Consider the following 72,089-nt stretch of genomic DNA (forward strand, 5'->3'; position numbering starts at 1 on the left):
TAGTAATAGTACTAGCAGTGATAGCAATGATGGTGGTAATAGTACTAGCAGTGATAGCAATGATGGTGGTAATAGTACTAGCAGTGATAGCAATGATGGTAGTAATAGTACTAGCAGTGATAGCAATGATGGTGGTAATAGTACTAGCAGTGATAGCAATGATGGTGGTAATAGTACTAGCAGTGATAGTAATGATGGTGGTAATAGTACTAGCAGTGATAGTAATGATGGTGGTAATAGTAGTAGCAACACTGATAGTAATGATGGTAGTAATAGTACTAGCAGTGATAGCAATGATGGTAGTAATAGTACTAGCAGTGATAGCAATGATGGTGGTAATAGTACTAGCAGTGATAGCAATGATGGTAGTAATAGTACTAGCAGTGATAGTAATGATGGTGGTAATAGTACTAGCAGTGATAGTAATGATGGTAGTAATAGTACTAGCAGTGATAGCAATGATGGTGGTAATAGTACTAGCAGTGATAGTAATGATGGTGGTAATAGTACTAGCAGTGATAGTAATGATGGTGGTAATAGTACTAGCAGTGATAGCAATGATGGTGGTAATAGTACTAGCAGTGATAGCAATGATGGTAGTAATAGTACTAGCAGTGATAGTAATGATGGTGGTAATAGTACTAGCAGTGATAGCAATGATGGTGGTAATAGTACTAGCAGTGATAGCAATGATGGTAGTAATAGTACTAGCAGTGATAGTAATGATGGTGGTAATAGTACTAGCAGTGATAGTAATGATGGTGGTAATAGTACTAGCAGTGATAGCAATGATGGTGGTAATAGTACTAGCAGTGATAGTAATGATGGTGGTAATAGTACTAGCAGTGATAGCAATGATGGTGGTAATAGTACTAGCAGTGATAGCAATGATGGTAGTAATAGTACTAGCAGTGATAGTAATGATGGTGGTAATAGTACTAGCAGTGATAGCAATGATGGTAGTAATAGTACTAGCAGTGATAGTAATGATGGTGGTAATAGTACTAGCAGTGATAGTAATGATGGTAGTAATAGTACTAGCAGTGATAGCAATGATGGTAGTAATAGTACTAGCAGTGATAGTAATGATGGTAGTAATAGTACTAGCAGTGATAGTAATGATGGTAGTAATAGTACTAGCAGTGATAGTAATGATGGTTCTAATAGTACTAGCAGTGATAGTAATGATGGTGGTAATAGTACTAGCAGTGATAGCAATGATGGTAGTAATAGTACTAGCAGTGATAGCAATGATGGTAGTAATAGTACTAGCAGTGATAGTAATGATGGTGGTAATAGTACTAGCAGTGATAGCAATGATGGTAGTAATAGTACTAGCAGTGATAGTAATGATGGTGCTAATAGTACTAGCAGTGATAGTAATGATGGTGCTAATAGTACTAGCAGTGATAGTAATGATGGTGGTAATAGTACTAGCAGTGATAGTAATGATGGTGGTAATAGTACTAGCAGTGATAGCAATGATGGTAGTAATAGTACTAGCAGTGATAGTAATGATGGTAGTAATAGTACTAGCAGCGATAGTAATGATGGTAGTAATAGTACTAGCAGTGATAGTAATGATGGTTCTAATAGTACTAGCAGTGATAGTAATGATGGTGGTAATAGTACTAGCAGTGATAGCAATGATGGTAGTAATAGTACTAGCAGTGATAGTAATGATGGTGGTAATAGTACTAGCAGTGATAGTAATGATGGTGCTAATAGTACTAGCAGTGATAGTAATGATGGTAGTAATAGTACTAGCAGTGATAGCAATGATGGTAGTAATAGTACTAGCAGTGATAGTAATGATGGTAGTAATAGTACTAGCAGTGATAGTAATGATGGTGCTAATAGTACTAGCAGTGATAGTAATGATGGTGGTAATAGTACTAGCAGTGATAGTAATGATGGTAGTAATAGTACTAGCAGTGATAGCAATGATGGTAGTAATAGTACTAGCAGTGATAGTAATGATGGTGGTAATAGTACTAGCAGTGATAGCAATGATGGTAGTAATAGTACTAGCAGTGATAGTAATGATGGTAGTAATAGTACTAGCAGTGATAGTAATGATGGTGCTAATAGTACTAGCAGTGATAGTAATGATGGTGGTAATAGTACTAGCAGTGATAGTAATGATGGTGGTAATAGTACTAGCAGTGATAGTAATGATGGTGGTAATAGTACTAGCAGTGATAGCAATGATGGTAGTAATAGTACTAGCAGTGATAGTAATGATGGTGGTAATAGTACTAGCAGTGATAGCAATGATGGTAGTAATAGTACTAGCAGTGATAGTAATGATGGTAGTAATAGTACTAGCAGCGATAGTAATGATGGTAGTAATAGTACTAGCAGTGATAGTAATGATGGTGCTAATAGTACTAGCAGCGATAGTAATGATGGTGGTAATAGTACTAGCAGTGATAGTAATGATGGTAGTAATAGTACTAGCAGCGATAGTAATGATGGTAGTAATAGTACTAGCAGTGATAGCAATGATGGTAGTAATAGTACTAGCAGTGATAGTAATGATGGTAGTAATAGTACTAGCAGCGATAGTAATGATGGTGGTAATAGTACTAGCAGTGATAGTAATGATGGTGGTAATAGTACTAGCAGTGATAGTAATGATGGTAGTAATAGTACTTGCAGCGATAGTAATGATGGTAGTAATAGTACTAGCAGTGATAGTAATGATGGTGCTAATAGTACTAGCAGCGATAGTAATGATGGTGGTAATAGTACTAGCAGTGATAGTAATGATGGTAGTAATAGTACTAGCAGCAATAGTAATGATGGTAGTAATAGTACTAGCAGCGATAGTAATGATGGTAGTAATAGTACTAGCAGTGATAGCAATGATGGTAGTAATAGTACTAGCAGTGATAGTAATGATGGTAGTAATAGTACTAGCAGCGATAGTAATGATGGTGGTAATAGTACTAGCAGTGATAGTAATGATGGTGGTAATAGTACTAGCAGTGATAGTAATGATGGTGGTAATAGTACTAGCAGTGATAGTAATGATGGTAGTAATAGTACTAGCAGTGATAGTAATGATGGTAGTAATAGTACTAGCAGTGATAGTAATGATGGTAGTAATAGTACTAACAATGACAGTAATGCTGGTGGTGACATTGATAGTAAGATACGTAAAATAGTAGAGAATTCTCTATGACTCTGGGCGCACAGCGCCAGAAACACGTCAGAGTGTTTTTTATGTCACCAGAATGTGGATTTTAATTGTTTGATACTTATGGAATAAAATTTGAAGATTTCATCTATTTTTTGGATGTGCCGATCAGCTTTACTCTTCTTGGACTGATAGGAGTAGTGGTGGTAATAGTAGTTGTGGTGGTACGAATAGTAGTGGTACTAATAATAGTCATATTAATAAAAGTAGTAGAAGTAATAATGCCATTAATTAGTAATAATAATGGCAATAACGATTGTGGTAACATTGATAGTAGTAGTCGTCTAATAGTAATATTAGCAGTGATGGGTAGTAGTAGGAGTAATATAGATAGCAGTGCTGGTAGTAACAGTAATAATAAGAATCTTTTTATTTATATAGCGCCAACATATTCTGCAGCGCTTTACAATTCACACATTATGGGCACTGTCCCCATCGGGGCTCACAATCTATATTCTCTATCAGTCTTTGGAGTGTGGGAGGAAACCGGAGAACCCAGAGGAAACCCACGCAAACACGGGGAGAGAATACAAATCCTTGGAGGGATTTGAACCCAGGACCCCAGTGCTGCAAAGCTGCAGTGCTAACCACTGAGCCACCGTGCTGCCCCTAGTAATGGCGGTAAGAGTGTGGGTATAACAGTAGGAGTGATAGTAGTGATGATAGTAGTAGAAGCAGATATAACAATCAGTATTATTAGTAATAATAGTAGTGTTGGTAGTAGTACTAACGAAATTGATAGCAGTACTGATTAATTATAGTAATAGTGGTGGTAACAATGTGGTAGTAACATTAGTAGCAATAATAGTAACAGAAGTAGTGGTGGTATTAGTAGTAATAGTAAGTGATAGTAACATTAGTAGTAGTACTTGTCATGGTAGTAGTAGTAGATGTAATATTAGTAGGGGTATTAATAAGGGGAGTCATAGTATTGGTAGTAGATGTAGTCGTAATATTAGTAGTAATAGTTGCAGTAGTAGTGGTAATAGGAGTAGTAGTTGTAATAGTAGTAGTGGTAATAGGAGTAGAAGTTGTAATAGTAGTAGTGGTAATAGGAGTAGTAGTTGTAATAGTAGTAGTGGTAATAGAAGTAGTAGTTGTAATAGTAGTAGTGGTAATAGGAGTAGAAGTTGTAATAGTAGTAGTGGTAATAGGAGTAGTAGTTGTAATAGTAGTAGTGGTAATAGGAGTAGAAGTTGTAATCATGGTGGTAGCAGTTGTAGTAATAATATTAACAGTTGTAAGGGTAGTAGTAGTTGTAGTAATATTAGTAGTAGATGTAGTAGTAATAGTAGTAGTTGTAATATTTGTAGTAGTAATAGTAGTCGTAATGGTAGTTGTAGTAGTAATATTTGCAGCAGTTTTAGTAGTAGCAGTAATAATAGTAGTAGTAGTTGTAGTAATAATAGTAGTAGTAGTTGTAGTAATAATAGTTGTAGTAATAGTTGTAAGGGTAGTAGTAGTTGTAGTAATATTAGTAGTAGATGTAGTAGTAATAATAGTAGTAGTAGTAATAATAGTTGTAGTAATATTTGTAGTAGTTTGAGTAGTAGTAGTAATATTAGTAGTAGATGTAGTAGTAATAATAGTAGTAGTAATAATAGTAGTAGTAGTTGTAGTAATATTAGTAGTAGATGTAGTAGTAGTAGTTGTAGTAATAATAGTTGTAGTAATATTTGTAGTAGTTTTAGTAGTAGTAGTTGTAGTAATAATAGTTGTAGTAATAATTGTAAGGGTAGTAGTAGTAGTAGTAATATTAGTAGTAGTAGTAGTAATAATAGTAGTAGTAGTAATAATAGTAGTAGTAGTTGTAGTAATAATAGTTGTAGTAATAGTTGTAAGGGTAGTAGTAGCTGTAGTAATAATAGTAGCAGTAGTTGTAGTAATAATAGTTGTAGTAATAATTGTAAGGGTAGTAGTAGTAGTAGTAATATTAGTAGTAGTAGTAGTAATAATAGTAGTAGTAGTAATAATAGTAGTAGTAGTTGTAGTAATAATAGTTGTAGTAATAGTTGTAAGGGTAGTAGTAGTTGTAGTAATAATAGTAGCAGTAGTTGTAGTAATAATAGTTGTAGTAATAGTTGTAAGGGTAGTAGTAGTTGTAGTAATAATAGTAGTAGATGTAGTAGTAATAATAGTAGTAGTAGTTGTAGTAATAATAGTAGTAGATGTAGTAGTAATAATAGTAGTAGTAGTTGTAGTAATAATAGTAGCAGTAGTTGTAGTAATAATAGTAGTAGTAGTTGTAGTAATAATAGTTGTAGTAATAGTTGTAAGGGTAGTAGTAGTTGTAGTAATAATAGTAGTAGATGTAGTAGTAATAATAGTAGTAGTAGTTGTAGTAATATTAGTAGTAGTAGTTGTAGTAATAATAGTAGTAGTAGTTGTAGTAATATTAGTAGTAGTAGTTGCAGTAGTAGTGGTAATAGGAGAAGTAGTTGTAATCATGGTGGTAGTAGTTGTAGTAATAATATTAGTAGTAATAGTTGTAAGGGTAGTAGTAGTTGTAGTAATAATAGTAGTAATAGTAGTTGTAGTATTTGTAGTAATAATAGTAGTAGTAGTTGTAGTAATAATAGTTGTAGTAATAGTTGTAAGTAGTAGTAGTTGTAGTAATATTAGTAGTAGATATAGTAGTAATAATAGTAGTAGTAGTAATAATAGTTGTAGTAGTTGTAGTAATAATAGTAGTAGTAGTTGTAGTAATAATAGTTGTAGTAATAGTTGTAAGGGTAGTAGATGTAGTAGTAATATTAGTAGTAGTAGTAATAATAGTAGTAGTAGTAATAATAGTAGTAGTAGTAGTAGTAATAGTTGTAGTAGTTGTAGTAGTAATAGTTGTAGTAGTTGTAGTAATAATAGTAGTAGTAGTTGTAGTAATAATAGTTCTAGTACTGGTAATAGCTCTGTGTAGAGAGATTGTGAGTTCAGATCGCCACCACCTGATGGTCACATAGGAAATGGTAGAGGTGACCACTGACGGGGGCTGGGGGGCCGCCACCACAGCAAGCCATTAATTCCTGGAGACTCTGACAGTGACATAACGCGAAGCTTGTGGCCCCAATGCAAAATCTCCAACGGGCCCCAACTAACACAGGTCCTGAATAGTAATAGTCTTTTTTTATATGGGGCAAAGAGACCATTGGGAGAGATTGGAACGTGGAGAGGACCCCCAGCCAGGACCCCAGAGAAAGAGATAAATCCTACCCACCCACCAATGTGCCCACAGACGACCCCTAAACTGCAGCTGCATTACCTCCAGGATGATGGGAGTTGTCCTTTCTATAGAATATTCCAGCTATTTAATGCTCATCCAGTATTTAACTTTTTTGCACACTGTCACCAAGCTCAGACCCAAACCCCAATCCATCTCCGTCTATGAAGCCCTCACCCTGATTTGGGGTACGGGGGACAGAGGGGGGCAGGGGACGCCCTGGCAGCCATCAAACCCAATCCATCTCCGTCTATGAAGCCCTCACCCTGATTTGGGGTACGGGGGACAGAGGGGGGCAGGGGACGCCCTGGCAGCCATCAAACCCAATCCATCTCCGTCTATGAAGCCCTCACCCTGATTTGGGGTACGGGGGACAGAGGGGGGCAGGGGACGCCCTGGCAGCCATCAAACCCAATCCATCTCCGTCTATGAAGCCCTCACCCTGATTTGGGGTACGGGTGACAGAGGGGGGGGGGCAGCCATATTGGAGCAATGACACCCGATGTGACTCCAGGAGAACAGGTGCTTCTGAATATGCAGAAGTGCTACATTGTGTCTGCAGACGGCGGCCGATACAATGTAGCCATGGAAATGATGGCGCCCATGGCCCGGCCCCGATCGGCCCGCTCGGACTCTGGCTCGGATACGTTCTCACTATTCGCTGGATATTAGCGCAATGGAGATCATTATGGGGCCGGTATTTCAGTCATTTTTATTTAAGATGGCAAACAATAAGCTGTTGATTGGGGGAACAAGGGGGGAACAATAGCGTTCTGTGTCACATAATGCGCCACCATTTTCCAGCTCGGCTTTAGAAGGGCCCTCTTTATTGTTTTTCTATAAAAATGGTTCTTAGGAGGAGGAATATTTGGCTGAGGTATGTCATTATTTTGCAAATTTCTATTATCTCATCATGTTGTCTTCATTGTAAATTGCAGCTAATTAGGAACCTAGTTAGAGCCCCGAGCTTTGAGGCTGCTTTTTGTGAAAAGGACTCACCGATTACCGCTCTACAAGAGGAATGGAGAGAAAAGGGAGATTAATCTCGTTACCTAGGCGACACTCGCTTCCATCTGCGAGGAACAATACATTTTTGTTTCCTTGGCTCAGTTCAGATCTGTTTTGTTTAGGGGGGAAAAAAAAAAAAAAAAAAAAAAACACAGGAGAAAGCTCCGAGTGCTGACAACAATGGCGAATCCTGTCTGGCCCAGACGTCCGCGCTCCCATTCCTGGGCAATGAGGGTCTCCAGGGACGGGGGGGGGGGGGGGGGGGGGGGCGGGGACATGAAAGGGTCCAACTCTGGACTTGTCACAGGTCTTGACCTTGCTGCACAAAGCCACTGGTTTTACTGGTTTTAATCCCCTCCTGGTTAACACTTAATGAAATAATATAGCGCCGTCCGCTCCGCCATGAGAAGCCACCCGGGCCCAGATGGAAACTTCTAGGGAAAAGTTTTGGGATCTCCATAAGTTTTCTGCTGACTGTACTGATCCGGCCCTTTAAGGCGCCAGAAGCCATCATGGCCACAGACATTGGTGATTTTCCGATCGGAGGTGAACGATTCATCGGAAGCAATGAGCTCAGACGTCGGCCATCATCACTGGTGACGGATCACAAACTGTAAAGGACGAGACAAAAAGATTGTTTCATTTATTAGTGGAGATTTGGGCTTAAAAAAAGTGAAGTGAAAACTGTAAAAAGAAGCAAAGTCTGGTTCTAAAGAAAAGATCAATAACAAGAAGTAATAGCAGAAAAGAATCCGATGACTGATACATAATAGCAGCAGATCTACTAATTGTACTGTAATAATATCATCAATATACACGGTACTATTATATCATCACTACTATGGATGGTACTATTATATCATCACTACTATAGATGGTACTATTATATTATCACTACTATAGATGGTACTATTATATCATCACTACTATAGATGGTACTATTATATCATCACTACTATAGATGGTACTATTATATCATCACTACTATAGATGGTACTATTATATCATCACTACTATAGATGGTACTATTATATTATCACTACTATAGATGGTACTATTATATCATCACTACTATAGATGGTACTATTATATCATCACTACTATAGATGGTACTATTATATTATCACTACTATAGATGGTACTATTATATCATCACTACTATAGATGGTACTATTATATCATCACTACTATAGATGGTACTATTATATCATCACTACTATAGATGGTACTATTATATTATCACTACTATAGATGGTACTATTATATCATCACTACTATAGATGGTACTATTATATCATCACTACTATAGATGGTACTATTATATCATCACTACTATAGATGGTACTATTATATCATCACTACTATAGATGGTACTATTATATTATCACTACTATAGATGGTACTATTATATCATCACTACTATAGATGGTACTGTTATATCATCACTACTATAGATGGTACTATTATATCATCACTACTATAGATGGTGGATAATACTCAGACTGTAGGTAATGCTCAGACTGTAGGTAATGCTCAGACTGTGGATAATACTAAGCAGGGCCGCCATCAGAGCATTACTGCCCTTACTGCTGTATGGGGCCTGGTGAACAGCATAAAAGGGCGGGGCCCTGTCCCTGTCCGGGGGCCCCCCCTTCTTGTGCTTCCGCTCATCAGGCCAATGGGTATCACATGCTAGTGTGCCGCCGCCGGTGGCGTATATCTAGCAGCAGGGAGCTTCTGCCTTGCAGCTCTCTTGGCCAAAAAGCCGTGAAGCTCCAAGGGAGTCCCTCCTCCTCTTCTGTGAAGCGCTGGAGTCGGAGCGTACGCGATGATGTCATCGTGTACTCGCCCGCATCGAGCGCGAGGATGCTAGTCCAGAAGTGGAGCTGCAGAGATCGTAAGAGAGGTAAGTATGAAAACTTTATTATTTTTTTAATAGAATTAATTAAATGGTCTTGGGGGGGGGTAGAGCACATGATGGACTGGTACTGGGGAGTGGGCAGAGCATATGATGGACTGGTACTGGGGAGTGGGCAGAGCATATGATGAACTGGGACTGGGGAGTGGGCAGAGCATATGATGAACTGGGACTGGGGAGTGGGCAGAGCATATGATGAACTGGGACTGGGGAGTGGGCAGAGCATATGATGAACTGGGACTGGGGAGTGGGCAGAGCACATGATGGACTGGTACTGGGGAGTGGGCAGAGCATATGATGAACTGGGACTGGGGAGTGGGCAGAGCATATGATGAACTGGGACTGGGGAGTGGGCAGAGCATATGATGAACTGGGACTGGGGAGTGGGCAGAGCATATGATGAACTGGGACTGGGGAGTGGGCAGAGCACATGATGACCTGGGACTGGGGAGTGGGCAGAGCATATGATGACCTGGGACTGGGGAGTGGGCAGAGCATATGATGACCTGGGACTGGGAAGTGGGCAGAGCATATGATGACCTGGGACTGGGGAGTGGGCAGAGCATATGATGAACTGGGACTGGGGAGTGGGCAGAGCATATGATGAACTGGGACTGGGGGGTGGGCAGAGCATATGATGAACTGGGACTGGGGAGTGGGCAGAGCACATGATGAACTGGGACTGGGGAGTGGGCAGAGCATATGATGACCTGGGACTGGGGAGTGGGCAGAGCATATGATGAACTGGGACTGGGGAGTGGGCAGAGCATATGATGAACTGGGACCGGGGAGTGGGCAGAGCATATGATGACCTGGGACTGGGGAGTGGGCAGAGCATATGATGACCTGGGACTGGGGAGTGGGCAGAGCATATGATGAACTGGAAGTGGGGTGTGGAGAGAGCACATGATGAACTGTGAGTGGGGGATGGGGAGAGCACATGAAATGGGACTGGGGGATGAGGAGAGCACTTGATGAACTGGAAGTGGGAGGTGAGGAGAGTACAAGAACTGTGTGTGGGGTTGAGGAGAGTACAACAACTGTGTGTGGGGGGTGAGGAGAGCACTTGATGAACTGGGAGTGGGGGGTGAGGAGAGTACAAGAGCTGTGTGTGGGGGTGAGGAGAGTACATGAACTGTGTGTGGGGGGTGAGGAGAGTACAAGAACTGTGTGTGGGGGTGAGGAGAGTACATGAACTGTGTGTGGGGGTGAGGAGAGTACATGAACTGTGTGTGGGGGTGAGGAGAGTACATGAACTGTGTGTGGGGGTGAGGAGAGCATATGATGAAGTGGAGGTGGGGGGAGCAAATAATGAACTGGGAGTGTGGGGTGGGGAGAGCTAATGAGGAATTAGGAGTGGAGGGGGAGAGTAAATGAAGAATGGGGGTGGGGAGAGCAAATAATGAATTGAGAGTGAGTTTTAGGTTTTTCTGATTCATGGCCATTGTGAAACACGCATTTATGTGCTGCTCGTATACCAACTTAAACCAAGCTCACATTTTGTGTTTTTTCTTTGTATTTTTTGCATTCTGTGTAAACCAAGGTGTGGCCCCCCCTTCCTAGAACTGGATAGTACATTTAAAAAGCTCCCCCTGGCTGGTGTCCACATTCAGGACCCAGTCCTTTTTTTGCCCTTATTCACACAGAGGTCAACTTTGACACATGGTAATGTTTTTAATATTATGAATTGAGGGTGGGGGTGGGGAATTTCAGAGCCCCATACTGGCAACATTGTCGGGCCCCCTTGAGACTCCTCTTCCATCCCAGTTCCTTCTCCATCCCTCGAACCTTCCGCAGTCCCACCGCCCACTCTTGGAAAAACTCCACTTCTGCACCACGTCCTCACCAATCACACATTAACAGTTCCCATCGAATCATATCACATACATAGCCATCAGCTTTTGTTTTAGCCAAAAGATTTTTTAAGTAGCCACCACGACCAGGTAGTCTCTTTTGGCCGGGCCCTACTCTAATCTAACCTATTAAACATTTCTTAAAATATCCAATATTCTTTTTAGGTATATTTTTATTTCATTTTCTGTAAGGGAATGTGTCACATAATTTTTTTTAAATGACCAATAATATCACATACAAGGAACAAATACTGTCACACCATGACCAGATCACATATTACCACCACATAGTGACTGAATAATACCATATACAAGGGAGAAATACCGTCACACCATGGCCATACCACATTTTACCATCACATAGTGACCAAATAATACCACATACAATGAACAAATACCGGCTTACCATAACCAGACCACATATTTCCATCACATAGTGACCGAATACTGCAATACTGATCATTAATAAAAAGACACAATATTAATATTATCATAAGTCCCATTATACACGGGAGCTCTGTAGATAGTATACAGGGTATAGTGTCAATGTACAGGTAATACAGTGATCACTAGTGACATTATAAACAGGAGCTCTGTATATAGTGTCAGTGTACAGGTAATACAGGGATCACCAGTGACATTGTACACAGGAGCTCTATATATAGTGTATAGTGTACAGGTAATAGAGTGATCACCAGCGACATTATACACAGGAGCTCTGTATATAGTGCCAGTGAACAGGTGATACAGTGATCACCAGTGACATTGTACACAGGAGCTCTGTATATAGTGTATAGTGTACAGGTAATACAGTGATCACCAGCGACATTATACACAGGAGCTCTGTATATAGTGTATAGTGTACAGGTAATACAGGGATCACCAGTGACATTATACACAGGAGCTCTGTATATAGTGTCAGTGTAGAGGTAATACAGTGATCACCAGTGACATTATACACAGGAGCTCTGCATATAGTGTCAGTGTACAGGTAATACAGTGATCACCAGTGACATTATACACAGGAGCTCTGTATATAGTATACAGTATACAGATAATACAGTGATCACCAGTGACATTATACACAGGAGCTCTGTATATAGTGTCAGTGTACAGGTAATACAGGAATCACCAGTGACATTGTACACAGGAGCTCTGTATATAGTGTATAGTGTACAGGTAATACAGTGATCACCAGTGACATTATACACAGGAGCTCTGTATATAGTGTATAGTGTACAGGTAATACAGTGATCACCAGTGACATTATACACAGAAGCTCTGTATATAGTGTCAGTGTACAGGTAATACAGGGATCACCAGTGACATTGTACACAGGAGCTCTGTATATAGTGTCAGTGTACGGGTAATACAGGGATCACCAGTGACATTGTACACAGGAGCTCTGTATATAGTGTATAGTGTACAGGTAATACAGTGATCACCAGTGACATTATACACAGGAGCTCTGTATATAGTGTATAGTGTACAGGTAATACAGTGAACACCAGTGACATTATACACAGGAGCTCTGTATATAGTGTACAGGTAATACCGTGATCACCAGTGACATTATACACAGGAGCTCTGTGTATAGTGTACAGGTAATACCGTGAACACCAGTGACATTATACACAGGAGCTCAGTATATAGTGTACAGGTAATACAGTGATCACCAGTGACATTATACACAGGAGCTCTGTATATAGTGTCAGTGTAGAGGTAATACAGTGATCACCAGTGACATTATACACAGGAGCTCTGTATATAGTGTATAGTGTACAGGCAATACAGGGATCACCAGTGACATTATACACAGGAGCTCTGTATATAGTGTATAGTGTAAAGGTAATGCAGTGATCACCAGTGACATTATACACAGGAGCTCTGTATATAGTGTATAGTGTACAGGTAATACAGTGACCACCAGTGACATTATACACAGGAGCTCAGTATACAGTGTACAGGTAATACAGGGATCACCAGTGACATTGTACACAGGAGCTCTGTACATAGTATACAGTGTATAGTGTCAGTGTACAGATAACACACTGACTCACCAGTGACGTCTCTAGTTGAAGTCCTTCATCTTCGCTTTTCTCCTTCATCCACAGATCGCCATCACTTCTTCCAGCCAGGACTCGTCTCTGCATAAAATAGCACATAGTTATCTAAAGCACATTCCCCAACTTCTACACTACACAGATATGCACCCACCATTAATATATAATTAGTTATTATGCAACCCACCATTCCAAATATCAACTGTAATCCTCCATGGTGCCCCCACTAACTATAAATAGCCACTTTCGCCACCTAATGAATATATAAATTAATTAGAATCTGTACTCTTTCCCCCAATTCATTACAAGTCACACTCCGTTATCCTCAACGCCCCCCTCTCCCAATTCATTATATGTACATGCCCCCTTCCGCCCCAATTCATCTTGTCATGTGATGTCCTCTCTCTCTCCCACCCACACTGCATCATTACTTACTCCCCCCACCCCCAATTCATCATCATTTGTTGTCCCCCACCCTTATTCATTATCATTTGCTCTCCCCACCCCCACGCTCAATTCATCATTATTTGCGCTGCAGGTAAAACTCAGACTGTGGGTAATACTCAGACTGTAGGTAAAACTTAGACTGTGGGTAATACTCGGACTGTGGGTAATACTCGGACTGTAGGTAATACTCGGACTGTAGGTAATACTCGGACTGTAGGTAAAACTTAGACTGTGGGTAATACTCGGACTGTGGGTAATACTCGGACTGTAGGTAATACTCGCACTGTAGGTAATACTCAGACTGTGGGTAATACTCAGACTGTGAGTAATACTCAGACTGTAGGTAATATTCAGACTGTGGGTAATACTCAGACTGTAGGTAATACTCAGACTGTAGGTAATACTCAGACTGTGGGTAATACTCAGACTGTAGGTAATACTCAGACTGTAGGTAATACTCAGACTGTGGGTAATACTCAGACTGTAGGTAATACTCAGACTGTGGGTAATACTCGGACTGTGGGTAATACTCAGACTGTAGGTAATACTCGGACTGTGGGTAATACTCAGACTGTAGGTAAAACTTAGACTGTGGGTAATACTCGGACTGTGGGTAATACTCGGACTGTAGGTAATACTCAGACTGTGGGTAATACTCAGACTGTAGGTAATACTCGGACTGTGGGTAATACTCAGACTGTAGGTAATACTCGGACTGTAGGTAATACTCAGACTGTAGGTAAAACTTAGACTGTGGGTAATACTCGGACTGTGGGTAATACTCGGACTGTAGGTAATACTCGAACTGTAGGTAATACTCAGACTGTAGGTAACACTCAGACTGTAGGTAAAACTTAGACTGTGGGTAATACTCGGACTGTGGGTAATACTCAGACTGTAGGTAATACTCAGACTGTGGGTAATACTCGGAATGTGGGTAATATTCAGACTGTAGGTAATACTCAGACTGTGGGTAATACTCAGACTGTAGGTAATACTCGGACTGTAGGTAATACTCAGACTGTAGGTAATACTCAGACTGAGGGTAATACTCAGACTGGGTAATACTCGGACTGTAGGTAATACTCGAACTGTAGGTAATACTCAGACTGTAGGTAACACTCAGACTGTAGGTAATACTGGGAATGTGGGTAATACTCAGACTGTAGGTAATACTCAGACTGTGGGTAATACTCGGAATGTGGGTAACACTCAGACTGTAGGTAATACTCGAACTGTAGGTAATACTCAGACTGTAGGTAATACTCAGACTGTGGGTAATACTCAGACTGTAGGTAATACTCAGACTGTAGGTAATACTCAGACTGTGGGTAATACTCAGACTGTAGGTAATACTCAGACTGTGGGTAATACTCAGACTGTAGGTAATACTCGGACTGTGGGTAATACTCAGACTGTAGGTAATACTCGGACTGTGGGTAATACTCAGACTGTAGGTAAAACTTAGACTGTGGGTAATACTCGGACTGTGGGTAATACTCGGACTGTAGGTAATACTCAGACTGTGGGTAATACTCAGACTGTAGGTAATACTCGGACTGTGGGTAATACTCAGACTGTAGGTAATACTCGGACTGTAGGTAATACTCAGACTGTAGGTAAAACTTAGACTGTGGGTAATACTCGGACTGTGGGTAATACTCGGACTGTAGGTAATACTCGAACTGTAGGTAATACTCAGACTGTAGGTAACACTCAGACTGTAGGTAATACTGGGAATGTGGGTAATACTCAGACTGTAGGTAATACTCAGACTGTGGGTAATACTCGGAATGTGGGTAATATTCAGACTGTAGGTAATACTCAGACTGTGGGTAATACTCAGACTGTAGGTAATACTCGGACTGTAGGTAATACTCAGACTGTAGGTAATACTCAGACTGAGGGTAATACTCAGACTGGGTAATACTCGGACTGTAGGTAATACTCGAACTGTAGGTAATACTCAGACTGTAGGTAACACTCAGACTGTAGGTAATACTGGGAATGTGGGTAATACTCAGACTGTAGGTAATACTCAGACTGTGGGTAATACTCGGAATGTGGGTAACACTCAGACTGTAGGTAATACTCGAACTGTAGGTAATACTCAGACTGTAGGTAATACTCAGATTGTAGGTAACACTCAGACTGTGGGTAATACTCAGACTGTAGGCAATACTCAGACTGTGGGTAATACTCAGACTGTAGGCAATACTCAGACTGTGAGTAATACTCAGACTGTAGGTAATACGCAGACTGTAGGTAATACTCAGACTGTAGGTAATACTCAGACTGTGGGTAATACTCAGACTGTAGGTAATACTCGGACTGGGGGTAATACTCAGACTGGGGGTAATACTCAGATTGTAGGTAATACCCGGACTGTAGGCAATACTCAGACTGTAGGTAATACTCAGACCATGGGTAATACTCGAACTGTAGGTAATACTCGGACTGTAGGTAATACTCAGACTGTAGGTAATACTCGAACTGTAGGTAATACTCAGACTGTAGGTAATACACGGACTGTAGGTAATACTCAGACTGTGGGTAATACTCAGACTGTAGGCAATACTCAGACTGTAGGTAATACTCAGACTGTGGGTAATACTCAGACTGGGGGTAATACTCAGACTGGGGGTAATACTCAGACTGTGGGTAATACTCAGACTGTAGGCAATACTCAGACTGTAGGTAATACTCAGACTGTAGGTAACACTCAGACTGTAGGTAATACTCAGACTGTAGGTAATACTCAGACTGTAGGCAATACTCAGACTGTGGGTAATACTCAGACTGTAGGTAATACTCAGACTGTAGGTAATACTCAGACTATGGGTAATACTCGAACTGTAGGTAATACTCAGACTGTAGGTAATACTCGGAGTGTAGGTAATACTCAGACTGTAGGTAATACACGGACTGTAGGTAATACTCAGACTGTGGGTAATACTCAGACTGTAGGCAATACTCAGACTGTAGGTAATACTCAGACTGTAGGTAACACTCAGACTGTGGGTAATACTAAGACTGGGGGTAATACTCAGACTGTGGGTAATACTCGGACTGTGGGTAATACTCAGACTGTGGGTAATACTCAGACTGTAGGTAATACTCAGACTGTAGGTAACACTCAGACTGTGGGTAATACTCAGACTGTGAGTAATACTCAGACTGTAGGTAATACGCAGACTGTAGGTAATACGCAGACTGTAGGTAATACTCAGACTGTGGGTAATACTCAGACTGTGGGTAATACTCAGACTGTAGGTAATACTCAGACTATGGGTAATACTCGAACTGTAGGTAATACGCAGACTGTAGGTAATACTCAGACTGTGGGTAATACTCAGACTGTGGGTAATACTCAGACTGTAGGTAATACTCAGACTGGGGGTAATACTCGGACTGTGGGTAATACTCAGACTGTAGGTAATACTCAGACTGTAGGTAATACTCAGACTATGGGTAATACTCGAACTGTAGGTAATACGCAGACTGTAGGTAATACTCAGACTGTGGGTAATACTCAGACTGTGGGTAATACTCAGACTGTAGGTAATACTCGGACTGTAGGTAATACTCAGACTGGGGGTAATACTCGGACTGTGGGTAATACTCAGACTGTAGGTAATACTCAGACTGTAGGTAATACTCAGACTATGGGTAATACTCGAACTGTAGGTAATACTCAGACTGTAGGCAATACTCAGACTGTGAGTAATACTCAGACTGTAGGTAATACGCAGACTGTAGGTAATACTCAGACTGTAGGTAATACTCGGACTATAGGTAATACTCGGACTGTGGGTAATACGCAGACTGTGAGTAATACTCAGACTGTGAGTAATACTCAGACTGTAGGTAATACGCAGACTGTAGGTAATACGCAGACTGTAGGTATTACTCGGACTGTGGGTAATACTCGGACTGAGGGTAATACTCAGACTGTAGGAAATACTCGGACTGTAGGTAATACTCAGACTGTGGGTAACAGTCAGACTGTGGGTAATACTCGGACTGTAGGTAATACTCGGACTGTGGGTAATACTCAGACTGTAGGTAATACTCGGACTGTGGGTAATACTCAGACTGTAGGTAATACTCGGACTGTGGGTAATACTCAGACTGTAGGTAAAACTTAGACTGTGGGTAATACTCGGACTGTGGGTAATACTCGGACTGTAGGTAATACTCAGACTGTGGGTAATACTCAGACTGTAGGTAATACTCGGACTGTAGGTAATACTCAGACTGTAGGTAATACTCAGACTGAGGGTAATACTCAGACTGGGTAATACTCGGACTGTAGGTAATACTCGAACTGTAGGTAATACTCAGACTGTAGGTAACACTCAGACTGTAGGTAATACTCGGAATGTGGGTAATACTCAGACTGTAGGTAATACTCAGACTGTGGGTAATACTCGGAATGTGGGTAATACTCACACTGTAGGTAATACTCAGATTATGGGTAATACTCGAACTGTAGGTAATACTCAGACTGTAGGAAATACTCAGATTGTAGGTAACACTCAGACTGTAGGTAATACTCAGACTGTAGGCAATACTCAGACTGTGGGTAATACTCAGACTGTAGGCAATACTCAGACTGTGAGTAATACTCAGACTGTAGGTAATACGCAGACTGTAGGTAATACTCAGACTGTAGGTAATACTCAGACTGTGGGTAATACTCAGACTGTAGGTAATACTCGGACTGGGGGTAATACTCAGACTGGGGGTAATACTCAGATTGTAGGTAATACTCGGACTGTAGGCAATACTCAGACTGTAGGTAATACTCAGATCATGGGTAATACTCGAACTGTAGGTAATACTCGGACTGTAGGTAATACTCAGACTGTAGGTAATACTCGAACTGTAGGTAATACTCAGACTGTAGGTAATACACGGACTGTGGGTAATACTCAGACTGTAGGCAATACTCAGACTGTAGGTAATACTCAGACTGTAGGTAACACTCAGACTGTGGGTAATACTCAGACTGTAGGTAATACTCGGACTGGGGGTAATACTCAGACTGGGGGTAATACTCAGATTGTAGGTAATACTCGGACTGTAGGCAATACTCAGACTGTAGGTAATACTCAGATCATGGGTAATACTCGAACTGTAGGTAATACTCGGACTGTAGGTAATACTCAGACTGTAGGTAATACTCGAACTGTAGGTAATACTCAGACTGTAGGTAACACTCAGACTGTGGGTAATACTAAGACTGGGGGTAATACTCAGACTGGGGGTAATACTCAGACTGTGGGTAATACTCAGACTGTAGGCAATACTCAGACTGTAGGTAATACTCAGACTGTAGGTAACACTCAGACTGTAGGTAATACTCAGACTGTAGGTAATACTCAGACTGTGGGTAATACTCAGACTGTAGGTAATACTCAGACTGTAGGTAATACTCGGACTGGGGGTAATACTCAGACTGGGGGTAATACTCAGATTGTAGGTAATACTCGGACTGTAGGCAATACTCAGACTGTAGGTAATACTCAGATCATGGGTAATACTCGAACTGTAGGTAATACTCGGACTGTAGGTAATACTCAGACTGTAGGTAATACTTGAACTGTAGGTAATACTCAGACTGTAGGTAATACACGGACTGTAGGTAATACTCAGACTGTGGGTAATACTCAGACTGTAGGCAATACTCAGACTGTAGGTAACACTCAGACTGTGGGTAATACTCAGACTGTGAGTAATACTCAGACTGTAGGTAATACGCAGACTGTAGGTAATACTCAGACTGTGGGTAATTCTCAGACTGTAGGTAATACTCAGACCATGGGTAATACTCGAACTGTAGGTAATACTCGGACTGTAGGTAATACTCAGACTGTAGGTAATACTCAGACTGTAGGTAATACTCGAACTGTAGGTAATACTCAGACTGTAGGTAATACTCAGACTGTGGGTAATACTCAGACTGTAGGCAATACTCAGACTGTAGGTAATACTCAGACTGTAGGTAACACTCAGACTGGGGGTAATACTCAGACTGGGGGTAATACTCAGACTGTGGGTAATACTCAGACTGTAGGCAATACTCAGACTGTAGGTAATACTCAGACTGTAGGTAACACTCAGACTGTAGGTAATACTCAGACTGTAGGTAATACTCAGACTGTGGGTAATACTCAGACTGTAGGTAATACTCAGACTGTAGGTAATACTCAGACTGTGGGTAATACTCAGACTGTAGGCAATACTCAGACTGTAGGTAATACTCAGACTGTAGGTAATACTCAGACTGTAGGTAACACTCAGACTGTAGGTAATACTCAGACTGTAGGTAACACTCAGACTGTGGGTAATACTAAGACTGGGGGTAATACTCAGACTGTGGGTAATACTCAGACTGTGGGTAATACTCAGACTGTAGGCAATACTCAGACTGTAGGTAATACTCAGACTGTAGGTAACACTCAGACTGTAGGTAATACTCAGAGTGTAGGTAATACTCAGACTGTAGGCAATACTCAGACTGTAGGTAATACTCAGACTGTAGGTAACACTCAGACTGTGGGTAATACTAAGACTGGGGGTAATACTCAGACTGTGGGTAATACTCAGACTGTAGGTAATACTCAGACTGTAGGTAATATTCAGACTGTGGGTAATACTCAGACTGTGGGTAATACTCAGACTGTAGGTAATACTCAGACTATGGGTAATACTCGAACTGTAGGTAATACTCAGACTGTAGGTAATACACGGACTGTAGGTAATACTCAGACTGTAGGTAATACTCGGAGTGTAGGTAATACTCAGACTGTAGGTAATACACGGACTGTAGGTAATACTCAGACTGTGGGTAATACTCAGACTGTAGGCAATACTCAGACTGTAGGTAATACTCAGACTGTAGGTAACACTCAGACTGTGGGTAATACTAAGACTGGGGGTAATACTCAGACTGTGGGTAATAATCGGACTGTGGGTAATACTCAGACTGTGGGTAATACTCAGACTGTAGATAATACTCAGACTGTAGGTAACACTCAGACTGTGGGTAATACTCAGACTGTGAGTAATACTCAGACTGTAGGTAATACGCAGACTGTAGGTAATACTCAGACTGTGGGTAATACTCAGACTGTAGGTAATACTCAGACTGTGGGTAATACTCAGACTGTAGGTAATACTCGGACTGTAGGTAATACTCAGACTGGGGGTAATACTCAGACTGTAGGTAATACTCAGACTGTGGGTAATACTCAGACTGTAGGTAATACTCGGACTGTAGGTAATACTCAGACTGGGGGTAATACTCGGACTGTGGGTAATACTCAGACTGTAGGTAATACTCAGACTATGGGTAATACTCGAACTGTAGGTAATACTCAGACTGTAGGTAATACTCGGAGTGTAGGTAATACTCAGACTGTAGGCAATACTCAGACTGTAGGCAATACTCAGACTGTGAGTAATACTCAGACTGTAGGTAATACGCAGACTGTAGGTAATACTCGGACTGTAGGTAATACTCGGACTGTGGGTAATACGCAGACTGTGAGTAATACTCAGACTGTAGGTAATACTCGGACTGTGGGTAATACTCAGACTGTGAGTAATACTCAGACTGTAGGTAATACGCAGACTGTAGGTAATACGCAGACTGTAGGTATTACTCGGACTGTGGGTAATACTCGGACTGAGGGTAATACTCGGACTGTAGGTAATACTCAGACTGTGGGTAATACTCAGACTGTGGGTAATACTCGGACTGAGGGTAATACTCGGACTGTAGGCAATACTCAGACTGTGGGTAATAGTCAGACTGTGGGTAATAGTCAGACTGTGGGTAATACTCAGACTGTAGGAAATACTCGGACTGTAGGTAATACTCAGACTGTAGGTAATACTCAGACTGTGAGTAACAGTCAGACTGTGGGTAATACTCGGACTGTAGGTAATACTCGGACTGTGGGTAATACTCAGACTGTGAGTAATACTCAGACTGTAGGTAATACGCAGACTGTAGGTAATAGTCAGACTGTAGGTATTACTCGGACTGTGGGTAATACTCAGACTGTGGGTAATACTCAGACTGTGGGTAATACTCAGACTGTAGGTAATACTCGGACTGTAGGTAATACTCAGACTGGGGGTAATACTCAGACTGTAGGTAATACTCAGACTGTGGGTAATACTCAGACTGTAGGTAATACTCGGACTGTAGGTAATACTCAGACTGGGGGTAATACTCGGACTGTGGGTAATACTCAGACTGTAGGTAATACTCAGACTATGGGTAATACTCGAACTGTAGGTAATACTCAGACTGTAGGTAATACTCGGAGTGTAGGTAATACTCAGACTGTAGGCAATACTCAGACTGTGGGTAATACTCAGACTGTAGGTAATACTCAGACTGTAGGTAATACTCAGACTGTAGGCAATACTCAGACTGTGAGTAATACTCAGACTGTAGGTAATACGCAGACTGTAGGTAATACTCAGACTGTAGGTAATACTCGGACTGTAGGTAATACTCGGACTGTGGGTAATACGCAGACTGTGAGTAATACTCAGACTGTAGGTAATACTCGGACTGTGGGTAATACTCAGACTGTGAGTAATACTCAGACTGTAGGTAATACGCAGACTGTAGGTAATAGTCAGACTGTAGGTATTACTCGGACTGTGGGTAATACTCGGACTGAGGGTAATACTCAGACTGTAGGTAATACTCAGACTGTGGGTAATACTCAGACTGTGGGTAATACTCAGACTGTAGGTAATACTCGGACTGTAGGTAATACTCGGACTGAGGGTAATACTCGGACTGTAGCTAATACTCAGACTGTGGGTAATACTCAGACTGTGGGTAATACTCAGACTGTAGGAAATACTCGGACTGTAGGTAATACTCAGACTGTATGTAATACTCAGACTGTAGGTAATACTCGGACTGTGGGTAATACTCGGACTGTAGGCAATATTCAGACTGTGGGTAATACTCGGACTGTGGGTAATACTCAGACTGTGGGTAATACTCGGACTGTAGGTAATACTCGGACTATGGGTAATACTCAGACTGTGCGTAATACTCGGACTGTATGTAATACACTTAATAATTAATTGAAAGGGGGTGTGGAGTTCAATCAGTGCGGTCAATCATTCTGTGAAGAAACAGCTGTGAATCAGGTGGCCCTTATTTAAGGGTGAAGCAGCACATGTTGTACATGCATTTCTCCTTGAAAGCCTGAGAAATATGGGTAGCTTGAAACATTGTTCAGAAGAATAGCGTACTTTAATTAAAAGGTTGATTGGAGAGGGTAAAACTTATAAAGACGTGCAGACAATGATCGGCTGTTCAGCTAAAATGATCACCAATGCTTTATAATGGAAAGCAAAACCAGAGAGACGTGGAAGAAAACGGAAGACTACCATTCAAATGGATGGAAGAATAGCCAGACATGGCAAAGGCTCAGCCGATGATCAGCTCCAGGATGATCACAGACAGTCTCAAATTACCGGTGAGGACTGTGACAGTGAGAAGACGCCTGTGTGAAGCTAATCTCTTACTCTTAGAAGTCCCCACAAAGTCCAACTGTTAAAAAAAAGGCATGTACTGAAACGGATACAATTTGCCAAAGAACAGCACATCAACCGGCCTAAAGAGAAATAGAAAAACATTTTGTGGACTGATGAAGGTAAAATTGTTCTTTTTGGGTCCCAGGGCCACAGACAGTTCGTCAGACGACCCCCAAACTCTGCATTCAGCCACAGTACACCCTGCAGACAGTGAAGCATGGTGGAAGCATCATGATATGGGCATGTTTCTCTTACTATGGTGCCAGACCTATTTACCGCAAACCAGGGATCATGGACCAGTTTGCATATGTTAAAATACTTGAAGAGGTCATGTTGCCTTACGCTGAAGAGGATATGCCCTCGAAATGGATGTTTCACCAAGACAACGACCCTAAACACACCAGTAAATGAGCAAAATCTTGGTTCCAGCCCAACAAAAATTGAGGTTATGGAGTGGCCAGCCCAATCCCCGGACCTTAATCCGAACATTTGTGGGGTGACATCAAAAATGCCGTTTCTGAGGCAAAGACAACAAATGCCAAAAATCGAATCTAATCCTCTCCTGTGTGATACTGACTGCTGAGCCGTGTATCTAATCCTCTCCTGTGTGATACTGTCTGCTGAGCCGTGTATCTAATCCTCTCCTGTGTGATACTGACTGCTGAGCCGTATATCTAATCCTATCCTGTGTGATACTATCTGCTGAGCCGTGTATCTAATCCTCTCCTGTGTGATACTGTCTGCTGAGCCGTGTATCTAATCCTCTCCTGTGTGATACTGTCTGCTGAGCCGTGTATCTAATCCTCTCCTGTGTGATACTGTCTGCTGAGCCGTGTATCTAATCCTCTCCTGTGTGATACTGACTGCTGAGCTGTGTATCTAATCCTCTCCTGTGTGATACTGTCTGCTGAGCCGTGTATCTAATCCTCTCCTGTGTGATACTGTCTGCTGAGCTGTGTATCTAATCCTCTCCTGTGTGATACTGTCTGCTGAGCCGTGTATCTAATCCTCTCCTGTGTGATACTGTCTGCTGAGCCGCGTATCTAATCCTCTCCTGTGTGATACTGTCTGCTGAGCCGTGTATCTAATCCTCTCCTGTGTGATACTGTCTGCTGAGCCGTGTATCTAATCCTCTACTGTGTGATACCGTCTGCTGAGCTGTGTATCTATTCCTATCCTGTGTGATACTGACTGCTGAGCCGTGTATCTAATCCTCTCTTGTGTGATACTGATTGCTGAGCCGTGTATCTAATCCTATCCTGTGTGATACTGTCTGCTGAGCTGTGTATCTAATCCTCTCCTGTGTGATACTGACTGCTGAGCCGTGTATCTAATCCTATCCTGTGTGATACTGTCTGCTGAGCCGTGTATCTAATCCTATCCTGTGTGATACTGTCTGCTGAGCTGTGTATCTAATCCTCTCCTGTGTGATACTGACTGCTGAGCTGTGTATCTAATCCTATCCTGTGTGATACTGTCTGCTGAGCCGTGTATCTAATCCTCTCCTGTGTGATACTGACTGCTGAGCTGTGTATCTAATCCTCTCCTGTGTGATACTGTCTGCTGAGCCGTGTATCTAATCCTCTCCTGTGTGATACTGTCTGCTGAGCTGTGTATCTAATCCTCTCCTGTGTGATACCGTCTGCTGAGCTGTGTATCTAATCCTCTCCTGTGTGATACTGTCTGCTGAGCCGTGTATCTAATCCTATCCTGTGTGATACCGTCTGCTGAGCTGTGTATCTAATCCTCTCCTGTGTGATACTGACTGCTGAGCTGTGTATCTAATCCTCTCCTGTGTGATACTGTCTGCTGAGCCGTGTATCTAATCCTCTCCTGTGTGATACTGACTGCTGAGCCGTGTATCTAATCCTATCCTGTGTGATACTGTCTGCTGAGCCGTGTATCTAATCCTCTCCTGTGTGATACTGTCTGCTGAGCCGTGTATCTAATCCTCTCCTGTGTGATACTGACTGCTGAGCCGTGTATCTAATCCTCTCCTGTGTGATACTGTCTGCTGAGCCGTATATCTAATCCTATCCTGTGTGATACTGTCTGCTGAGCCGTGTATCTAATCCTCTCCTGTGTGATACTGTCTGCTGAGCCGTGTATCTAATCCTATCCTGTGTGATACTGTCTGCTGAGCCGTGTATCTAATCCTTTCCTGTGTGATACTGTCTGCTGAGCCGTGTATCTAATCCTCTCCTGTGTGATACTGTCTGCTGAGCCGTGTATCTAATCCTCTCCTGTGTGATACTGTCTGCTGAGCCGTGTATCTAATCCTCTCCTGTGTGATACTGTCTGCTGAGCCGTGTATCTAATCCTATCCTGTGTGATATCATCTGCTGAGCTGTGTATCTAATCCTATCCTGTGTGATACTGTCTGCTGAGCCGTGTATCTAATCACATCCTGTGTGATACTGACTGCTGAGCCGTGTATCTAATCCCATCCTGTGTGATACTGTCTGCTGAGCTGTGTATCTAATCCTCTCCTGTGTGATACTGTCTGCTGAGCTGTGTATCTAATCCTATCCTGTGTGATACTGTCTGCTGAGCTGTGTATCTAATCCTATCCTGTGTGATACTGTCTGCTGAGCTGTGTATCTAATCCTCTCCTGTGTGATACTGTCTGCTGAGCTGTGTATCTAATCCTATCCTGTGTGATACTGTCTGCTGAGCTGTGTATCTAATCCCATCCTGTGTGATACTGTCTGCTGAGCCGTGTATCTAATCCTCTCCTGTGTGATACTGTCTGCTGAGCCGTGTATCTAATCCTCTCCTGTGTGATACTGTCTGCTGAGCTGTGTATCTAATCCTCTCCTGTGTGATACTGACTGCTGAGCCGTGTATCTAATCCTATCCTGTGTGATACTGTCTGCTGAGCCGTGTATCTAATCCTATCCTGTGTGATACTGTCTGCTGAGCTGTGTATCTAATCCTCTCCTGTGTGATACTGACTGCTGAGCTGTGTATCTAATCCTATCCTGTGTGATACTGTCTGCTGAGCCGTGTATCTAATCCTCTCCTGTGTGATACTGACTGCTGAGCTGTGTATCTAATCCTCTCCTGTGTGATACTGTCTGCTGAGCCGTGTATCTAATCCTCTCCTGTGTGATACTGTCTGCTGAGCTGTGTATCTAATCCTCTCCTGTGTGATACCGTCTGCTGAGCTGTGTATCTAATCCTCTCCTGTGTGATACTGTCTGCTGAGCCGTGTATCTAATCCTATCCTGTGTGATACCGTCTGCTGAGCTGTGTATCTAATCCTCTCCTGTGTGATACTGACTGCTGAGCTGTGTATCTAATCCTCTCCTGTGTGATACTGTCTGCTGAGCCGTGTATCTAATCCTCTCCTGTGTGATACTGACTGCTGAGCCGTGTATCTAATCCTATCCTGTGTGATACTGTCTGCTGAGCCGTGTATCTAATCCTCTCCTGTGTGATACTGTCTGCTGAGCCGTGTATCTAATCCTCTCCTGTGTGATACTGACTGCTGAGCCGTGTATCTAATCCTCTCCTGTGTGATACTGTCTGCTGAGCCGTATATCTAATCCTATCCTGTGTGATACTGTCTGCTGAGCCGTGTATCTAATCCTCTCCTGTGTGATACTGTCTGCTGAGCCGTGTATCTAATCCTATCCTGTGTGATACTGTCTGCTGAGCCGTGTATCTAATCCTTTCCTGTGTGATACTGTCTGCTGAGCCGTGTATCTAATCCTCTCCTGTGTGATACTGTCTGCTGAGCCGTGTATCTAATCCTCTCCTGTGTGATACTGTCTGCTGAGCCGTGTATCTAATCCTCTCCTGTGTGATACTGTCTGCTGAGCCGTGTATCTAATCCTATCCTGTGTGATATCATCTGCTGAGCTGTGTATCTAATCCTATCCTGTGTGATACTGTCTGCTGAGCCGTGTATCTAATCCCATCCTGTGTGATACTGACTGCTGAGCCGTGTATCTAATCCCATCCTGTGTGATACTGTCTGCTGAGCTGTGTATCTAATCCTCTCCTGTGTGATACTGTCTGCTGAGCTGTGTATCTAATCCTATCCTGTGTGATACTGTCTGCTGAGCTGTGTATCTAATCCTATCCTGTGTGATACTGTCTGCTGAGCTGTGTATCTAATCCTCTCCTGTGTGATACTGTCTGCTGAGCTGTGTATCTAATCCTATCCTGTGTGATACTGTCTGCTGAGCTGTGTATCTAATCCCATCCTGTGTGATACTGTCTGCTGAGCCGTGTATCTAATCCTCTCCTGTGTGATACTGTCTGCTGAGCCGTGTATCTAATCCTCTCCTGTGTGATACTGTCTGCTGAGCCGTGTATCTAATCCTCTCCTGTGTGATACTGACTGCTGAGCCGTGTATCTAATCCCATCCTGTGTGATACTGTCTGCTGAGCTGTGTATCTAATCCTCTCCTGTGTGATACTGTCTGCTGAGCCGTGTATCTAATCCTCTCCTGTGTGATACTGTCTGCTGAGCTGTGTATCTAATCCTATCCTGTGTGATACTGTCTGCTGAGCCGTGTATCTAATCCTCTCCTGTGTGATACTGTCTGCTGAGCCGTGTATCTAATCCTATCCTGTGTGATACTGACTGCTGAGCCGTGTATCTAATCCTCTCCTGTGTGATACTGTCTGCTGAGCTGTGTATCTAATCCTATCCTGTGTGATACTGTCTGCTGAGCCGTGTATCTAATCCTCTCCTGTGTGATACTGTCTGCTGAGCCGTGTATCTAATCCTCTCCTGTGTGATACTGTCTGCTGAGCCGTGTATCTAATCCTATCCTTTGTGATACTGTCTGCTGAGCCGTGTATCTAATCCTCTCCTTTGTGATACTGTCTGCTGAGCCGTGTATCTAATCCTCTCCTGTGTGATACTGACTGCTGAGCTGTGTATCTAATCCTCTCCTGTGTGATACTGTCTGCTGAGCCGTGTATCTAATCCTATCCTGTGTGATACTGTCTGCTGAGCCGTGTATCTAATCCTCTCCTGTGTGATACTGTCTGCTGAGCCGTGTATCTAATCCTCTCCTGTGTGATACTGTCTGCTGAGCTGTGTATCTAATCCTCTCCTGTGTGATACTGTCTGCTGAGCTGTGTATCTAATCCTCTCCTGTGTGATACTGTCTGCTGAGCCGTGTATCTAATCCTCTCCTGTGTGAAACTGTCTGCTGAGCCGTGTATCTAATCCTCTCCTGTGTGATACTGTCTGCTGAGCCGTGTATCTAATCCTCTCCTGTGTGATACTGTCTGCTGAGCCGTGTATCTAATCCTTTCCTGTGTGATACTGTCTGCTGAGCCGTGTATCTAATCCTCTCCTGTGTGATACTGTCTGCTGAGCCGTGTATCTAATCCTATCCTGTGTGATATCATCTGCTGAGCTGTGTATCTAATCCTATCCTGTGTGATACTGTCTGCTGAGCCGTGTATCTAATCCCATCCTGTGTGATACTGACTGCTGAGCCGTGTATCTAATCCCATCCTGTGTGATACTGTCTGCTGAGCTGTGTATCTAATCCTATCCTGTGTGATACTGTCTGCTGAGCTGTGTATCTAATCCTATCCTGTGTGATACTGTCTGCTGAGCTGTGTATCTAATCCCATCCTGTGTGATACTGTCTGCTGAGCCGTGTATCTAATCCTCTCCTGTGTGATACTGACTGCTGAGCCGTGTATCTAATCCTCTCCTGTGTGATACCGTCTGCTGAGCTGTGTATCTAATCCTATCCTGTGTGATGCTGTCTGCTGAACCGTGTATCTAATCGTATCCTGTGTGATACTGTCTGCTGAGCCGTGTATCTAATCCTCTCCTGTGTGATACTGTCTGCTGAGCCGTGTATCTAATCCTATCCAGTGTGATACTGTCTGCTGAGCCGTGTATCTAATCCTATCCTGTGTGATACTGTCTGCTGAGCCGTGTATCTAATCCTCTCCTGTGTGATACTGTCTGCTGAGCCGTGTATCTAATCCTCTCCTGTGTGATACTGTCTGCTGAGCCGTGTATCTAATCCTATCCTGTGTGATACTGTCTGCTGAGCCGTGTATCTAATCCTCTCCTGTGTGATACTGTCTGCTGAGCCGTGTATCTAATCCTATCCAGTGTGATACTGTCTGCTGAGCCGTGTATCTAATCCTATCCTGTGTGATACTGTCTGCTGAGCCGTGTATCTAATCCTCTCCTGTGTGATACTGTCTGCTGAGCCGTGTATCTAATCCTATCCAGTGTGATACTGTCTGCTGAGCCGTGTATCTAATCCTCTCCTGTGTGATACCGTCTGCTGAGCCGTGTATCTAATCCTCTCCTGTGTGATACTGTCTGCTGAGCCGTGTATCTAATCCTCTCCTGTGTGATACTGTCTGCTGAGCTGTGTATCTAATCCTATCCTGTGTGATGCTGTCTGCTGAACCGTGTATCTAATCGTATCCTGTGTGATACTGTCTGCTGAGCCGTGTATCTAATCCTCTCCTGTGTGATACTGTCTGCTGAGCCGTGTATCTAATCCTATCCAGTGTGATACTGTCTGCTGAGCCGTGTATCTAATCCTATCCTGTGTGATACTGTCTGCTGAGCCGTGTATCTAATCCTCTCCTGTGTGATACTGTCTGCTGAGCCGTGTATCTAATCCTATCCTGTGTGATACTGTCTGCTGAGCCGTGTATCTAATCCTCTCCTGTGTGATACTGTCTGCTGAGCAGTGTATCTAATCCTATCCTGTGTGATACTGTCTCCTGAGCCGTGTATCTAATCCTCTCCTGTGTGATACCGTCTGCTGAGCCGTGTATCTAATCCTCTCCTGTGTGATACTGTCTGCTGAGCCGTGTATCTAATCCTCTCCTGTGTGATACTGTCTGCTGAACCGTGTATCTAATCCTCTCCTGTGTGATACTGTCTGCTGAGCCGTGTATCTAATCCTCTCCTGTGGGATACTGTCTGCTGAACCGTGTATCTAATCCTCTCCTGTGTGATACTGTCTGCTGAACCGTGTATCTAATCCTCTCCTGTATGATACTGACTGCTGAGCCGTGTATCTAATCCTCTCCTGTATGATACTGACTGCTGAGCCATGTATCTAATCCTCTCCTGTGTGATACTGTCTGCTGAGCTGTGTATCTAATCCTCTCCTGTATGATACTGACTGCTGAGCCGTGTATCTAATCCTCTCCTGTGTGATACTGTCTGCTGAGCCATGTATCTAATCCTCTCCTGTGTGATACTGTCTGCTGAGCCGTGTATCTAATCCTCTCCTGTGTGATACTGTCTGCTGAGCCGTGTATCTAATCCTCTCCTGTGTGATACTGACTGCTGAGCTGTGTATCTAATCCTCTCCTGTGTGATACCGTCTGCTGAGCCGTGTATCTAATCCTCTCCTGTATGATACTGACTGCTGAGCCGTGTATCTAATCCTCTCCTGTGTGATACTGACTGCTGAGCTGTGTATCTAATAATCTCCTGTGTGATACTGTCTGCTGAATCCTGTATCTAATCCTCTCCTGTGTGATACTGTCTGCTGAGCCGTGTATCTAATCCTCTCCTGTGTGATACAGTCTGCTGAGCCGTGTATCTAATCCTATCCTGTGTGATACTGTCTGCTGAGCCGTGTATCTAATCCTCTCCTGTGTGATACTGTCTGCTGAGCCGTGTATCTAATCCTCTCCTGTGTGATACTGTCTGCTGAGCCGTGTATCTAATCCTCTCCTGTGTGATACAGTCTGCTGAGCCGTGTATCTAATCCTATCCTGTGTGATACTGTCTGCTGAGCCGTGTATCTAATCCTCTCCTGTGTGATACTGTCTGCTGAGCCGTGTATCTAATCCTCTCCTGTGTGATACTGTCTGCTGAGCCGTGTATCTAATCCTCTCCTGTGTGATACTGTCTGCTGAGCCGTGTATCTAATCCTATCCTGTGTGATACTATCTGCTGAGCCGTGTATCTAATCCTATCCTGTGTGATACTGTCTGCTGAGCCGTGTATCTAATCCTCTCCTGTGTGATACTGTCTGCTGAGCCGTGTATCTAATCCTCTCCTGTGTGATACTGTCTGCTGAGCCGTGTATCTAATCCTATCCTGTGTGATACTGTCTGCTGAGCCGTGTATCTAATCCTATCCTGTGTGATACTGTCTGCTGAGCCGTGTATCTAATCCTATCCTGTGTGATACTGTCTGCTGAGCCGTGTATCTAATCCTATCCTGTGTGATACTGTCTGCTGAGCCGTGTATCTAATCCTCTCCTGTGTGATACTGTCTGCTGAGCTGTGTATCGAATCCTCTCCTGTGTGATACTGTCTGCTGAGCTGTGTATCTAATCCTCTCCTGTGTGATACTGTCTGCTGAGCTGTGTATCTAATCCTATCCTGTGTGATACCGTCTGCTGAGCTGTGTATCTAATCCTCTCCTGTGTGATACTGTCTGCTGAGCCGTGTATCTAATCCTCTCCTGTGTGATACTGTCTGCTGAGCTGTGTATCTAATCCTATCCTGTGTGATACTGTCTGCTGAGCCGTGTATCTAATCCTATCCTATGTGATACTGTCTGCTGAGCCGTGTATCTAATCCTCTCCTGTGTGATACTGTCTGCTGAGCCGTGTATCTAATCCTCTCCTGTGTGATACTGTCTGCTGAGCCGTGTATCTAATCCTATCCTGTGTGATACTGTCTGCTGAGCTGTGTATCTAATCCTATCCTGTGTGATACTGTCTGCTGAACCGTGTATCTAATCCTCTCCTGTGTGATACTGTCTGCTGAGCCGTGTATCTAATCCTCTCCTGTGTGATACTGTCTGCTGAGCCGTGTATCTAATCCTCTCCTGTGTGATACCGTCTGCTGAGCCGTGTATCTAATCCTATCCTGTGTGATACTGACTGCTGAGCCGTGTATCTAATCCTATCCTGTGTGATACTGTCTGCTGAGCTTTGTATCTAATCCTCTCCTGTGTGATACTGTCTGCTGAGCCGTGTATCTAATCCTCTCCTGTGTGATACTGTCTGCTGAGCCGTGTATCTAATCCTCTCCTGTGTGATACTGTCTGCTGAGCCGTGTATCTAATCCTCTCCTGTGTGATACTGACTGCTGAGCTGTGTATCTAATCCTATCCTGTGTGATACCGTCTGCTGAGCCGTGTATCTAATCCTCTCCTGTGTGATACTGTCTGCTGAGCCGTGTATCTAATCCTATCCTGTGTGATACTGACTGCTGAGCTGTGTATCTAATCCTCTCCTGTGTGATACCGTCTGCTGAGCCGTGTATCTAATCCTCTCCTGTGTGATACTGACTGCTGAGCTGTGTATCTAATAATCTCCTGTGTGATACTGTCTGCTGAGCCGTGTATCTAATCCTCTCCTGTATGATACTGACTGCTGAGCCGTGTATCTAATCCTCTCCTGTGTGATACTGACTGCTGAGCTGTGTATCTAATAATCTCCTGTGTGATACTGTCTGCTGAATCGTGTATCTAATCCCCTCCTGTGTGATACTGTCTGCTGAGCTGTGTATCTAATCCTCTCCTGTGTGATACTGTCTGCTGAGCCGTGTATCTAATCCTCTCCTGTGTGATACTGTCTGCTGAGCTGTGTATCTAATCCTCTCCTGTGTGATACTGTCTGCTGAGCTGTGTATCTAATCCTCTCCTGTGTGATACTGTCTGCTGAGCCGTGTATCTAATCCTCTCCTGTGTGATACTGTCTGCTGAGCTGTGTATCTAATCCTATCCTGTGTGATACTGTCTGCTGAGCCGTGTATCTAATCCTATCCTATGTGATACTGTCTGCTGAGCCGTGTATCTAATCCTCTCCTGTGTGATACTGTCTGCTGAGCCGTGTATCTAATCCTATCCTATGTGATACTGTCTGCTGAGCCGTGTATCTAATCCTATCCTGTGTGATACTGTCTGCTGAGCTGTGTATCTAATCCTATCCTGTGTGATACTGTCTGCTGAGCTGTGTATCTAATCCTCTCCTGTGTGATACTGTCTGCTGAGCCGTGTATCTAATCCTCTCCTGTGTGATACTGTCTGCTGAGCCGTGTATCTAATCCTCTCCTGTGTGATACTGTCTGCTGAGCTGTGTATCTAATCCTATCCTGTGTGATACCGTCTGCTGAGCCGTGTATCTAATCCTCTCCTGTGTGATACTGTCTGCTGAGCCGTGTATCTAAACCTCTCCTGTGTGATACTGTCTGCTGAGCCGTGTATCTAATCCTCTCCTGTGTGATACTGTCTGCTGAGCTGTGTATCTAATCCTATCCTGTGTGATACCGTCTGCTGAGCCGTGTATCTAATCCTCTCCTGTGTGATACTGTCTGCTGAGCCGTGTATCTAATCCTATCCTGTGTGATACTATCTGCTGAGCCGTGTATCTAATCCTATCCTGTGTGATACTGTCTGCTGAGCCGTGTATCTAATCCTCTCCTGTGTGATACTGTCTGCTGAGCCGTGTATCTAATCCTCTCCTGTGTGATACTGTCTGCTGAGCCGTGTATCTAATCCTATCCTGTGTGATACTGTCTGCTGAGCCGTGTATCTAATCCTATCCTGTGTGATACTATCTGCTGAGCCGTGTATCTAATCCTATCCTGTGTGATACTGTCTGCTGAGCTGTGTATCTAATCCTCTCCTGTGTGATAGTGTCTGCTGAGCCGTGTATCTAATCCTCTCCTGTGTGATACTGTCTGCTGAGCCGTGTATCTAATCCTCTCCTGTGTGATACTGTCTGCTGAGCCGTGTATCTAATCCTCTCCTGTGTGATACTGACTGCTGAGCTGTGTATCTAATAATCTCCTGTGTGATACTGTCTGCTGAATCGTGTATCTAATCCCCTCCTGTGTGATACTGTCTGCTGAGCTGTGTATCTAATCCTCTCCTGTGTGATACTGTCTGCTGAGCCGTGTATCTAATCCTCTCCTGTGTGATACTGTCTGCTGAGCTGTGTATCTAATCCTCTCCTGTGTGATACTGTCTGCTGAGCCGTGTATCTAATCCTCTCCTGTGTGATACTGTCTGCTGAGCTGTGTATCTAATCCTCTCCTGTGTGATACTGTCTGCTGAGCTGTGTATCTAATCCTCTCCTGTGTGATACTGTCTGCTGAGCCGTGTATCTAATCCTCTCCTGTGTGATACTGTCTGCTGAGCTGTGTATCTAATCCTATCCTGTGTGATACTGTCTGCTGAGCCGTGTATCTAATCCTATCCTATGTGATACTGTCTGCTGAGCCGTGTATCTAATCCTCTCCTGTGTGATACTGTCTGCTGAGCCGTGTATCTAATCCTATCCTATGTGATACTGTCTGCTGAGCCGTGTATCTAATCCTATCCTGTGTGATACTGTCTGCTGAGCTGTGTATCTAATCCTATCCTGTGTGATACTGTCTGCTGAGCTGTGTATCTAATCCTCTCCTGTGTGATACTGTCTGCTGAGCCGTGTATCTAATCCTATCCTGTGTGATACTGTCTGCTGAGCTGTGTATCTAATCCTCTCCTGTGTGATACTGTCTGCTGAGCTTTGTATCTAATCCTCTCCTGTGTGATACTGTCTGCTGAGCCGTGTATCTAATCCTCTCCTGTGTGATACTGTCTGCTGAGCCGTGTATCTAATCCTCTCCTGTGTGATACTGACTGCTGAGCTGTGTATCTAATCCTCTCCTGTGTGATACTGTCTGCTGAGCCGTGTATCTAATCCTCTCCTGTGTGATACTGACTGCTGAGCTGTGTATCTAATCCTATCCTGTGTGATACCGTCTGCTGAGCCGTGTATCTAATCCTCTCCTGTGTGATACTGTCTGCTGAGCCGTGTATCTAATCCTATCCTGTGTGATACTATCTGCTGAGCCGTGTATCTAATCCTATCCTGTGTGATACTGTCTGCTGAGCCGTGTATCTAATCCTCTCCTGTGTGATACTGTCTGCTGAGCCGTGTATCTAATCCTCTCCTGTGTGATACTGTCTGCTGAGCCGTGTATCTAATCCTATCCTGTGTGATACTGTCTGCTGAGCCGTGTATCTAATCCTATCCTGTGTGATACTATCTGCTGAGCCGTGTATCTAATCCTATCCTGTGTGATACTGTCTGCTGAGCCGTGTATCTAATCCTCTCCTGTGTGATACTGTCTGCTGAGCCGTGTATCTAATCCTCTCCTGTGTGATAGTGTCTGCTGAGCCGTGTATCTAATCCTATCCTGTGTGATACTGTCTGCTGAGCCGTGTATCTAATCCTCTCCTGTGTGATAGTGTCTGCTGAGCCGTGTATCTAATCCTATCCTGTGTGATACTGTCTGCTGAGCCGTGTATCTAATCCTCTCCTGTGTGATACTGTCTGCTGAGCCGTGTATCTAATCCTCTCCTGTGTGATACTGTCTGCTGAGCCGTGTATCTAATCCTCTCCTGTGTGATACTGTCTGCTGAGCTGTGTATCGAATCCTCTCCTGTGTGATACTGTCTGCTGAGCCGTGTATCTAATCCTCTCCTGTGTGATAGTGTCTGCTGAGCCGTGTATCTAATCCTCTCCTGTGTGATACTGTCTGCTGAGCCGTGTATCTAATCCTCTCCTGTGTGATACTGTCTGCTGAGCTGTGTATCTAATCCTATCCTGTGTGATACCGTCTGCTGAGCTGTGTATCTAATCCTCTCCTGTGTGATACTGTCTGCTGAGCCGTGTATCTAATCCTCTCCTGTGTGATACTGTCTGCTGAGCCGTGTATCTAATCCTATCCTGTGTGATACTGTCTGCTGAGCTGTGTATCTAATCCTATCCTGTGTGATACTGTCTGCTGAACCGTGTATCTAATCCTCTCCTGTGTGATACTGTCTGCTGAGCCATGTATCTAATCCTCTCCTGTGTGATACTGTCTGCTGAGCCGTGTATCTAATCCTCTCCTGTGTGATACCGTCTGCTGAGCCGTGTATCTAATCCTATCCTGTGTGATACTGACTGCTGAGCCGTGTATCTAATCCTATCCTGTGTGATACTGTCTGCTGAGCTTTGTATCTAATCCTCTCCTGTGTGATACAGTCTGCTGAGCCGTGTATCTAATCCTATCCTGTGTGCTACTGTCTGCTGAGCCATGTATCTAATCCTGTCCTGTGTGATACTGTCTGCTGAGCTGTGTATCTAATCCTCTCCTGTGTGATACTGTCTGCTGAGCCGTGTATCGAATCCTATCCTGTGTGATACTGTCTGCTGAGCCGTGTATCTAATCCTATCCTGTGTGATACTGTCTGCTGAGCCGTGTATCTAATCCTCTCCTGTGTGATACTGTCTGCTGAGCCGTGTATCTAATTCTATCCTGTGTGATACTGTCTGCTGAGCCATGTATCTAATCCTCTCCTGTGTGATACTGTCTGCTGAGCCGTGTATCTAATCCTATCCTGTGTGATACTGTCTGCTGAGCTATGCATCTAATCCTATCCTGTGTGATACTGTCTGCTGAGCTGTGTATCTAATCCTCTCCTGTGTGATACTGTCTGCTGAGCCGTGTATCTAATCCTATCCTGTGTGATACTGTCTGCTGGGCCGTGTATCTAATCCTATGCTGTGTGATACTGTCTGCTGAGCCGTGTATCTAATCCCCTCCTGTGTGATACTGTCTGCTGAGCCGTGTATCGAATCCTATCCTGTGTGATACTGTCTGCTGGGCCGTGTATCTAATCCTATGCTGTGTGATACTGTCTTCTGAGCCGTGTATCTAATTCTCTCCTGTGTGATACTGTCTGCTGGGCCGTGTATCTAATCCTATGCTGTGTGATACTGTCTGCTGAGCTGTGTATCTAATCCTCTCCTGTGTGATACTGTCTGCTGAGCCGTGTATCTAATCCTCTCCTGTGTGATACTGTCTGCTGGGCCGTGTATCTAATCCTATGCTGTGTGATACTGTCTGCTGAGCCGTGTATCTAATCCTCTCCTGTGTGATACTGACTGCTGAGCTGTGTATCTAATCCTCTCCTGTGTGATACTGTCTGCTGACCCGTGTATCTAATCCTATCCTGTGTGATACCGTCTGCTGAGCCTTGTATCTAATCCTCTCCTGTGTGATACTGTCTGCTGACCCGTGTATCTAATCCTATCCTGTGTGATACCGTCTGCTGACCCGTGTATCTAATCCTATCCTGTGTGATACTGTCTGCTGAGCCGTGTATCTAATCCTCTCCTGTGTGATACTGACTGCTGAGCTGTGTATCTAATCCTCTCCTGTGTGATACTGTCTGCTGAGCCTGTATCTAATCCTCTCCTGTGTGATACTGTCTTCTGAGCCTGTATCTAATCCTCTCCTGTGGGATACTGTCTGCTGACCCGTGTATCTAATCCTATCCTGTGTGATACTGTCTGCTGAGCCGTGTATCTAATCCTCTCCTGTGTGATACTGACTGCTGAGCCGTGTATCTAATCCTCTCCTGTGTGATACTGTCTGCTGAGCCTGTATCTAATCCTCTCCTGTGTGATACTGTCTGCTGAGCCGTGTATCTAATCCTATCCTGTGTGATACTGTCTGCTGAGCCGTGTATCTAATCCTCTCCTGTGTGATACTGTCTGCTGAGCCTGTATCTAATCCTCTCCTGTGGGATACTGTCTGCTGAGCCGTGTATCTAATCCTATCCTGTGTGATACTGTCTGCTGAGCTGTATCTAATCCTCTCTTGTGTGATACTGTCTGCGTAGCCGTGTATCTAATCCTATCCTGTGTGATACTGTCTGCTGAGCCGTGTATCTAATCCTCTCCTGTGTGATACTGTCTGCTGAGCCTGTATCTAATCCTCTCCTGTGGGATACTGTCTGCTGAGCCGTGTATCTAATCCTATCCTGTGTGATACTGTCTGCTGAGCTGTATCTAATCCTCTCTTGTGTGATACTGTCTGCTGAGCCGTGTATCTAATCCTCTCCTGTGTGATACTGTCTGCTGAGGTGTATCTAATCCTCTCCTGTGTGATACTGTCTGCTGAGCCGTGTATCTAATCCTCTCCTGTGGGATACCGTCTGCTGACCCGTGTATCTAATCCTATCCTGTGTGATACTGTCTGCTGTGCCGTGTATCTAATCCTCTCCTGTGTGATACTGTCTGCTGAGGTGTATCTAATCCTCTCCTGTGTGATACTGTCTGCTGAGCCGTGTATCTAATCCTCTCCTGTGGGATACCGTCTGCTGACCCGTGTATCTAATCCTATCCTGTGTGATACTGTCTGTTGAGCCGTGTATCTAATCCTCTCCTGTGTGATACTGTCTGCTGAGCCGTGTATCTAATCCTCTCCTGTGTGATACTGTCTGCTGAGCCTGTATCTAATCCTCTCCTGTGTGATACTGTCTGCTGAGCCTGTATCTAATCCTCTCCTGTGGGATACTGTCTGCTGAGCCGTGTATCTAATCCTCTCCTGTGGGATACTGTCTGCTGAGCCGTGTATCTAATCCTCTCTTGTGGGATACTGTCTGCTGAGCCGTGTATCTAATCCTCTCCTGTGTGATACTGTCTGCTGAGCTGTGTATCTAATCCTATCCTGTGTGATACTGTCTGCTGAGCCGTGTATCTAATCCTATCCTGTGTGATACTGTCTGCTGAGCCGTGTATCTAATCCTCTCCTGTGGGATACTGTCTGCTGAGCCGTGTATCTAATCCTATCCTGTGTGATACTGCCTGCTGAGCCGTGTATCTAATCCTCTCCTGTGTGATACTGTCTGCTGAGCTGTGTATCTAATCCTCTCCTGTGGGATACTGTCTGCTGAGCCGTGTATCTAATCCTCTCCTGTGTGATACTGTCTGCTGAGCCGTGTATCTAATCCTCTCCTGTGTGATACTGTCTGCTGATCCGTGTATCTAATCCTCTCCTGTGGGATACTGACTGCTGAGCCTGTATCTAATCCTCTCCTGTGTGATACTGTCTGCTGAGCCTGTATCTAATCCTCTCCTGTGGGATACTGTCTGCTGAGCCTGTATCTAATCCTCTCCTGTGGGATACTGTCTGCTGAGCTGTGTATCTAATCCTATCCTGTGTGATACTGTCTGCTGAGCCGTGTATCTAATCCTCTCCTGTGTGATACTGTCTGCTGAGCCTGTATCTAATCCTCTCCTGTGTGATACTGTCTGCTGAGCCTGTATCTAATCCTCTCCTGTGGGATACTGTCTGCTGAGCCGTGTGTCTAATCCTCTCCTGTGTGATACTGTCTGCTGAGCCGTGTATCTAATCCTCTCCTGTGTGATACTGTCTGCTGAGCTGTGTATCTAATCCTCTCCTGTGTGATACTGTCTGCTGAGCTGTGTATCTTATCCTCTCCTGTGTGATACTGACTGCTGAGCCGTGTATCTAATCCTCTCTTGTGTGATACTGTCTGCTGAGCCGTGTATCTAATCCTATCCTGTGTGATACTGTCTGCTGAGCCGTGTATCTAATCCTCTCCTGTGTGATACTGTCTGCTGAGCTGTGTATCTAATCCTCTCCTGTGTGATACTGTCTGCTGAGGTGTATCTAATCCTCTCCTGTGTGATACTGTCTGCTGAGCTGTGTATCTAATCCTCTCCTGTGTGATACTGTCTGCTGAGCTGTGTATCTAATCCTCTCCTGTGTGATACAGTCTGCTGAGCCATGTATCTAATCCTCTCCTGTGTGATACTGTCTGCTGAGCCGTGTATCTAATCCTCTCCTGTGTGATACTGTCTGCTGAGCCATGTATCTAATCCTCTCCTGTGTGATACTGTCTGCTGAGCCGTGTATCTAATCCTCTCCTGTGTGATACAGTCTGCTGAGCCATGTATCTAATCCTCTCCTGTGTGATACTGTCTGCTGAGCCGTGTATCTAATCCTCTCCTGTGTGATACAGTCTGCTGAGCCGTGTATCTAATCCTCTCCTGTGTGATACTGTCTGCTGAGCCGTGTATCTAATCCTCTCCTGTGTGATACTGTCTGCTGAGCTGTGTATCTAATCCTCTCCTGTGTGATACTGTCTGCTGAGCCGTGTATCTAATCCTCTCCTGTGTGATACTATCTGCTGAGCCGTGTATCTAATCCTCTCTTGTGTGAATACTGTCTGCTGAGCCGTGTATCTAATCCTCTCCTGTGTGATACTGTCTGCTGAGCCGTGTATCTAATCCTCTCCTGTATGATACTGTCTGCTGAGCCGTGTATCTAATCCTATCCTGTGTGATACTGTCTGCTGAGCCGTGTATCTAATCCTCTCCTGTGTGATACTGTCTGCTGAGCCGTGTATCTAATCCTCTCCTGTGTGATACTGTCTGCTGAGCCGTGTATCTAATCCTATCCTGTGTGATACTATCTGCTGAGCCGTGTATCTAATCCTCTCCTGTGTGATACTGTCTGCTGAGCCGTGTATCTAATCCTCTCCTGTGTGATACTGTCTGCTGAGCCGTGTATCTAATCCTCTCCTGTGTGATACTGTCTGCTGAGCCGTGTATCTAATCCTCTCCTGTATGATACTGTCTGCTGAGCCGTGTATCTAATCCTCTCCTGTGTGATACTGTCTGCTGAGCCGTGTATCTAATCCTCTCCTGTGTGATACTGTCTGCTGAGCTGTGTATCTAATCCTCTCCTGTGTGATACAGTCTGCTGAGCCATGTATCTAATCCTCTCCTGTGTGATACTGTCTGCTGAGCCGTGTATCTAATCCTCTCCTGTGTGATACTGTCTGCTGAGCCGTGTATCTAATCCTATCCTGTGTGATACTATCTGCTGAGCCGTGTATCTAATCCTCTCCTGTGTGATACCGTCTGCTGAGCCGTGTATCTAATCCTCTCCTGTGTGATGCTGTCTGCTGAGCCGTGTATCTAATCCTCTCCTGTGTGATACTGTCTGCTGAGCTGTGTATCTAATCCTCTCCTGTGTGATACTGTCTGCTGAGCCGTGTATCTAATCCTCTCCTCTGTGATACTGTCTGCTGAGCCGTGTATCTAATCCTCTCCTGTGTGATACTGTCTGCTGAGCCGTGTATCTAATCCTCTCCTGTGTGATACTGTCTGCTGAGCCGTGTATCTAATCCTCTCCTGTATGATACTGTCTGCTGAGCCGTGTATCTAATCCTCTCCTGTGTGATACTGTCTGCTGAGCTGTGTATCTAATCCTCTCCTGTGTGATACTGACTGCTGAGCTGTGTATCTAATCCTCTCCTGTGTGATACTGTCTGCTGAGCCGTGTATCTAATCCTCTCCTGTGTGATACTGTCTGCTGAGCCGTGTATCTAATCCTCTCCTCTGTGATATTGTCTGCTGAGCCGTGTATCTAATCCTCTCCTGTATGATACTGTCTGCTGAGCCGTGTATCTAATCCTCTCCTGTGTGATACTGTCTGCTGAGCCGTGTATCTAATCCTCTCCTCTGTGATACTGTCTGCTGAGCCGTGTATCTAATCCTCTCCTGTGTGATACTGTCTGCTGAGCCGTGTATCTAATCCTCTCCTGTGTGATACTGTCTGCTGAGCTGTGTATCTAATCCTCTCCTGTGTGATACTGTCTGCTGAGCCGTGTATCTAATCCTCTCCTGTGTGATACTGTCTGCTGAGCTGTGTATCTAATCCTCTCCTGTGTGATACTGTCTGCTGAGCCTGTATCTAATCCTATCCTGTGTGATACTGTCTGCTGAGCCGTGTATCTAATCCTCTCCTGTGTGATACTGTCTGCTGAGCCGTGTATCTAATCCTCTCCTGTGTGATACTGACTGCTGAGCCGTGTATCTAATCCTCTCCTGTGTGATACTGTCTGCTGAGCCGTGTATCTAATCCTCTCCTGTGTGATACTATCTGCTGAGCCGTGTATCTAATCCTATCCTGTGTGATACAGTCTGCTGAGCCGTGTATCTAATCCTCTCCTGTGTGATACTATCTGCGTAGCCGTGTATCTAATCCTCTCCTGTGTGATACTGTCTGCTGAGCCGTGTATCTAATCCTATCCTGTGTGATACTGCCTGATGAGTCGTGTATCTAATCCTCTCCTGTGTGATACTGTCTGCTGAGCCGTGTATCTAATCCTATCCTGTGTGATACTATCTGCTGAGCCGTGTATCTAATCCTATCCTGTGTGATACTGCCTGATGAGCCATGTATCTAATCCTCTCCTGTGTGATACTGTCTGCTGAGCCGTGTATCTAATCCTATCCTGTGTGATACTGCCTGATGAGCCGTGTATCTAATCCTATCCTGTGTGATACTGTCTGCTGAGCCGTGTATCTAATCCTCTCCTGTGTGATACTGCCTGATGAGCCGTGTATCTAATCCTCTCCTGTGTGATACTATCTGCTGAGCCGTGTATCTAATCCTCTCCTGTGTGATACTGTCTGCTGAGCTGTGTATCTAATCCTATCCTGTGTGATACTGTCTGCTGAGCCGTGTATCTAATCCTCTCCTGTGTGATACTGTCTGCTGAGCTGTGTATCTAATCCTCTCCTGTGTGATACTGTCTGCTGAGCCGTGTATCTAATCCTCTCCTGTGTGATACTGTCTGCTGAGCCGTGTATCTAATCCTCTCCTGTGTGATACTGTCTGCTGAGCCGTGTATCTAATCCTCTCCTGTGTGATACTGTCTGCTGAGCCGTGTATCTAATCCTCTCCTGTGTGATACTGTCTGCTGAGCATTGTATCTAATCCTCTCCTGTGTGATACTGTCTGCTGAGCCGTGTATCTAATCCTCTCCTGTGTGATACTGTCTGCTGAGCCGTGTATCTAATCCTATCCTGTGTGATACTGTCTGCTGAGCCGTGTATCTAATCCTCTCCTGTGTGATACTGTCTGCTGAGCCGTGTATCTAATCCTCTCCTGTGTGATACTGACTGCTGAGCCGTGTATCTAATCCTCTCCTGTGTGATACTGACTGCTGAGCCGTGTATCTAATCCTCTCCTGTGTGATACTGTCTGCTGAGCCGTGTATCTAATCCTCTCCTGTGTGATACTGTCTGCTGAGCATTGTATCTAATCCTCTCCTGTGTGATACTGACTGCTGAGCCGTGTATCTAATCCTCTCCTGTGTGATACTGTCTGCTGAGCCGTGTATCTAATCCTCTCCTGTGTGATACTGACTGCTGAGCCGTGTATCTAATCCTCTCCTGTGTGATACTGTCTGCTGAGCCGTGTATCTAATCCTATCCTGTGTGATACTGTCTGCTGAGCATTGTATCTAACCCTCTCCTGTGTGATACTGTCTGCTGAGCCGTGTATCTAATCCTCTCCTGTGTGATACTGACTGCTGAGCCGTGTATCTAATCCTCTCCTGTGTGATACTGACTGCTGAGCCGTGTATCTAATCCTCTCCTGTGTGATACTGTCTGCTGAGCCGTGTATCTAATCCTTTCCTGTGTGATACTGACTGCTGAGCCGTGTATCTAATCCTCTCCTGTGTGATACTGACTGCTGAGCCGTGTATCTAATCCTATCCTGTGTGATACTGTCTGCTGAGCCGTGTATCTAATCCTATCCTGTGTGATACTGTCTGCTGAGCTGTGTATCTAATCCTATCCTGTGTGATACCGTCTGCTGAGCCGTGTATCTAATCCTATCCTGTGTGATACTGTCTGCTGAGCCGTGTATCTAATCCTCTCCTGTGTGATACTGTCTGCTGAGCCGTGTATCTAATCCTATCCTGTGTGATACTGTCTGCTGAGCCGTGTATCTAATCCTCTCCTGTGTGATACTGTCTGCTGAGCCTGTATCTAATCCTCTCCTGTGTGATACTGTCTGCTGAGCCGTGTATCTAATCCTATCCTGTGTGATACTGTCTGCTGAGCCGTGTATCTAATCCTCTCCTGTGTGATACTGACTGCTGAGCCGTGTATCTAATCCTCTCCTGTGTGATACTGACTGCTGAGCCGTGTATCTAATCCTCTCCTGTGTGATACTGACTGCTGAGCCGTGTATCTAATCCTCTCCTGTGTGATACTGACTGCTGAGCCGTGTATCTAATCCTCTCCTGTGTGATACTGTCTGCTGAGCCGTGTATCTAATCCTATCCTGTGTGATACTGTCTGCTGAGCCGTGTATCTAATCCTCTCCTGTGTGATACTGTCTGCTGAGCCTGTATCTAATCCTCTCCTGTGTGATACTGTCTGCTGAGCCGTGTATCTAATCCTATCCTGTGTGATACTGTCTGCTGAGCCGTGTATCTAATCCTCTCCTGTGTGATACTGACTGCTGAGCCGTGTATCTAATCCTATCCTGTGTGATACTGTCTGCTGAGCCGTGTATCTAATCCTCTCCTGTGTGATACTGACTGCTGAGCCGTGTATCTAATCCTCTCCTGTGTGATACTGACTGCTGAGCCGTGTATCTAATCCTCTCCTGTGTGATACTGTCTGCTGAGCTGTGTATCTAATCCTCTCCTGTGTGATACTGTCTGCTGAGCCGTGTATCTAATCCTCCTGTGTGATACTGTCTGCTGAGCCGTGTATCTAATCCTCTCCTGTGTGATACTGTCTGCTGAGCCGTGTATCTAATCCTCTCCTGTGTGATACTGACTGCTGAGCCGTGTATCTAATCCTCTCCTGTGTGATACTGTCTGCTGAGCCGTGTATCTAATACTATCCTGTGTGATACTGTCTGCTGAGCCGTGTATCTAATCCTCTCCTGTGTGATACTGACTGCTGAGCAGTGTATCTAATCCTCTCCTGTGTGATACTGCCTGCTGAGCTGTGTATCTAATCCTCTCCTGTGTGATACTGTCTGCTGAGCCGTGTATCTAATCCTCTCCTGTGTGATACTGTCTGCTGAGCCGTGTATCTAATCCTCTCCTGTGTGATACTGTCTGCTGAGCCGTGTATCTAATCCTCTCCTGTGTGATACTGACTGCTGAGCAGTGTATCTAATCCTCTCCTGTGTGATACTGCCTGCTGAGCTGTGTATCTAATCCTCTCCTGTGTGATACTGTCTGCTGAGCCGTGTATCTAATCCTCTCCTGTGTGATACTGTCTGCTGAGCCGTGTATCTAATCCTCTCCTGTGTGATACTGTCTGCTGAGCCGTGTATCTAGTCCTCTCCTGTGTGATACTGACTGCTGAGCAGTGTATCTAATCCTCTCCTGTGTGATACTGTCTGCTGAGCTGTGTATCTAATCCTCTCCTGTGTGATACTGTCTGCTGAGCCGTGTATCTAATCCTCTCCTGTGTGATACTGTCTGCTGAGCCGTGTATCTAATCCTCTCCTGTGTGATACTGTCTGCTGAGCCGTGTATCTAATCCTCTCCTGTGTGATACTGACTGCTGAGCTGTGTATCTAATCCTCTCCTGTGTGATACTGTCTGCTGAGCCGTGTATCTAATCCTATCCTGTGTGATACTGTCTGCTGAGCCGTGTATCTAATCCTCTCCTGTGTGATACTGTCTGCTGAGCTGTGTATCTAATCCTATCCTGTGTGATACTGTCTGCTGAGCCGTGTATCTAATCCTCTCCTGTGGGATACAGCGTGGTGTATATGGTGGGTGTCCGGGGTCTGTGCGGCTTCTGCAGTGGTCTGACGTGTAGTAATAGTGGAGCCTCTGCCCTGACCGGAAGCAAATATCCCTCAATCTCTTCCTTCCTCGGGGTCTGACGCCTCGCGCCTTCCTCCATAATAATGAGAGAAGTATCCGAGGCCGAGACCCCGAGCATCCGATGTGTCCGTCTGTGGGAATCCACCGCACAAGCAATAGTGATAGTGTCAGTAAAATGATCACTAGGATCTCTGCAGTAACCATTACCACTAGACCTATAATCACTGATATCAACACTACCACTATTATTACAGTCACTAGTATCATCACTATCACTAGTATCACTATTATTATAGTCACTGTTATTATTACTATCACTGTCAAAACTAATATATTATTACTATCACTATAATCCCTGGTATTATCACTATCATCCCTGGAATTATTACTATCACTGTTATTATAATCCCTGGTATTATTACTATTACTATAATCCCTGGTATTATCACTATAATCCCTAGTATTATTACTATTACTATAATCCCTGGTATTATTACTATCCCTGTTACTATAATCCCTGGTGTAATTACTATCACTATAATCTCTGGTATTATTACTATCACTATAATCCCTGGTATTATCACTATAATCCCTAGTATTATTACTATTACTATAATCCCTGGTATTATTACTATCCCTGTTACTATAATCCCTGGTGTAATTACTATCACTATAATCCCTGGTATTATTACTATCACTATAATCCCTGGTATTATCACTATAATCCCTAGTATTATTACTATTACTATAATCCCTGGTATTATTACTTTCCCTGTTACTATAATCCCTGGTGTAATTACTATCACTATAATCCCTGGTATTATTACTATCACCACTGGTATTATTTTGACTACTTGTATCACTATTATCCCTGGAATTATTACTATCACTGTTATTATAATCCCTGATATTATTACTATCACTATAATCCCTGGTATCATTACTCTGACCATTAGGGTCCTTGCTTTCATCCTCACCATCACTATTTTTGCACCCTCTTTGCCCCGTGCCATTGCCTTCACCATTATAGCCGCCATCCGTCTTCTCCTTATCACATTGTTGCTTCCTCCTGGGTTGAATCTTGTTACTTATTTTTAGAGAATCAGAATCCGGATATCCCAGTGTTAATAGCTGTCACGTCCCAAGATGCATCATTTCCAGCGGCCGAGGTCAAAGGACTGTGCACACCTGACATCTAGATGAGGAAAGTGAAAAGCAGCCAAGATTACACTCCAGAGCTGCACTTATAGTTCTGCACCTTCAGAGCTGAAATCTTCTCTGGTGAGATGCATGCAGGGGAGGCAGATTGCTACATTGCTACATAGTTTCCTCCATTGCAGTCTATGGGAGTTCGGGGTCAGGCTGATCTGGTGTCAGAGGTCCTGTTTCTCCCAATAGTTGGGACCTTTTAATATTAACTAGTCATGTGACCGTCGCGCTCTTTCACCGTGTCAGGACGATGTGTACACTAGTGACGGTGTAAAGGCGTCTGTCTGTGCGCTGTCGCTGCGCCGGGGGATATGTTACTTTGGACCTAAATTTAAAAAGCAATTAAACACTTTATACACAGATAACAAAAGAGCGGCAGCGGCATTAACAGCGAGCACGACATTGTGTAAAGTGGAGCGCCAGAAGCCGCAGCGCACCGCACTCCGCTGCTCCTCCTGCCGCAGCGCACCGCACTCCGCTGCTCCTCCTGCCGCAGCGCACCCCTCTCCGCTGCTCCTCCTGCCGCAGCGCACCTCACTCCGCTGCTCCTCCTGCCGCAGCGCACCCCTCTCCGCTGCTCCTCCTGCCGCAGCGCACCTCACTCCGCTGCTCCTCCTGCCGCAGCGCACCCCTCTCCGCTGCTCCTCCTGCCGCAGCGCACCTCACTCCGCTGCTCCTCCTGCCGCAGCGCACCCCTCTCCGCTGCTCCTCCTGCCGCAGCGCACCCCTCTCCGCTGCTCCTCCTGCCGCAGCGCACCGCACTCCGCTGCTCCTCCTGCCGCAGCGCACCCCTCTCCGCTGCTCCTCCTGCCGCAGCGCACCCCTCTCCGCTGCTCCTCCTGCCGCAGCGCACCGCACTCCGCTGCTCCTCCTGCCGCAGCGCACCCCTCTCCGCTGCTCCTCCTGCCGCAGCGCACCCCTCTCCGCTGCTCCTCCTGCCGCAGCGCACCCCTCTCCGCTGCTCCTCCTGCCGCAGCGCACCGCACTCCGCTGCTCCTCCTGCCGCAGCGCACCCCTCTCCGCTGCTCCTCCTGCCGCAGCGCACCCCTCTCCGCTGCTCCTCCTGCCGCAGCGCACCCCTCTCCGCTGCTCCTCCTGCCGCAGCGCACCCCTCTCCGCTGCTCCTCCTGCCGCAGCGCACCCCTCTCCGCTGCTCCTCCTGCCGCAGCGCACCCCTCTCCGCTGCTCCTCCTGCCGCAGCGCACCCCTCTCCGCTGCTCCTCCTGCCGCAGCGCACCCCTCTCTGCTGCTCCTCCTGCCGCAGCGCACCCCTCTCCGCTGCTCCTCCTGCCGCAGCGCACCCCTCTCCGCTGCTCCTCCTGCCGCAGCGCACCCCTCTCCGCTGCTCCTCCTGCCGCAGCGCACCCCTCTCCGCTGCTCCTCCTGCCGCAGCGCACCGCACTCCGCTGCTCCTCCTGCCGCAGCGCACCCCTCTCCGCTGCTCCTCCTGCCGCAGCGCACCCCTCTCCGCTGCTCCTCCTGCCGCAGCGCACCGCACTCCGCTGCTCCTCCTGCCGCAGCGCACCCCTCTCCGCTGCTCCTCCTGCCGCAGCGCACCCCTCTCCGCTGCTCCTCCTGCCGCAGCGCACCCCTCTCCGCTGCTCCTCCTGCCGCAGCGCACCCCTCTCCGCTGCTCCTCCTGCCGCAGCGCACCCCTCTCCGCTGCTCCTCCTGCCGCAGCGCACCCCTCTCCGCTGCTCCTCCTGCCGCAGCGCACCCCTCTCCGCTGCTCCTCCTGCCGCAGCGCACCCCTCTCCGCTGCTCCTCCTGCCGCAGCGCAACCCTCTCCGCTGCTCCTCCTGCCGCAGCGCACCCCTCTCCGCTGCTCCTCCTGCCGCAGCGCACCCCTCTCCGCTGCTCCTCCTGCCGCAGCGCACCCCTCTCCGCTGCTCCTCCTGCCGCAGCGCACCCCACTCCGCTGCTCCTCCTGCCGCAGCGCACCCCTCTCCGCTGCTCCTCCTGCCGCAGCGCACCCCTCTCCGCTGCTCCTCCTGCCGCAGCGCACCCCTCTCTGCTGCTCCTCCTGCCGCAGTGCAAGCCTCTCTGCTGCTCCTCCTGCCGCAGCCCACCCCTCTCCGCTGCTCCTCCTGCCGCAGCGCACCCCTCTCCGCTGCTCCTCCTGCCGCAGCGCACCCCTCTCCGCTGCTCCTCCTGCCGCAGCGCACCCCTCTCCGCTGCTCCTCCTGCCGCAGCGCACCCCACTCCGCTGCTCCTCCTGCCGCAGCGCACCCCTCTCCGCTGCTCCTCCTGCCGCAGCGCACCCCTCTCCGCTGCTCCTCCTGCCGCAGCGCACCCCTCTCCGCTGCTCCTCCTGCCGCAGCGCACCCCTCTCCGCTGCTCCTCCTGCCGCAGCGCACCCCTCTCCGCTGCTCCTCCTGCCGCAGCGCACCCCTCTCCGCTGCTCCTCCTGCCGCAGCGCACCCCTCTCCGCTGCTCCTCCTGCCGCAGCGCACCCCTCTCCGCTGCTCCTCCTGCCGCAGCGCACCCCTCTCCGCTGCTCCTCCTGCCGCAGCGCACCCCTCTCCACTGCTCCTCCTGCCGCAGGGTCGGCTCCTCACAATGACAAACTCCGCTCCGTGATGAAAGCAGAGAATTGGATTCCCACAAATTGTTGATGTTCTGTAAACAAGTAGAAGGAACGCGTTAAAAAATAATTATTCGCCTTTTCTTATTTATTATATTTTAAGAAACTGCCTAATAAACTAATTGTTTTCCACAATTCTCATCCATTTATTTTCCAGGAACTTGTAAATAAAATCGAAGCAATGCGGCATTATTCCCCCCCCCCATATTTTAGATGTTTTATTGTTCTTTATTACTTTTTTTTTCTTGATATTTTATTACTATAAATTTTAGGAATTTTGTGCTCCATTTTTTAGTTTACAGCAATATTTTTTTTTTTATAGCCAATTAATAATATATTAACAAAATGTATCACTGTTTTTTGATTAAATGTATTCATTATTATTCCCATTTCTAGATTTTACCACTGTTTTGAATAATTTATGATTTTTTTATTTTAATATCATCTTCTTCATTGTTTTTATTATTACACAGATCGCTGTGATCTCATCACTGAAATATTGTTTTATTTTTTTGCACAGATCCTGACTGATGGAATGAGACTTTTCTGAACTATGAAGAGGTTATTGTCACAGCTAGTCACACCACTTGGACTCTTCACAGTCAGTCACGCCCCTTAGACTCTTCATAGATAGTCACACCCCTTAGACTCTTCACAGACAGTCACGCCCCTTAGACTCTTCATAGATAGTCACACCCCTTAGACTCTTCACAGATAGTCACACCCCTTGGACTCTTCACAGTCCAACCCTTAGACAATTCATAGATTGTCACGCCCCTTAGACTTTTCATAGATAGCCACACCCCTTAGACTCTTCACAGATGGTCACACACCTTAGACTCTTCACAGATAGTCACACCCCTTAGACCCTTGACAGATAGTCACACCCCTTAGACCCTTGACAGATAGTCACACCCCTTAGACCCTTGACAGATAGTCACACCCCTTAGACTCTTCACAGATAGTCACACCCCTTAGACTCTTCACATAGTGACACCCCTTAGACTCTTCACAGATAATCACATCCCTTAGACTTTTCCCATAGTCACATTCCAAAGACTCCTCACAGATAGTCACACCCTTTAGACTCTTCACAGATAGTCATACCCCTTAGACTCTTCAGTGATAGTCACACTCCAAAGACTCCTCACAGATAGTCACACCCTTTAGACTCTTCGCAGATAGTCATACCCCTTAGACTCTTCAGTGATAGTCACACCCCAAAGACTCTTCACATATAGTCACACCCCAAAGACTATTCACATATAGTCACACCCCAAAGACTTTTCACAGATAGTCACACCTCAGAGACACTACACAGATAGTCACACCCCTTAGACTAATCTCAGTCACACCCCTTTGGTTCTTCACAGATAGCCACACCCCAAAGACTCTTCACAGAGTGACACCTATTAGACTCCTCACAGATAGTCACACCCCAAAGACTCCTCACGGCTAGTCATACCCCTTGGACTCTTCACAGTCACACCTCTTAGACTTTTCATAAATAGTCACACCCCTTAGACTCCTCACAGCTAGTCACACCCTTTAGACTCTTCACAGATAGTCACACCCTTTAGACTTTTCACAGATAGTCACACCTCAAAGACTCTTCACAGATAGTCACACCCCTTGGACTCTTCACAGTCACACCCCATAGACTCTTCATAAATAGTCACACCCCTTAAACTCCTCACGGCTAGTCACACCCTTTAGACTCTTCACAGATAGTCACACCCTTTAGACTTTTCACAGATAGTCACACCTCAAAGACTCTTCACAGATAGTCACACCCCTTAGACTCTTCACAGATAGTCACACACTTTAGATTCTTCACAGATTGTCACACCCCAAATTCTCTTCACAGATAGTCGCACCCCAAATACTCCTCACGGCTAGTCATACCCCTTGGACTCTTCGCAGTCACACCCCTTAGACTCTTCATAGATAGTCACACCCCTTAGACTCCTCACGGCTAGTCACACCCCCTTAGACTCCTCACATAGTGACACCTTTAAACTCTTCACAGATAGTCACACCTCTTAGACTCTTCACATAGTCACACCCCTTAGACTCCTCACGGCTAGTCATACCCCTTGGACTCTTCACAGTCACACCCCATAAACTCTTCATAGATAGTCACACCCCTTAGACTCCTCACAGCTAGTCACACCCCCTTAGACTCTTCACATAGTGACACCTTTAAACTCTTCACAGATAGTCACACCTCTTAGACTCTTCACATAGTCACACCCCTTAGACTCTTCACAGATAGTCATACCCTTAGACTCTTCACAGATAGTTACACCCCCTTAGACTCTTCACGTAGTGACACCTTTAAACTCTTCACAGATAGTCAAACCCCAAATACTCTTCACAGATAGTCGCACCCCAAATACTCCTCACGGCTAGTCATACCCCTTGGACTCTTCACAGTCACACCCCTTAGACTCTTCTTAGATAGTCACACCCCTTAGACTACTCACGGCTAGTCATACCCCTTGGACTCTTCACAGTCACACCCCCTTAGACTCTTCATATATAGTCACACCCCTTAGACTCCTCACGGCTAGTCACACCCCCTGGACTCTTCACGTAGTGACACCTTTAAACTCTTCACAGATAGTCACACCTCTTAGACTCTTCACATAGTCACACCCCTTAGACTCCTCACGGCTAGTCATACCCCTTGGACTCTTCACAGTCACACCCCATAGACTCTTCATAGATAGTCACACCCCTTAGACTCCTCACAGCTAGTCACACCCCCTTAGACTCTTCACATAGTGACACCTTTAAACTCTTCACAGATAGTCACACCTCTTAGACTCTTCACATAGTCACACCCCTTAGACTCTTCACAGATAGTCATTCTCTTAGACTCTTCACAGATAGTCACACCCCTTAGACTCTTCACGTAGTGACACCTTTAAACTCTTCACAGATAGTCAAACCCCAAATACTCTTCACAGATAGTCGCACCCCAAATACTCCTCAAGGCTAGTCATACCCCTTGGACTCTTCACAGTCACACCCCTTAGACTCTTCTTAGATAGTCACACCCCTTAGAATACTCACGGCTAGTCATACCCCTTGGACTCTTCACAGTCACACCCCCTTAGACTCTTCATATATAGTCACACCCCCTTAGACTCCTCACGGCTAGTCACACCCCCTGGACTCTTCACAGTCACACCCCATAGACTCTTCATAGATAGTCACACCCCTTAGACTCCTCACGGCTAGTCACACCCCCTTAGACTCTTCACGTAGTGACACCTTTAAACTCTTCACAGATAGTCACACCTCTTAGACTCTTCACATAGTCACACCCCTTAGACTCTTCACAGAAAGTCACACCCCTTAGACTCTTCACTTTAGTGACACCGTTAAACTCTTCACAGATATTCAAACCCCAAATACTCTTCACAGATAGTTGCACCCCAAATACTCCTCACGGCTAGTCATACCCCTTGGACTCTTCACAGTTACACCCCTTAGACTCTTCTTAGATAGTCACACCCCTTAGACTACTCACGGCTAGTCACACCCCCTTAGACTCTTCACGTAGTGACACCTTTAAACTCTTTACAGATAGTCACACCTCTTGGACTCTTCACAGATAGTCATACCCCAAAGACTCTTCACATAGGCACACCTCAAAGACTCTTCACAGATAGTCACACCCCAAAGACTCTTCACAGTCATACACCTTTGAATTTTCACATAGTCACATCCCAAAGACTCTTCACAGAGAGTGACACCCCTTAGACTCTTCACAGATAGTCAAGCCTCTTACACGCTTCACAGATCACAGAATGGTAGAGTTGGAAGGGACCTCCTGGGTCATCTGGTCCAACCCCCTGCTCGATGCAGGATCCACTAAACCATCTCAGACAGATGTCTGTCCAGCCTCTGAAGACGTCCATTGAAGGGGAACTCACCACCTCTCGTGGCCGCCTGTTCCACTCATTAATCACCCTAACTGTCATACAGTGTCTAATATCTAATCTGTGTCTCCTCCCATTTAGTTTCATCCCATTGCTTCTAGTCTTTCCTTCTGCAAATGAGAATAAAGATGATCCTTCTACAATGTGACAGCCCTTGACATATTTGTAGACAGCTATTAAGTCTCCTCTCAGTCTTCTTTTTTGCAAGCTAAACATTCCCAAATCCTGCAACCGTTCCTCATAGGACATGGTTTGCAGACCAGTCACCATTCTGGTCGCTCTTCTCTGAACTTGCTCCAGTTTGTCGATGTCTTTTTTAAAATGTGGTGCCCAAAACTGTACACAGTATTCCAGATGAGGTCTGACCAAAGAGGAGTAAAGACCGATAATGACTTCACGTGATCTAGACTCTATGCTTCTGTTAATACATCCCAGAATTGTATTTGCCTTTTTTGCTGCTGCATCACACTGTTGACTCATGTTCAGTCTATGATCTATTAGTATACCTAAGTCTTTTTCACATGTACTGTTGCTTAGCTCTATTCCTCCCATTCTGTAGATGATTTTTTCATTTTTATTGCCCAGCTGTAGGACTTTTCATTTCTCCCTGTTAAAAACCATTCTGTTGGTTGCTGCCCACTGCTCCAGATTTTTTAGATCTTTTTGAGTCTCCTCTCTCTCTTCTCTAGTATTAGCTATCCCTCCTAGCTTTGTGTCATCAGCAAATTTAATCAGTTTACCCTCAATTCCTTCATCTAAATCATTGATAAAGATGTTGAACAATACAGGTCCCAGGACGGAGCCCTGTGGTACCCCACTTGAGACATTCATCCAGCTGGATGTGAAGCCATTTACAACCACTCTTTGAGTCCGATCACTAAGCCAGTTATGAATCCACCTAACAGTTGCCTGGTCCATTGCATACTTGGTCATTTTTTCAATAAGGATGGTGTGAGATACTTTGTCAAATGCTTTGCTGAAGTCAAGGTATACTATATCTACAGCATTTCCCTGATCCACCCAGTCAGTGATTCTGTCATAGATGAAATTAAGTTTGTCTCATATGACTTTAGTTACAACCCATGCTGACTCTGGTTAATCACTTCATTCTTATCCATGTACTTACATACAAGAAGTTTAATAATTTGTTCAAAGATCTTTCCTGGTATAGAAGTAAAGCTCACAGACCCCTTAGACTCCTCACAGATAGTCACACCGCAAAGATTCCTCACAGATAGTCACACCCAAAAGACTCCTAACAGATAGTCACACCCCAAAGACTCCTCACAGATAGTTACACCCCAAAGACTCATCACAGATAGTCACACCCCAAAGACTCCTCACAGATAGTCACACCCCAAAGACTCCTCACAGATAGTCACACCCCTCAGGCTCTTCACATATAGCCACACCACAAAGACTTCTCACAGATAGTCACACCCCTTAGACTCTTCACATAGTCACACCCCTTGAACTCTTCACAGATAGTCACACCCCTTAGACTCTTCACAGATAGTCACATCCCTTAGATGTTTCCCATAGCCACACCCCAAAGACTCTTCACAGTTAGCCACACCCTTTAGACTTCTCACAGATAGCCACACCCTTTTGACTCTTCACAGATAGTCACACCCCTTAGACTCTTCACAGATAGTCACACCCCAAAGACTCTTCACAGATAGTCACATCACTTAGACTCTTCCCATAGTCACACCCCAAAGACTCCTCACAGGTAGCCACACCCCAAAGACTCTTCACAGATAGTCACACCCCAAAGACTCATCACAGATAGTCACACCCCAAAGACTCCTCACAGATAGTCACACCCCAAAGATTCCTCACAGATAGTCACACCCCAAAGATTCCTCAGAGATATTCACAACCCAAAGACTCCTCACAGATAGTCACACCACTTAGACTCCTCACTGATAGTCACACCCCTTAGACTCTTCACAGATAGTCATACCCCTTAGACTTTTCACAAAATCACATCTCAAAGACTCTTCACAGATAGTCACACCCCTTAGACTCTTCACAGATAGTCATAACCCTTAGACTCCTCACAGATAGTCACACCCCAAAGACTCTTTACAGATAATCACACCCCTTGGACTCTCCTCAGTTATTCTTTTCCCAAGGAGTCTACACATTTTAACTAGTTTGATAATCTTTTCTGAAAAAGTTTTGCTTGATTTTTCTTATTCTATGATCCATTAATATTATTATCTATTAAAACCATGATCTGATTACTGGCAATCCACTTGATCTCCAGGCTAAACCAGCAAGAACAGAGAAAGATAATGAATTACTGGATCACCCGGGAGGAGCTGAACATCACTGGGAAAGAAGAATAGACCACTGAATCAACTAGAAGAAGAATATAGAAACAAATGAGGAAAGCAGTGGATCACAAGGAAATTAACACATTCATCAGCAGAGAAGGAAACTATTAAATAGTGAAGAGAGGAATATAAGGGATTGGATCATCAAGGAGATCACTAGATCACCATGGTGTGCTCTGCTTCACTGAGGGAGGAGGGTAGTAATCCAGTGAATGATCATGGAAAAACACAAGAGTAATGGATCCCGAGAAAAAGACACTAATCACTGAAGGAAAGAAGTGAGGAGAGCTGCAGCTGCATCCCCCTCCTCCCCACCTCATCACTGGATCACCAGAGTAGGACACTAATCCACAACATAAATCCACTGGATCATCACAAAAGGATAGTAAAGAAATAAATCCCTCTGGACAGATTCTACTACACAGATCAAAAGGGAATGACACTAATCCACTTCGACACTAAAAGTGCAGTATCGGAAAAAAGAAAACACATCAATTATTATGAACATTGATCCACTAGATCCTGGAAAACACTTTAATAGTCAGGACAGGAAAACAAATCACCAAGAAGGAACACTAGATCACCACCAGATCACCAGGGAAATCACTATGTCACTAGATGGCTAGAGGAACATTAATCCACTGGGTCACCAGAGTGATCCGCACAGATGGAAACAAAGTCAATTAATCATTCATTACATATAAACAGGAATCCACTGGATCATCGGGGATAGACATTAAACTGTTAACTCGTCAGGTAAAAACTGGAATCTACCAGACAAGCAGAGATGGATAGGTAATCACTCGATCATAGTAGATCAATAGTAAACCAGAGAATTATTGGGGTAAGAACACCGCTGCACAGTAACAAGCGGTGGAGTCCACACTTATTCCTCCTACCAGTCCGATGAGGATCCAGAACCGATCCCAGATCGGACATCGTGCAGACGAACGTCTGGAGAGGATGCAGCACCGGATCACGCAGGATCTAGTGACTGGATCATGTCTAGTAGGATCATTACTCACAAAGGCCCTCCTCAGCGCATGTGCACGGGATCCGGTGATCTCCGCGAGTATTGCAGGCCAAAAGTTACCTATGGAAAGCAGCAGACTCCGAGCAGCACAGAGGATTTCAGGAACATGCTGATCCTATGGAAGGTGTCTATAGGAATGGTGTCTGATAGAAGCACAGAGTATTTCAGCAGAGGAATGATACAGCCTAAGAGTTGAACATTGGCCTCTCAGCAGCACAGAGTGTTTCCAGCACACACCGGCCCGTGTGTCTGCAGGGCGGCCGTCCCTCTCTGGATATAAGCCGCGTTTGCTTTTCATGCTCTGACTCTCAGAAGAGCCGCACGCCGGATAATCTGGAGGGATCTCCGCAGGATCTGCACAAAGCTCTCTGAAGAGACGGCGGCCGAGTCCTCGCAGCAGCAGCAGCAGATAATCCAGGTATCCGCCGAGCGCGGAGGATTATCAGCCACTCAATGACTAATCAGGGACTCCCTACAAGACGACGATTACAAGACCCCGTCCAGAAACGGCAACCATCACACGAGACACCGGCGGAGTAAAGACCTCGGCCACAGGACAAAACACCCACCGAGGAGTACAGGACACGTCCTATAGGAAAGACCAGCGGCTGCGAGTGTGAACGAGGCCCACAGAGAGCAGGGGAGGCACGGACACGGACGGCGAGATAAGACAGAGATAGATGATAGATGATAATAGATAGATGATAGATGATAGATAGATGATAGATAGATGATAGATAGATAATAGATAGATAATAGAATGATAGATAGATGGTAGATAGATAATAGATAATAGATAGATAATAGATAGATGATAGATAATAGATAGATAATAGATAGATGATAGATGATAGATAGATGATAGATAATAGATAGATGATAGATAGATGATAGATAATAGATAGATGATAGATAATAGATAGATAATAGATAGATGATAGATAATAGATAGATGATAGATAGATGATAGATAGATGATAGATAGATAATAGATAGATGATAGATAATAGATAGATGATAGATAGATGATAGATAGATAATTGATAATAGATAGATAATAGATAGATAATAGATAAATAATAGATAGATGATAGATAATAGATGATAGATAGATAATAGATAGATGATAGATAATAGATAGATGATAGATAGATAATAGATAGATGATAGATAGATAATAGATAGATGATAGATAATAGATAGATGATATATAGATAATAGATAGATGATAGATAGATGATAGATAGATGATAGATAATAGATAGATAATAGATAATAGATAGATGATAGATAATAGATAGATGATAGATAATAGATAGATAATAGATAGATGATAGATAATAGATAGATGATAGATAGATGATAGATAGATAATTGATAATAGATAGATAATAGATAGATAATAGATAAATAATAGATAGATGATAGATAATAGATGATAGATAGATAATAGATAGATGATAGATAATAGATAGATGATAGATAGATAATAGATAGATGATAGATAGATAATAGATAGATGATAGATAATAGATAGATGATATATAGATAATAGATAGATGATAGATAGATGATAGATAGATGATAGATAATAGATAGATAATAGATAGATGATAGATAGATAATAGATAGATAGATAGATGATAGATAGATGATAGATAATAGATAGATAGATAATAGATAGATGATAGATAATAGATAGATAATAGATAATAGATAGATGATAGATAATAGATAGATGATAGATAGATGATAGATAATAGATGATAGATAGATGATAGATAATAGATAGATGATAGATAGATGATAGATGATAGATAGATGATAGACAATAGATAGATAGATAATAGATAGATGATAGATAATAGATAGATAATAGATAATAGATAGATGATAGATAATAGATAGATGATAGATAGATGATAGATAATAGATGATAGATAGATGATAGATAATAGATAGATGATAGATAATAGATAATAGATAGATAGATGATAGATAATAGATAGATAATAGATAATAGATAGATGATAGATAATAGATAATAGATAGATGATAGATAGATGATAGATAATAGATAGATAGATGATAGATAGATGATAGATAATAGATAGATAATAGATAGATAATAGATAGAGAATAGATAGATGATAGATAGATGATAGATAGATGATAGATAATAGATAGATAATAGATAGATGATAGATAATAGATAGATAATAGATAGATAATACATAGATGATAGATAATAGATAGATGATAGATAGATAATAGATAATAGATAGATAATAGATAGATGATAGATAATAGATAGATAATAGATAGATAATAGATAATAGATAGAGAATAGATAGATGATAGATAGATGATAGATAATAGATAGATAATAGATAGATAATAGATAATAGATAGAGAATAGATAGATGATAGATAGATAATAGATAGATGATAGATAATAGATAGATAATAGATAGATGATAGATAATAGATAGATAATAGATAGATAATACATAGATGATAGATAATAGATAGATGATAGATAGATAATAGATAGATAATAGATAGATGATAGATAATAGATAGATGATAGATAATAGATGATAGATAGATAATAGATAGATGATGGATAATAGATAGATGATAGATAATAGATAGATGATAGATAGATAATAGATAGATAGATGATAGATAGATAATAGATAATAGATAGATAATAGATAATACATAGATGATAGATAATAGATAGATGATAGATAGATAATAGATAGATTATAGATAGATGATAGATAATAGATAGATAATAGATAGATAATAGATAGATGATAGATAATAGATAGATGATAGATAGATAATAGATAGATGATAGATAATAGATAGATGATAGATAGATAATAGATAGATAGATGATAGATAGATAATAGATAATAGATAGATAATAGATAATACATAGATGATAGATAATAGATAGATGATAGATAGATAATAGATAGATTATAGATAGATGATAGATAATAGATAGATAATAGATAGATAATAGATAGATGATAGATAATAGATAGATGATAGATAGATAATAGATAGATGATAGATAATAGATAGATAATAGATAGATAATAGATAGATAATAGATGATAGATAGATAGATGATAGATAGATGATAGATAATAGATGATAGATAATAGATAGATGATAGATAATAGATAGATGATAGATAGATGATAGATAGATAATAGATAGATGATAGATAATAGATAGATGATAGATATATAATAGATAGATGATAGATAGATAATAGATAGATGATAGATAATAGATAGATAATAGATAGATGATAGATAATAGATAGATGATAGATAATAGATATATAATAGATAGATGATAGATAATAGATAGATGATAGATAGATAGATGATAGATAATAGATAGATGATAGATAGATGATAGATAGATAATAGATAGATGATAGATAATAGATAGATAATAGATAGATAATAGATAGATAATAGATAGATGATAGATAATAGATAGATGATAGATAGATGATAGATGATAGATAGATAATAGATAGATGATAGATAGATGATAGATAGATAATAGATAATATATAATAGATGATAGATAGATGATAGATAATAGATAGATGATAGATGATACATAGATAATAGATAGATAATAGATAGATGATAGATAATAGATAGATAATAGATAGATAATAGATAATAGATAGATGATAGATAGATGATAGATAATAGATAGATAATAGATAGATAATAGATAGATAATAGATAGATGATAGATAATAGATAGATGATAGATAGATAATAGATAATAGATAGATAATAGATAGATAATAGATAATAGATAGATAATAGATAATAGATAGATAATAGATAGATGATAGATAATAGATAGATAATAGATAGATAATAGATAGATGATAGATAGATAATAGATAGATAATAGATAGATAATAGATAATAGATAGATAATAGATAGATGATAGATAGATAATAGATAGATGATAGATAATAGATAATAGATAGATGATAGATAATAGATAGATAATAGATGATAGATGATAGATAGATGATAGATAATAGATAATAGATGATAGATAATAGATAGATAATAGATAGATGATAGATAATAGATAGATAATAGATAGATGATAGATAATAGATAGATGATAGATGATAGATAGATGATAGATAATAGATAATAGATAGATAATAGATAGATAATAGATAGATGATAGATAATAGATAGATAATAGATAGATAATAGATAGATGATAGATAATACATAGATAATAGATAGATAATAGATAGATGATAGATAATAGATAATAGATAGATGATAGATAGATGATAGATAGATGATAGATAATAGATAGATAATAGATAGATAATAGATGATAGATAGATGATAGATAATAGATAGATAATAGATAGATGATAGATAATAGATAGATAATAGATAGATAATAGATAGATGATAGATAATAGATAGATAATAGATAGATGATAGATAATAGATGATAGATAATAGATAGTGAGATATCTATCTTTGCTAACATTAACCCCTTACTGTTTTTTCTTTTCACCCCATGTATTTTCAGGATATGACATGAGAATTATGGAGTAATTAAAAAAAAAAAATACTTTTAGGCCATGTTCACACTGCGTCTTTTTTAAGGAATTTTTCAGGAATCATCCTTTCCTTTCCTTTCCTTTTTTCTCGGAGTATTTTTCCGGTGTTTTTTTCCGGCAGCGTTTCTTTAGTCGTCTTTTTATTGGCGTTTTCCTGACTTTTTCTTATAATCCATAAAGCTTTTTTTCCAGGTTAAACACCTACAGAACGGTCAGAGAGCTCGGGCCGCCGTCCTGTCGTCTTTTTAGCGCTCCTAGTTACCTGGTTGCTCCTAGTTACCTGGTTGCTCCTAGTTACTTGGTTGCTCCTAGTTACCTGGTTGCTCCTAGTTACCTGGTTTGTAAAGTTTTGAGCGTCGTCCTAGTGGAAAGCGCCTGGAGATTGGACGCGTCACTTCTCTGGAACCATCAGCATCAGTCCGGGGAACTGCTCACACGGAACACGACGGAAACGGAATGTTTGCGATTATTTATTTTCAAAATAAGAAGTTGCAACATTGTGTCTCTATGTGGATACAAAGAGGTAAAGGAGAGACCAAGGACTACAGCATCACTGTACGCACTCACATACACACCATCACTAAAAATATGCCATAAGACAACTAGGGGCTTATCTCACCAATTGGCCTGCGCCCACCGGCCACCACAAGGCGAGCTGTCTTTTGATGGATCTCTTAGGATAGGATCCTAACCTAATATTTATCGCACTTAACCTCTCCTATTCCAAAAGCTTACAAACGGAAAGGGCAGCACTAATTAAAAACAGCCTTGTCTTTGTTCACACTTTGCGTTTTGTTTTTACGCTGCAAATTAAAAGCTTATTTTTACAGCACCAACAAAAGATTTCAGGAGATCTCCAGCCATCGCTTTGGTTTTGTTTTCATGACTAAATTTCAGAGCTGCGGACTCAATTCTTTCAGCGTTTTTTTTTTCACCCATAGAAAGCGAAGAGAAAGTTAAAAAAAAAGTTGCGAAAAACAAATTTTGTTTTTCGGGACGTTTTTGAAGCATTTTTGGTGAATAAAACTAACTCAATTCACCATGTCCTGTAGACAAAGTACGCGTGTAATCTGCACCCAAAACGCTGAAAAAAAACAAGACAAAAATGACGCTAACGTCGCAAAACGGGCATTTTGAACTCAGCGTTTTTACTTACAAGACAGAAAAAGACGCTGAGAAAACTCTGCGTGTGAACATAGACTTAGAGTATGTGCATACATTCAGTATTTGCAGCAGAGAAATCCGTCTTTGGGCCGGCAGTGCCCCCGAGACTTAATAAAGGCAGCGCTGGAGTAAGATGCCCCTAATTCCTGCAGAGGGACTGGTCACTTACTGAATCAGGTGCATCTTACACCTGCCGTGCATCTTACACCTGCCGTGCATCTCACACCTGCCGTGCATCTTACATCTGCCGTGCATCTTACACCTGCCGTGCATCTTACATCTGCCGTGCATCTCACACCTGCCGTGCATCTTACACCTGCCGTGCATCTTACATCTGCCGTGCATCTTACACCTGCCGTGCATCTTACACCTGCCGTGCATCTTACATCTGCCGTGCATCTTACACCTGCCGTGCATCTTACACCTGCCGTGCATCTTACATCTGCCGTGCATCTTACACCTGCCGTGCATCTTACACCTGCCGTGCATCTTACATCTGCCGTGCATCTTACACCTGCCGTGCATCTTACATCTGCCGTGCATCTTACACCTGCCGTGCATCTTACATCTGCCGTGCATCTTACATCTGCCGTGCATCTTACACCTGCCGTGCATCTTACACCTGCCGTGCATCTTACACCTGCCGTGCATCTTACACCTGCCGTGCATCTTACATCTGCCGTGCATCTTACACCTGCCGTGCATCTTACACCTGCCGTGCATCTCACACCTTCCGTGCATCTTACACCTGCCGTGCATCTCACACCTTCCGTGCATCTTACACCTGCCGTGCATCTTACATCTGCCGTGCATCTTACACCTGCCGTGCATCTTACACCTGCCGTGCATCTCACACCTTCCGTGCATCTTACACCTGCCGTGCATCTTACACCTGCCGTGCATCTTACATCTGCCGTGCATCTTACACCTGCCGTGCATCTTACACCTGCCGTGCATCTCACACCTTCCGTGCATCTCACACCTGCCGTGCATCTCACACCTGCCGTGCATCTTACATCTGCCGTGCATCTTACACCTGCCGTGCATCTTACACCTGCCGTGCATCTTACATCTGCCGTGCATCTTACACCTGCCGTGCATCTTACATCTGCCGTGCATCTTACACCTGCCGTGCATCTTACACCTGCCGTGCATCTTACATCTGCCGTGCATCTTACACCTGCCGTGCATCTTACACCTGCCGTGCATCTTACACCTGCCGTGCATCTTACACCTGCCGTGCATCTTACATCTGCCGTGCATCTTACACCTGCCGTGCATCTTACACCTGCCGTGCATCTCACACCTTCCGTGCATCTTACACCTGCCGTGCATCTCACACCTTCCGTGCATCTCACACCTGCCGTGCATCTTACATCTGCCGTGCATCTTACACCTGCCGTGCATCTTACACCTGCCGTGCATCTCACACCTTCCGTGCATCTTACACCTGCCGTGCATCTCACACCTGCCGTGCATCTTACACCTGCCGTGCATCTTACATCTGCCGTGCATCCTACACCTGCCGTGCATCTTACACCTGCCGTGCATCTCACACCTGCCGTGTATCTTACACCTGCCGTGCATCTTACACCTGCCGTGCATCTTACACCTGCCGTGCATCTTACATCTGCCGTGCATCTTACACCTGCCGTGCATCTCACACCTGCCGTGCATCTTACACCTGCCGTGCATCTCACACCTTCCGTGCATCTTACACCTGCCGTGCATCCTACACCTGCCGTGCATCCTACACCTGCCGTGCATCCTACATCTGCCGTGCATCTTACACCTGCCGTGCATCTTACATCTGCCGTGCATCTTACACCTGCCGTGCATCTTACATCTGCCGTGCATCTTACATCTGCCGTGCATCTTACATCTGCCGTGCATCTCACACCTGCCGTGCATCTCACACCTGCCGTGCATCTTACACCTGCCGTGCATCTCACACCTTCCGTGCAACTTACACCTGCCGTGTATCTTACATCTGCCGTGCATCTTACACCTGCCGTGCATCTTACATCTGCCGTGCATCTCACACCTGCCGTGTATCTTACATCTGCCGTGCATCTCACACCTTCCGTGCAACTTACACCTGCCGTGTATCTTACATCTGCCGTGCATCTTACACCTGCCGTGCATCTTACATCTGCCGTGCATCTCACACCTGCCGTGCATCTTACACCTGCCGTGTATCTTACACCTGCCGTGCATCTCACACCTTCCGTGCATCTTACACCTGCCGTGCATCTTACACCTGCCGTGCATCTTACACCTGCCGTGTATCTTACACCTGCCGTGCATCTCACACCTGCCGTGCATCTTACACCTGCCGTGCATCTTACACCTGCCGTGCATCTTACACCTGCCGTGTATCTTACACCTGCCGTGCATCTCACACCTGCCGTGCATCTTACACCTGCCGTGCATCTTACACCTGCCGTGTATCTTACACCTGCCGTGTATCTTACACCTGCCGTGCATCTCACACCTGCCGTGCATCTCACACCTGCCGTGTATCTTACACCTGCCGTGCATCTTACACCTGCCGTGCATCTCACACCTTCCGTGCATCTTACACCTGCCGTGCATCTCACACCTGCCGTGCATCTCACACCTGCCGTGTATCTTACACCTGCCGTGCATCTTACACCTGCCGTGTATCTCACACCTGCCGTGCATCTTACACCTGCCGTGCATCTCACACCTGCCGTGCATCTCACACCTGCCGTGCATCTTACACCTGCCGTGCATCTCACACCTGCCGTGCATCTTACACCTGCCGTGTATCTCACACCTGCCGTGCTTCTTACACCTGCCGTGTATCTCACACCTACCGTGCATCTTACACCTGCCGTGTATCTCACACCTGCCGTGCTTCTTACACCTGCCGTGCATCTTACACCTGCCGTGCATCTCACACCTGCCGTGCATCTTACACCTACCGTGCATCTTACACCTGCCGTGCATCTTACATCTGCCGTGCATCTTACATCTGCCGTGCATCTCACACCTGCTGTGCATCTTACATCTGCCGTGCATCTTACACCTGCCGTGCATCTCACACCTGCCGTGCATCTTACACCTACCGTGCATCTTACACCTGCCGTGCATCTTACATCTGCCGTGCATCTCACACCTGCCGTGCATCTTACACCTGCCGTGCATCTTACACCTGCCGTGCATCTCACACCTGCCGTGCATCTTACACCTACCGTGCATCTTACACCTGCCGTGCATCTTACACCTGCCGTGCATCTTACATCTGCCGTGCATCTTACACCTGCCGTGCATCTTACACCTGCCGTGCATCTTACACCTGCCGTGCATCTTACACCTACCGTGCATCTTACATCTGCCGTGCATCTTACACCTGCCGTGCATCTTACACCTGCCGTGCATCTTACACCTGCCGTGCATCTCACACCTGCCGTGCATCTTACATCTGCCGTGCATCTTACATCTGCCGTGCATCTTACATCTGCCGTGCATCTCACACCTGCCGTGCATCTCACACCTGCCGTGCATCTTACACCTGCCGTGCATCCTACACCTGCCGTGCATCTTACACCTGCCGTGCATCTTACACCTGCCGTGCATCCTACACCTGCCGTGCATCTTACACCTGCCGTGCATCTCACACCTGCCGTGCATCTTACACCTGCCGTGCATCTTACACCTGCCGTGCATCTTACACCTGCCGTGCATCCTACACCTGCCGTGCATCTTACACCTGCCGTGCATCTTACACCTGCCGTGCGTCTTACACCTTCTTCTCCACTCATGGTTATTGGTTGGGTGAAGCCATTTATTGTCAAACTACTGTGTTTTCTCTTTTTAAATCTTAATGACAACTAAAAACATCCAAATGAACCTGATCAGAAGTTCCCATCCCCCAGTTCTTAATACCGTGTATTGCCCCCTCTAACATCAATGACAGCTTGAAGTCTTTTGTGGCAGTTGTGGATGAGGTTCTTTATTTTCTCAGATGGTAAAGCTGCCCATTCTTCTTGGCAAAAAGCCTCCAGTTCCTGTAAATTCCTGGGCTTTCTGGCATGAACTGCGCGCTTGAGATCTCCCCAGAGCGGCTCAATGATATTGAGGTCAGGAGACTGAGATGGCCGCTCCAGGACCTTCACTTTGTTCTGCTGTAGCCAATGACAGGTCGACTTGTCCTTGTGTTTTGGATCGTTGTCATGTTGGAACGTCCAAGTACGTCCCATGCGCAGCTTCCGGGCTGATGAGTGCAAATTTGCCTCCAGTATTTGCTGATATCGTGCTGCATTCATCTTTCCTTCAACTTTTACCAAGTTTCCTGTGCCTTTGTAGCTCACACATCCCCAAAACATCAGTGATCCACCTCCGTGCTTTACTGTAGGAATGGTGTTTATGGTTTATTTTTGTGGCCAAAAAGTTAAATTTTGTTCTCATCACTCCAAATTACCTTGTTGCAGAAGTTTTGAGGCTTGTCTCTGTGCTGTTTGGCGTATTGTAGGCGAGATTCTTTGTGGCATTTGCGCAGTAATGGCTTTCTTCTGGCGACTCGACCATGCAGCCCATTTTTCTTCCAGTGCCTCCTTATTGTGCATCTTGAAACAGCCACACCGCTAGTTTTCAGAGAGTCCTGAATTTCAGCTGATGTTATTTGTGTTTTTTTCTTTGCATCCTGAACAATTTTCCTGGCAGTTGTGGCCGAAATTTTTGCTGTTCTACCTGACCGTGGTTTGGTTTTTACACAGCCCCTGATTTTCCATTTGTTAATCACAGTTTGAACGCTGCTGACTGGCATTATCAATTTCTTGGATATTTTTTTGTATCCCTTTCCTGTGTTATACAGTTCAACTACCTTTTCCCGTAGATCCGTTGACAATTCTTTTGCTTTCTCCATGACTCACAATCCAGAAACGTCAGTGGCTGGATGAAAGATGCAAGAGTCTGTCTGGATCCCAGAAACTCACTCAGCTTTTATGCACACACACTGATTACAAGCAAACAGGTCACAGGTGAGGATGTTACCTTTAGTAGCCATTCAAACCCATTTGTGTCAAATTCAGTGCATGTTATCAGGTCAAAATCACCAGGGTATGTGAACTTTTGATCAGGGTCATTTGGATGTTTTTAGTTGTCATTAAGATTTAAAAAGAGAAAACACAGGAGTTTGACAATAAATGGCCTCAGCCAACCAATAACCAGGAGTGGAGAAAATTTTTTTTGTTGTCATTCATATTCTCTGAAACAAGACCAAGAAAGCAAAAATTCTGCCGGGGTATGTAAACTTTTCGGGACACTCTACAGTCACCTCCAGAGCTGCACTCACTATACTGCTGTTACATTGCGTTTTATCCTCCAGTCATCTCCAGAGCTGCAGTCACTATTCTGCTGTTACATTGTGTCTTATCCTCCAGTCACCTCCAGAGCTGCAGTCACTATTCTGCTGTTACATTGCGTCTTATCCTCCAGTCACCTCCAGAGCTGCAGTCATTATTCTGCTGTTACATCATGTCTTATCCTCCAATCACCTCCAGAGCTGCACTCACTATTCTGCTGTTACATTGTGTCTTATCCTCCAATCACCTCCAGAGCTGCACTCACTATTCTGCTGTTACATCGTGTCTTATCCTCCAGTCACCTCCAGAGCTGCAGTCACTATTCTGCTGTTACATCATGTCTTATCCTCCAATCACCTCCAGAGCTGCACTCACTATTCTGCTGTTACATCTTGTCTTATCCTCCAGTCACCTCCAGAGCTGCACTCACTATTCTGCTGTTACATGACATTTCTGATCACTTTTGGGGACTGGCGGTTGATTTTCTCTGTGGACGCAGCGGATCGGCCTATGGGTGAATGGGGCTCAGTGATTGGATCGTCAGCAGCGTCATCTTTCCTCAGCATTTTCCATCCTGAGAGCGGAGAATGAGTCACAGATGGAGGATGAGTCACCGGGAACAGGACGTTATCTCCTCCTCTTCATATTAGCAGATTGGACTCATAATTATTCACAGTAAAAATAGATGTCAGGAAACGTCTATACGTCTTATACGGCCGCCGTCCCCGCACTCAGCAGAACTTACAATCTATGGACGTAAGATCAGAGAATGAAGAATAAGAGAGTTTAAAAGGAAAACAGAAATTAATCAGGAAGCTCCGCCCTGACCACACCCACCCTAGGCTGAGGCCCCGCCCCTGCTCAACTCCATGTCTGCCGCTATTCTCCCTATAAAGTGCAAAATATAACAGTGCAGGGGGGAGACTACGGGGGCAGACACTGCAGGGGGAAGACTACGGGGCAGACACTGCAGGGGGGAGACTACGGGGCAGACACTGCAGGGGTGGAGACTACGGGGCAGACACTGCAGGGGGGAGACTACGGGGCAGACACTGCAGGGGAGAGACTACGGGGCAGACACTGCAGGGGTGGAGACTACGGGGCAGAGACTGCAAGGGGGAGACTACGGGGCAGACACTGCAGGGGAGAGACTACGGGGCAGACACTGCAGGAGGGAGACTACAGGAGCAGACACTGCAGGGGGGAGACTACGGGGCAGACACTGCAGGGGGGAGACTACGGGGCAGACACTGCAGGGGGGAGACTACGGGGCAGACACTGCAGGGGTGGAGACTACGGGGCAGAGACTGCAAGGGGGAGACTACGGGGCAGACACTGCAGGGGAGAGACTACGGGGCAGACACTGCAGGGGGGAGACTACAGGAGCAGACACTGCAGGGGGGAGACTACGGGGCAGACACTGCAGGGGGGAGACTACGGGGCAGACACTGCAGGGGGGAGACTACGGGGCAGACACTGCAGGGGGGAGACTACGGGGCAGACACTGCAGGGGGGAGACTACGGGGCAGACACTGCAGGGGGGAGATGACGCGCCCCTGGGCCTGTGTCGCGCTGCGTTGCGCACGCGGGAGCTTACCCGGAGCCGGATCTGTTGAGGGTTGTAGTCTCGTGGCGGTGACCCGGTCCGGGCCCAGGGTGTCAAACTAAGTGGCAGTCTATGGCAGTAGATGTTAACTTGGATGTCGACTACGCCACCCGTTGAGTGCGGTTTTGCAGCCGCCGCTGCAGAACAGTCCGCTGAGGCCGGTGGTATGGGTGCAGCGATGATGTTATAACCCCCAACGGGAGGGGTATGGCCTCAGGGCAGCAGGTGAAGATGATGGGGGTTGTGACGGTGCAGTAAGAAGAGTCAGAGTCAGGAGATGCAGTTTCAGGGTTTTTACTCACGGGTGTTCTCTCAGTCACTCTGGCCTTGAGTGACCACCCGAGCCGTGCTGCGTCCACCAGGTCCTGGACTCGGCTAACCCCCAGGCAGTTCCGGAGCGTGGTCCTGAGCTCCCTTCTCTCTCTCTGTCTCTGGCCGTTCCCACCAGGGATCCACCTTTGGCCGGCTCCCTCGGGTCTCTTGGTGGTCAAACCTCCTCTGGGTTCCCTGACCCTATACTTGGTGTGCCTTTCTGGTGGATTTGGTGAGGGTCGTGGCAAATCTTGACCACGACCTCCGGTTCCTGGCTGAGGATAATTGGCCTCCACCAGTTCGGGTTCCGGTACCCGTGTCCGCCAACCCTTCACCCTTTTTGGTCTGATTCTGGGTTCTTAGGGTTCCCTCTGGTCTTCCACTCTGGGCCTTTCTTTCTCCTCTCTCCTCTGCAGGCTTGGCTCCTGGAGCTGGGCCCAGCCGGAGCCACAGCTCCCTGTCAGCCCTCCTGGCTGAGCTCCTCTGCTCTGCTCCTCCTCAGACTGACTTCGACCCTGTCCTAAGATGGTGCCCACCTTATATACTCCCTCTATGTGTGAGCCCAGGTGACTAGCACCCAATGAGCTCCTAGCTTTACCCAGAGTACTCCCCCTATCTGCCCCTACACTACTGGGATGTTCCACCCCCCTCCCACTCCAGCCAGGGACAGACGCTGTCGTACCTGCACATATACTTGGTGGGAGTACCGTAGTTCTGTCCCCCGGAAATGGGATGTATGTAGTGCATGCAGCCTACTGAGCTCAGTCCCACACTCCATCCTTACCCGGGAGTGGAATACCACACCTCTGGAGTGAGGTGCAATACCCCTGTAGCAGCCGAGTCCTCAGGGTGCTACATTCCCCCCTGGTAAATCACAGCACGTCCTCGGGCTGTAAAAGAATAAAATATCCAAAAACATACAATTTTTTTTTCAAAACATACAAGAACATATCAAACATTAAACATTATCAGATTTAAACAAGATAAACTTTTTCTTTCATATAAAACTCTTTCATAATAATGTTCTTTGAGTTACTGGCCACTGTGCGCTTGTGACCAGGTAAAAGTGCAACAGTCAGTTTAAGAAAAAGCAGTTTTCCTATAAAACCAGTAGGGGGCGCCTTAGAAAGCGCAACTATATACAAGGGGAGGTGGCCTCTCTCAGTCCTCGGCCAGTGGGGATAAGGGATGGCTGCTCAGTCCTCAGCCTGGTAAGGGATAGGGACACACGGGTAACAGTTCGCTGGTCCCAACGGGGACTATATTTTAACTAGCAGCAGTACTTATAACAGTTCTCATACCCCGACGGGTAACTATATACAGTTCTTTTTTACCGTACTCTAATAACGGCGTCCTCCTGATGCTTCCTCCCTGTATTCTTCAGACCCGTCCGGGTCCTCTTGCTCCTCCTGACACCTCAGCTCTTCCTCTGTTAATCGGTGTACATGAAGGGCATAGGGTCCTTTGGCACATTGGTGCCGGGTAAAGGTGACCTCATCACCCAGGTATAGGTCACGACATCTGTGTCCCTCCGGCAGGTGGGACTCGACATCCCTGCGGGTCACGAAGACGTCGCCAGGGGTGCGGTGATCCCGGATGAAGCCCCAACCGTGCTGCAGTTGGAATTTGATTACAGTCCCGGTGGCACTGGGACCGTGAGCTGCACGGGGGTTCCGTCGGGTCCGGCTCTTCTGCTCTGCACTCTTCACTTGCAGCCGCTCCTCGCGGACCCGCCTCTCTCGCCGTTCCCGGTCGAAAACCTCTAACTGCTGCCGGCAGCACTCTGCACGCTCCGCTGCAGCCGCCCGGGTCTCTTGAGTGAACCCGATGAGGTCTCCTCCAGTGGGGTCCCACGCAAACTGCGCTTCCTCCAGCGAGAGTGGGGTGATCTTGGCGGGCGCCGGAGCCGGGATCAGGGGCTCATCCAGGGGCCTTTCCTTCCGGAGTCGGGGATGGTAGTACTCCGGTGGCCACTCAAAAGGCTGCCCATCCGGGCAAATATGCTGGGTTACCAAGTCTTCACCCAGGTGCGGCACTGTGGAGGTTGAGGGCGCGGTGGTGGCAGCGGCACCCGGGATCACTAGGCCTTGCGACCAGGCTTGGGGTACCCTGAAGGTAAAGGGCACCGTGAAGACGGCGACGCCCGGGGGTACTTGACTTTGCGACCAGGCCGGTGGCTCAGTAGAGGGCGCTGTTG

General features: G+C 44.8%; 1 long non-coding RNA gene across 1 annotated transcript; it reads right to left on the reverse strand.

Annotated features, from left to right (window-relative positions):
* Positions 1–7,748: 7,748 nt before the first annotated feature.
* On the reverse strand, positions 7,749–47,117 carry LOC141164346 (uncharacterized). Its single transcript, XR_012250896.1, has 3 exons — positions 46,691–47,117; positions 13,256–13,342; positions 7,749–8,035 (listed from the first exon to the last, which is right to left on the reverse strand). It is a non-coding gene; the product is annotated as an uncharacterized lncRNA (long non-coding RNA).
* Between the last annotated feature and the right edge of the window lie 24,972 nt (positions 47,118–72,089).

The sequence above is a fragment of the Phyllobates terribilis genome, unplaced genomic scaffold, assembly GCF_046119375.1.
Source record: "Phyllobates terribilis strain yellow unplaced genomic scaffold, ASM4611937v1 Scaffold_10__3_contigs__length_209671492, whole genome shotgun sequence".
Taxonomy (NCBI): Eukaryota; Metazoa; Chordata; class Amphibia; order Anura; family Dendrobatidae; genus Phyllobates; species Phyllobates terribilis.